General features: G+C 43.8%; 3 protein-coding genes and 2 long non-coding RNA genes across 11 annotated transcripts; 1 reads left to right on the top strand and 4 right to left on the bottom strand.

Annotated features, from left to right (window-relative positions):
- Positions 1-15445: 15445 nt before the first annotated feature.
- On the bottom strand, positions 15446-21415 carry snx10a (sorting nexin 10a). Of its 2 annotated transcripts, none has more exons than XM_037092152.1 (7): positions 21123-21415; positions 19858-19947; positions 18051-18137; positions 17859-17959; positions 17665-17763; positions 17309-17500; positions 15446-15976 (listed from the first exon to the last, which is right to left on the bottom strand). In XM_037092152.1, exons 2-7 carry the CDS (start codon positions 19888-19890, stop codon positions 15841-15843), a joined length of 648 nt encoding a protein of 215 aa, XP_036948047.1. In that variant the 5' UTR covers positions 19891-19947; positions 21123-21415; the 3' UTR covers positions 15446-15840. The 2 variants fall into 2 exon arrangements, with proteins under 2 accessions (XP_036948047.1, XP_036948042.1); XM_037092147.1 differs by having other exon boundaries at positions 19858-19905; positions 21123-21414.
- A 2758-nt stretch (positions 21416-24173) lies between these two features.
- On the bottom strand, positions 24174-27477 carry cbx3a (chromobox homolog 3a (HP1 gamma homolog, Drosophila)). Of its 6 annotated transcripts, none has more exons than XM_037092182.1 (6): positions 27295-27347; positions 27108-27194; positions 26257-26410; positions 25893-26049; positions 25064-25158; positions 24174-24809 (listed from the first exon to the last, which is right to left on the bottom strand). In XM_037092182.1, coding segments are annotated over exons 2-6 (534 nt in total). In that variant the 5' UTR covers positions 27109-27194; positions 27295-27347; the 3' UTR covers positions 24174-24682. The 6 variants fall into 6 exon arrangements, with proteins under 6 accessions (XP_036948077.1, XP_036948080.1, XP_036948091.1 ...); XM_037092185.1 differs by having other exon boundaries at positions 27158-27194; positions 27295-27313; XM_037092196.1 differs by lacking the exon at positions 27108-27194 and having other exon boundaries at positions 27336-27477.
- Positions 27478-27950: 473 nt separating this feature from the next.
- On the bottom strand, positions 27951-34355 carry nfe2l3 (nuclear factor, erythroid 2-like 3). The gene is made up of 5 exons (XM_037091838.1): positions 33449-34355; positions 31540-31620; positions 31014-31127; positions 30365-30842; positions 27951-30260 (listed from the first exon to the last, which is right to left on the bottom strand). Exons 1-5 carry the CDS (start codon positions 33962-33964, stop codon positions 29494-29496), a joined length of 1956 nt encoding a protein of 651 aa, XP_036947733.1. The 5' UTR covers positions 33965-34355; the 3' UTR covers positions 27951-29493.
- Positions 34356-37058: 2703 nt separating this feature from the next.
- LOC119016423 lies at positions 37059-37823 on the bottom strand. Its single transcript, XR_005074144.1, has 2 exons — positions 37682-37823; positions 37059-37552 (listed from the first exon to the last, which is right to left on the bottom strand). It is a non-coding gene; the product is annotated as an uncharacterized LOC119016423 (long non-coding RNA).
- Positions 37824-37947: 124 nt separating this feature from the next.
- Positions 37948-41465, top strand: LOC119016421. Its single transcript, XR_005074142.1, has 3 exons — positions 37948-38071; positions 39071-39329; positions 39413-41465. It is a non-coding gene; the product is annotated as an uncharacterized LOC119016421 (long non-coding RNA).
- The last annotated feature ends 21882 nt before the right edge of the window (positions 41466-63347 follow it).

Raw genomic sequence — 63347 nt, 5'->3', positions numbered from 1 at the left:
CTTCTTCTCCTCCTCCTCCTCCCAGGATCTCCCTCTCTGACAGCTTCTCAGTGAAGCCCACCAGAGGAAGGTCCTGGTGTCTTTTCTCTTTTCGTACGTACGTCTCATCAGGAATTACAGTCAAGAAGAAAATCATTATCAAGGCACGCTACACCTTTAAGGTTGCATGGTCTGTCGCCTTTTAGCCTCTTACCTAGCGCCATTACTTGGAATAAAATTAGTCTATAGTTTGTGCTGGGTTTGAATAAAGGTTGCTTAAAGACATTTTAATGCACAATTATTACAAATCATAACCTTAACTCACCTGCAGCGCACCTACGACGTAGAGCTGAGTGAGTCACAGGACCAACAAGATGAAGAGGAGGATTATGTTTTGATTTTTTGGACCCAGCACAGTGAACCGTCACCTTTTCACATAGTTTGTGTAACATTGCCAGATAAAGTAACAAAGCAACCAACATCTGTTAGTTAAATGGCAACAGGATGATCCAGACCATAAAGCAGAGGCCAGCTAGAGTCATTTCCTGTATACAGGCAGTTAAATTTAATAAAATGTTGAACCCATTTCCATATAGAAGGGCCGAGCACATCTCAGGTAAAACATATAAATAGAAGACTTCTCTGTTTTTATGCTTGTGGATCTCCATGACACATAAACACCACTAACATGTCGCTCTGATGCCTGATGTCATCGGTTTCATTGACTATTGTGGTGGCATAGTGTTGAAGCTGCCGCCCTGCTAACAGCCTCCACACGTTACGTGTTCAGTGTTATTTCCACAAATCTCTGAAAATATGTGAGATCCATTAACTGCATTTCTCCAAACATATTCCCTCATTCTGTGATTTTATTGTCTTGGAGAGCAATTTAAAGCATCAGTCCTAAATCTCCCAAAGGTGTTCAGCTGGGTTGAGATCTGGTGGCGCTGAAGGTCATAGCATATGATTTAAATCATTCATGCTCATCCAACTGTTCAGTGACCCTTTGTGGCAGCATATATGTCATTTCCCGGTGCTTCCTGGGGGCTCTCTGAGATGTTGTTCACATCATATGCTCATGATGTTAAAAGCCAGAATCCAGGTCAAGGTCTTTGGGACAAACCGTCCCCTCCCCCGAGTGATTACCTGAATATCCACGTATCAACATGTCAAAAGCTGTTGTTTTGAAAGTGATCATCAGCTTTGTTTCCATCAACATATTTTAATTCATATTTGGAAGTAATTGACACTTGCTTGGGGAAAAATAAAGTTAAAAAAAAAAAACACTGACTTTTTAAGATCTCTTTCCATGTTTTGTCATGTTGATGGCCATATGACTGATTTTGTTTCTTCTTCTTCCTCTTTAAGTGTTTTGGCAGGTGGCAAATCACCAGTTTAGTATCTGTTTTGCACACTCTACTTCTTCTGCTCTTCTATTACAGTTTATTACAGCTTCTCACAAAACTCCACGTTATGTCGCTCCAAACCAGAAGATAGAAACGTCCCTTTCCTTTTTTTTGTCTTTCTGGCAACATATCAGAAGTTTACTTCTTATTTCCCTGACAATGAGATGGAAACACAGCTACAGACATGTCATGTTGTGCACACAAATGCACACTTACCTGTGAACACACCGGGCTCCCGCAGCTCTCACAGCCCCTGCTTGATAATCTGTAATGCACCTAATGTAATGTCTGTAAGTGACAGAGGGGCCGTACCGATGGGATCTGACTTGGCTGACGGTCTGCACCTGATAAGGCAAGACAAAACTGAAAAATGTTGCTGCAGGGGGATCCATGCGCTGATTAGGCTTGTGTTCGATTCCTCCGAGTGCCGATTCATCAGTGTCCACTAGCACCCGTTTAACAGGTTCTCGGGTGTCAGTGTGGTCACATTGCTGGCGGGACCTCGCCAATCTCTGTCGCACATAATCAGCGTTCTGGAGGGTAGCAGCTCACCCCTGTCCCATTCACACACACACACACACACACACACACACACACACACACACACACACACACACAGCAGTGCCCTGCCCCTAATCACAGCAACAAACATGATAAACTGTGTACACTAACCCTGCCTGTACACACACAGGCCACACACAACATTGGCTGAAACTGGTCATACACACTCAAACACACGCACACATAAACACACATTAGTCCATTCTAAGATGTGACCCCCCCTGAAGTGCCTTGGTCACCAATCAGGACCACTTTGTCAAGGCACAGGTAACCGTGACGACTCTAATCCCTCGGCAATCGGCCGGTCATTCATCACCGCCGAGGGAAGGAGACCGAGAGGAGTGGTAGAGAGAGAGGAGGAGGAGAGGGAGGGAGGAAAAAGAGGGGGGAGAGTGTCACAGACAGGGGCAGCGGTGCAGACAAATGGCCCCAAAAATTCAGTATTAATCAGCAACTGATTTGCTGCCCCTTTAAAGCCAATACCACTTAACGACTGGAGAGAGAGGGGGAGGGAGGGAGGGCAGCGATGGAGGGAAGATGGGTGTGAGCAGGAAAACAGTCAAAACAAGAGAAGAAGAAGAGATGGAAAAAAATTAATGAAGGGACTAAAGCAGAGAAAGACTGAAAGAGAGGAAAGAGAAAGAAAAAGAGTCTACTGTGGCATTACGAGTTCTGTTTGTGACATAGTGAAATGCTGCGTAAGGTGCTCCCCTCACCACACACACACACACACACACACACACACACACACACACACACACACACACACCAGTAGCCCCTGTGTTGATTTGTCACGGGAGTTGATCAATAGCTGTGATGGAAACAGAATCAGCTCAGATGGATTAAACGTCCCAGTGGCTCTGACGTTATTTTCCCATTAAGAGAAGGCTAATCATTACACACGCGCGCATGCACACACACACACACAAACAAACACAGGTACACACACACACACACATACACACACACACACACACACACACTGAGGCACATACATATGCATACGCCCCTACGGCGTCGCATGGATGCAGTTTCATATCAATTTAAGCGCACTTAGCGACATAAACAGAACTTTATACACATGGGGGCACGGCTAAAAATAAAACACACACACACAACAACACACACAGTGGATGTTAAAGAAGCTGTGACTAAAGTGCTAACAGTGTGACTGTATTGATCCGAGCTTGTTTCCCTCAACAACACACACTTTGGTCTCAAACAAAACCCCACTTATCACTTCAGTTGACAAGAAAGAAACATTTCGCAAGTTTTTACTCACGTAAATCCTGTTAGAAGCAGATTGGACTTTAATTTATTCAGATTATTGCCTTCACAATGCTTTGATTTATGCTAGATTAAGCTGAGGAGAAAATGAGATGTAATAGACTTTGTTTTATTTAAACAAGGAAACATCTATAATGTCTGCATTTCAATGTTTGTGCTTGAGATGATTGATGGTTTTCTGATAGAGCCTCTATAATAGTCTCCAACCTAAAATGTCCCGATGACGTTCCTCGGGTTAACATGTGGTAACTGAGCAGCAAACCTCATTGGTTTGGAAGTAACTTCATTGGATTTCATGCTCTCAAAACACGAGGATATAAAACCAAAACTATATGCACGATATGTGAGTGACACCATCTATGTTTTGGGTTTCTTTTGGTTTGCCAGGTGTTTAAATCTGTTCTTCTGTCTGTGAGTGACGGTTTCTTCAGCATGATGACATCACAGCCGTACAGACTCTAAATGAAGGCCCGCGAGTGCTGAGTGCTCCTGTAATGATGTCGTCGGGACTGCTGATAGGTCAGAATGTCAACATATGGACGGGTGTTGCAGCTTGTGTGATCACATTATTATCACATTAATATGGCAAATGCTTTTGCTCAAAGTGACTGACTGTAAGTACATTCAGACCACTTAGGAGCGAGAGCCAGACGTCCAGAACTGGGAGTGAGTGTATCACATGTAGTCTGATGTGGAGTGTTGGTATGAGCAGTTTTCTCCTCTTCCACTCTCTGCGTGTTACCATTTTCAGAATGGCGTCCTAAAGGAAAAAATAGCAACAACTTCCAAACTATCAACCTACACGCTGGAAAAAGCAAGTTATGAAAACCCTTATCAGGTCACGTTAACAAGCTTCTGTAGCAGCTCTTACCGTTTCTTTTGCAGGGATGTAACCATTTTATTGTCAGAGGGCCTTCCATGTGCTGATCTTCCTCCAAATTCAGCAGTGGCACCGTTGTTGCGTCCTGTGTCCTGCAATGTGCACCACCAAAAACCTACTGTGATGGTTTTTGAAAATTACCAACAAGAGGAGGATTATTTTTCTCTTCTTGTTGCAGAATAACAACGGTGCACCTAAGACTGTTAAACAAATAACTCTGAAGTCTGACTGAAGTCTGCAGATATATCGGGCTTGGCCTAAACAACAACACTTGTTCGTAGGATACATTCTTTGTTTGAAATGATATTTTGATGGAACTTACACTTATCATTTAACATCTTGCTCAAATAAAACAACCACATGTATGACAAGAATTAAGTTAACCAAACCTCGCCAACAGAAGGTGCTTTGGTTACATGTAAGACGGCAAATAGCGTAGACACCGTACATGACCAAGGACGCTGAGGTGAGGTGATACATTATACGACGTGCAATGCAGGAAAGAACATGAGGCAGGAGAGCAGAGAGGGAAAGAGAGAGGAGAGAGGAGAGTGATAGCTCTGCAGGGAGGAAGCCTGAGACCATCTGCTGCTGGCTACCTGCTGTTCCCTCTCTCTCTCTCCCTCTCTCTCTCTCTCCACTCACCTTCCCTCTCTTCTTTCTCCCCATTTCCCCCGCAGTCTATGAAGGCACTCAGTCAGTTAGTGTCAGATAGCCGGCGCACACGCACACACACACACACACACACACACACACACACACACACACTGGGGTCTCCACGCACATACACACTGAAGACACGCGTGCAGCACAAAGTAAGCTTTCAGTTAATTTTGACTGTATGTTTATATTTATACTGTCCATTAGCTGCAGTGCTCATTATGACTCCTTTACCCATCATGCCGCCTTTCTCTCTCTCTCTCTCTCTTTGCCACCATACAAACATGCACACACGACACAAACACAACACAACAAGCACACACACACACACACACACACACACACGCTGTGAGAGGGTCTCTCTAATGGATTCTGAAGATTCCAATTTCCCCTCTGCCACCAAAGACAGAAAACCCTCTGAGCTCAATTACCCCTGTCTCACACGCACCAGACGAGACCGCATGCACACACACACACACACACACACACCGGACGCGTCTTCACTCGTAATCTCACACACACACATACAGACGCACACAAGCATCCATGCACACCTTAAGCCGCCGTGACATCCAGAGAATCACACAATCAGAGTCACGCAAGCAAACTGAGAGGAGTATTAGTCTAAGGTAGATTTTGTGTGATAGGAGATAACAGGACGAGGGAAGGGGGAGAAAAATTGAGGGGTTCAGTGAGAGGTGAGGCGCGGGGGGAGAGGTCAGGATAGACAAAAAGTGGAGATGCTAGGATAGAAGATGGCAAGATGGGAGGCGACGCTGAAGCAGGAGATACAGAGAGAAATATGGGAGTCATGCAGAGCAAAGAAAGATGTGAAGGAGATACCAGAGGAGGTGCAGGCCGATGGCTTTTACAGAATCCACTCTTCCAGAAACCTTATTAAATTCTACAATTAGCTGAATGTCTCAGGCTATAAATAGGCTCACTTTTCCCATTCCGTGATGTCAGTCAGCGGGCCAGGCTTCGACTGCAGGGGAAACAAAACAATTTAAATTATAGCGAGGTTCTCTCTTTGTCTGGCCACCCTTTTAACGGGATAATTACTAGTCTATTCATTCGCGCTCGGCCAGGGCGATATATCACCTCAGTGCGCAGCGGCCCCGCTTTCTGTGATAAACGTCCTTTACTGGGGATGTGGGGGAGGAGGGGGTGCTGAGGGTTAACGTGTGCCCGTTGATATCAGCTCACTGTCTGCCGCTGGCTTTCACCAAAAGCCTGGTCGGCTAGATTGAATAGCCTCCTGCCAGAATCTGGAGAGCACCAGGAGTGCTGCACCTTGGTTTCCAGAGTGACACCGACACCCTCCCATGGGGCCCCGGCGATGAGGAAATGAGCGAGAGAGGGAATGAAAGGGAAAGAGAGGGAGCGAAAAGGCATCTATTATTCAGCACGGCCCCGACCCCTGCATACGCGCGCCATTAAAAATAGGAAATCCATAGCGGAGACAAATGGCTTCTAAATGAAGCACTACAGGAGGAGAGCGGAGATAGGGACCCCTGTCACATGCGCTTTAATTGTCTCCCGGGGCGATAAGAGGATTTATCAAATTCATCATGCCAGTACGGGCTGTTAGGCCTGCGACGACGAGCGTTTGGAGAAACAGCGCAGCACGTGTTTGTTCGTTCAAAGATACGCGCCATGAGACGGGACGGGCGACCAATTAGAGCCGACATAAATTGTGCCGAACTAAAACAACATCACCGCCGCCTGACTGTTATGGTTAAATAAAACCCAATGCTCGAGCTGGTCCTTTGTAAATGAGAACTCAATGGGAGTATGTGGGGAAGGTGCTGAAACTCTCCAAGGATGCGTTTACTCAGGTAGGTACTTAACATTCAGCAGCAGGTGACATCATGAAAGAATCGGTACGTTCATCCCCACAGACTGTGTTATCGTCTTCACCAGCAGCAGAGATACTGCCTCGTCATCAGCCGAGCAGCTTCTCCTAAAAGCTTTATAATGTTATGAGACTGATTTGACCTTTCTGAAATCACAAGTGCTCCTCCCACAGGAGGTCAGACAGGTAGAGGGAACTACTGAGAGATTCTTTATGCTGTAATGGTGTTGAATTAAAAAGAAGTGAAGGACTGGGAACAGATCCACCAGCCACAACAGAACTGTGGCGTTTCAAGGATGTTTCAATTCAACATGACGTGAAATACTCACAGATTCCTCTGTGTCATGGGAGGAATTTTAAGTGAATCCTGCAAACACTGTCTTGCTGTTGTCAGTATTCACGAATGTTTATCAAGCTAAAGCTAAATATAGTCACTCGTGTGTGAGCAATGTTTGCAATAAACTCGAGTTCCCAGCTGTTTTAGGAAAATGAGCCTTGTTTAGATAAGAAGTAAGTGTGTGGTCCAACTTTCACAGACTTACAGCCTTAGTAGGAATGGCTCGTGTCTCCTGGGATTTGTTGACAACATAAAAAATATAGAAGAATATTAGTCTTATCCTTTAAAATTAAGGGTTTAATTTAAAAGAATCTGCTTAAATTCTTAAAATCCACAAATATTACTTTCATCCCAGTGTTTTCCGAGTGCCCTGCCCGTGTTTGTGCTGGGTTATTTCAGACTGTAACTCCCCGTGCTGATGTAAACAAACACATCCCTGCTGCCACGCTCGTCTCCAATTTACATTTACATTAAACAAAGCGGCGTGTGCTCTGCCGCTGCATTACGGGATAAACACCAGCTCCCCGAGATTCTAATTTGGTGTCATGCTGTTTCTGTGTTAGCTCCGGAGACACACGCAGTTATACATCCATATTTGCTTTCTCAAAACACACAGAGCCACGCAGCATCCATGGTTCTGTTGTTGAGACATTATAAATGACCCCATTAAAATTAATGACGAAAGTAATTAGGATTTAATTAGAAAATGAACACTTTTTATGATCGCTACAATTAACCCCAACCGATGTTACAACTGACCCTAGTTGTGGAGCAGATTACACCAACATGCCTCTCTGCTTTTAGATACCAATGCGTTTCTCTTTTGGGATTATTACACATCAGCATGCTTTGAATCAGACAGATATGAGTGCCCGATATCAAATTTGAAGTCTCTGGGCGAAATAGTCGCAGATTAATGGGGTAATAAACCAGAGGCGTTTCAGCAGTCCCTGCTCTCATTTGGAGCTGAATTTGGGAGGCAATTCCTTCTCGAAAATACTTTGGTGACAGTTATGGTCAGGAGTGGAGACAGAAAGCGAGGAGGAGGAGGAGGAGGAGGAGGAGGAGGGGAAAAATGTATCGACAGGAACCCAAAGAAAGTGTTTTTTCTAAGTGGAAATTTGGATGAAAGCAGAAAAAAAAGCTTGTTTAGCTTTGTATCCTAGAGAGGGTGTGTGTGTGTGTGTGTGTGTGTGTGTGTGTGTGCGAGCTGTCTTTTGTGATGGATGAATGACAGTCAGCATGGCAGCTCATCTCCTCTCAGGCGGCTGGGTGACAGAGAGAGATGTTACAGCGCAGAGACAGCACAACGCCACACTGGCAGGAAGGTGTCTCACACACACACACACACACACACACACACACACACACACACACACACACACACACACACACACACACACACGCACACATATCCACATTGCACCTGCATGCGACATCAAGTTCCCCTTCTTCCTTTCTTGGCCCTCACCTGCCTGCCGTTTCACAACCCTGCCACCTCCCTCCTCCCTCTCCATGTACCCTGTAAGTGAGCTGTCTCCTGGTGGGCGGCGGCCTCCTCCTCAGACCTGAGCCCGTCAAACGCTCACAACCCCCCCACTCCACTCCCAATACCAATCAATGGGAATGCCATGAAGATTTCACACACCTCAGGCAGGCGTGAGGGAAGAAGGAGAAGGAGGTGGAGTATCCCAGTCGCCTGGAGGAGGAGGAGGGGAGAAATAGAGGAATGGAGGTGGGGTGGCGGAGGATTGGGGAAGGAGGGTGATTTAGGCTGTCAGGGCGCCAGTTTGGTGGAGAGATGGGGCTTCTCTTCCTGAGTCAGACAGGGCCAATAACTCATTAGAGAGAGAGAGATGTAGAGGTGAAGATGTGGCAGAGAGGGAGACGAGGGGAGAGCTCCTCCTCGCCACAAAAGAGAGGAGATTTTTTTGTTTCCTTTCTCTCCTTCTGCTTTTTCTCAACCCTTCCCTCTTCTTCTTCTCCTGACCTCCTCATCTCTCCTTCTTTTATTACCCCTCTCACACACACTCCCCTTCCCCTCTCTCTCTCGGCAAAGCCCTCTCCTCCTCCTCCTCCTCCTCCTCCTCCTCCTCCCCCCTCCTCTCCTCCCTCCTTCCATCTGTCTTTCTTGCTGCAGTGCCCATGCTGCCAGGCAGTATAAATCACATCTCTGGGCTTGGCTGCAATGGGCCTGAAAATAAAAAGGCATAAAAGTGTCGGGATGAGCTACGGGCTGGGGGGGAGAATTCCTTTATGATGGGTCTAAATCCTCCTCCCGCCCCGCGTCCTCCCCGGCACACACACACACACACACACACACACACACACACACACACACACACACACACACACACACACACACACATACAGATTGCTTATAGAGGCATGCACATGCACAACATACGCCTCTGAAATGATCCCCCCAAAGAGCAGCAGTTTGGGTCTCTCTCTCACTCTCTCTCTCTCTCTGTAATAGACACCTGTACAACACACACACACACACACACACACACACTCCCACACGGCATATTAGGCTATTTGTTGGCTGTGATCAGAATTGAGATGTTTTCTCGTCGTGCTCTCCCTTTAAAGGGACAGTTCGGCTTAAACTCCAGCCTACGTTGACGTGACCCTGCTGCTGCCATCTGCCCTCCGTTTCATTTCTCTGAGTGTTCGAGTGACCCTGGAGACAAACTGCTCTTCCTTCTCCCCCAAAAGATCAGTAAGAGACAGAAGAAGTTACGAATAGCAACTATAAATTGGCAGCAGATTCAAACAAGCATGGGTAGCCATGATACGGACAATATTCCAGTACTTGTTAAACTGCCTTTACATGAAGCATGATATTACAATACTAAACAGTTTAAAAGCCAAAACAGAATAAAAATGCTCCATATAAACCCAAACTGAATTAAATTTAAATAAATTGCAGAGCGGTACTTTGAAACCTGTTAATAGTCAGCATCAATTTCAGAAATGATCAAATGACAGAAAAATGGCAATCGAGGATGCTTCTTTAATGTTTTCTCCGTCAGAAAGCTCCTCTCATTTCATAGTGAACACCTCAACACCAGAGATCCTGGTTTAGCAGCCATTTAATTGAAATTTGATCAGACTAGATCTTCTCTGACCACCCTAGAGCCTAAAACAGCCACTGAGCGATCTTTATCCACTCTCTCTTCATTCTCTCCTGAGCCGCTTACAAACCAGCCTCTGAAAGACTGATGCATCATTTAATAATAGATAGTTTATACTACCTTTTAAAGTCATGAACTTGGAAATGATGCAGGTTAATGTAGTTTTTATGTGTTTTGCTCTTTGAGCAGGCTTTTCTTCCAACGAAGCACTTGTTTTTGAATATTTTATATACACAATGCTGTGTTAATGGAGAAGAAACTGAAGAACTATAATGAGTTTTTTTCCTGTGTTACTCTCAGTCAGGAGTATTTTGATGTCACAAAATGATGGTTTTTTTTGCCAGGTGCCTGGATATTTTGCCAGAAAAACAAGTGCTAAGTGTCTTTTTTCGGTGTGATTGTCATTCATTTTATACCTGAACCATGTAAGACTATATGATGTGGAGCCTTTGTGTTTCTCAGCTAATAGAGGCAGTCATGGGTCTTCTGCAGGCTTAGAATTAAAACGTTTAGGCAAGAAAAACAGATAAATAATTCAGTGTGTTCAAACTCAGTACAGATAAATACTGGAAGCACTTACAGAGCTTAAGCATAATTGTACATATGAACATGATAAACCCTTTCATGAAGTGATCAGAATTTAGATTGTCCTATGTAAACGGTGCGACCGGCTGCGTTCTTTCTGCATACGCCCGCCATCTTGACGTAAACGTGTAGCGACACATTAACCAAAGATGGAGGCTTCTGAGGAAAGTATGTGCTGAACCATAGATATCCATCATCAGGACAGGGAGCTGATCCAACATGCACCAAAAGAGATCAAATATGCATGACCTAACACCGTTGTTCCAATTAAATTGGTTGCTGCATGTAAACACCGGACCCTATAAATCCCATCCTATGTAAACAGATGACCCAAAATCTACAATCAGAATGAAGAAATATTCTCCCTGTGAACATACGGCTGCTGATGTTCCTGCTGAATGAAGGAGGATATGAGCTTTATACAAAAATGAAATATCAGTCTTTTTTTTTTTTTTAAAAAGTGTATGCCATGAAACTGGAAGCTGCAGCTGATAAAATGATAATGCTTCTGCAGACAGGGGCTTTTACATTTTGGGGCCATCAAGTGATGGATTTTGTTCACAAAATTGATATACAGGGAGTTCTTCAAAGCTTTGTTCTGGTATTAATGAGGAGTAAATGCAGTGAGAGTAAATGTGCAGTGAGTGCCTGAAGTCGTCCTTCTTTACTGTCTAAGATGGATTTTACAAAGGGTTTCACCCTGGATTATAGCACAGAGGAGAGTCACTTCACTGTGTATAATGGTAATTGTGGACAATTTATGATCTCCCTCGTCTCCATTTATGTATCGTTCTGAGTAAATAAACCAATAAAAAATGATTGAAGTGGCCTATAACATATTGAAATGAATCTGCTGGCAGAGATGCATTGTAAAGGTTGTCTAAATGATCATGGGAATGAAGATGGAGGTGAATGAAAGCACGGTGAATGGGCAACTCCATCACCTGCTAAAGTCAACCTATGGCTCAGAGTTCTCCTTTAATCTACGTCCCGATGTGCACTTTGTCAATTCTATTAGATCCCGCTGCGTGTGGTATGAACACATGCGCACACACACGCGTGGAGCGATGATGATAATGGTGAGCACCTCCCTAGGTGAAACCTATTCAGTCACAGTGGGAGCCATCTCAGACCTAATTATGCTTGGTTTGGCGTTTTAACTGTATTGATCAAAAAACGCTGAAACAAACGAGAAATGCTTATATAGCTGGAAAAGAGCCCTCAGGAGTTGGTGTGTGTGTGTGTGTGTGTGTGCGTGTGTGTGTGTGTGTGTGTGTGTGTGTGTGTGTGTGTGTGTGTGTGTGTGTGTGTGTGTGTGTGTGTGTGTGTGTGTGTGTGTCTGCTCCACAGGAGTGAGTGAGAGTGATGGCTCAGGTCTAAGAGGTGGTGAGATATTGGTGGTTGTAAAAAATTGCAATTCTGAGCTTATGAGTTATTAATTACAGCCTCCCCTCCTTCACCCCTTTTTACCAGCCATTAGAAACACAGACACACACACAATCACGTATTTCGAAGCATGCGTGCTCACATATGCAGGCCTCGGGACATGCACAACACACACACACACGCGCGCATGCAGGAGTCACGCACGCACAAATTAGCTCGTCCATACCACCACTAAGTGTACAATACCCTGCTCTGATGAGCTAGCTCCCGTCGACCTTGGAACTCTCTGGAAAGACAATGCAAGGGGAGCCATGCTGCGAAAGGGAGGAGGAGGTGGGGGTGGCGGGAGCAGATAAGGTAGAGGGGAAGGGATGGAGAGAGGGAGACAATAGATGAGAGAAGGAGGGAGGGAAGGAGAGGAGAGGAGGAAGAGAGAGAGAGAGAGAGAGAAAGAGAGTGTAAGTGGTGCTGCTCAGTATAGGGCAGGAGGGCAGTGCTCCCTCCCTCCTCTCCATCTCGGCTCATCTTGAATGCAAATGTGGTTTCTATACGGTTCCTTTGTGCCGCTCCTAACTGCTCCAGAGAGAAGCAATTACAACTGCTCCATTCACTCAGAGAGAGAAAGACACGCATGGATAGAGAAGGGTAATTAATAAAGAGATAGGAGGGATGAAGGAGGAAGAGAGGAGGTGAACACGTACCTGTGGAGGAGGCTCAAGTAGGATTGGATTATTGATCGTAAAGGCAGCTGTGGTATTGACACACACAGAGGCTGGAGCTGACCTGACTCATAATGTCTGACTCTATGAAAGGTCAAAGGTGAGAGGTCAGCAGCATTACATCAGTAGCGTTATGTAGAGTGCGTGTAATGCAGCGTTACACTTTGGCCCCTTGGTAAATATCTTAAAGTCGTTATTCCTCCAATCGTCGAATCAAAAATATCTAGATATGACATCACCCTCCATCCGCTCTCCATCTCTCTGCGGACGGATCGCTTGCAGTGCCGCTGCCGTATCCAGCTGCAGCGACAGTGGCCGGGCGGCGCTGCAAGGTACGGTGGGGAGTTTTTATGGCAGTCATTTGGGCCGCTAATATGTCATCTCCATTAGCCGACTTTTAACACTCGCAGATAGATGGCCCTGTGACATTTATCTGCGCACGGGTCGTATTTTAGCTGTTAAATGGCTGCCGATGTGTGGAGTGCGTGCAAAATGTGTGTATGTGTGTGTGTGTTTTAGGCTGTGAAATGGCGGGGTCTGGGAGGGAGAAAGAGAGGGAGACGCATTGACTTTTAATGACACTCTATGCAATAGCACTTTAGAGGTAATAATCACAAATACAATGCGAGTCGTCACCTTTGACCCGCCATACCCGTCTCGCCCGGCGCGAAAGAGAGACCTCCTCCGGGCCTCCTTCCTCAACAGATCAGACATCTGAGGTACTGTGAGCCAGGGTCCTGCAGCGTCAGCAAAACAGAGCAGCTAATTAAGCGAGCAGCCCACAGAGAGATGATGAGGAAAAGAGGGGAAAATAAAGAGAGAAGAGTGATGGAAAGAAAATGTGGGTGCGAGGAGGCTCGCAGGGGGCAGGGCCAGAGTTACACAGGGAGGGTAATGGCTCATTTGGGTTTTGCAGTTGTTGGCTTTTGTGAGGTCACAGAGGTGAAGCCACTCCCTGTGGTGGCTGCAGGTGAAAGACTAAATGAGCTACACTCATAAAGTAATACCAATATTGACGGTCACCTCATGTATAGAAACGCATTAGACAGATTCCCACCATTAAACAGCTGTAAATATGATATACAATCCTGTCGTTAACTCATCTCACACAGCCGAACCTTCCTCCACACACACACACACACACGCACGCACACACACACACACACACACACACACACACACACATACACACAAACACCATCCACTATCTGCTGCAACGAAGAGCTGAGAATGTGTCATTTTATGTGTTGAGTTACAGGAGCGGGCTCACCTGTCCAGAGGCGCTGAAGTTGACTAATGTGACAGAAAATTAACAATTAAAAATTTCTCACGGGCCCAGAGCCACCGCGACGCGGCCCGTTCACAACTCAGTGGACACCCTAATTGCTTTGAAATACAATTGGGTTTGGGCTTTGTTTGGTGTTTTGGAGGTATGAAGCGCTTCAACGCACACTGGAAATTGAGTTATAAATTACCAAGCTGAAATAAGACATGTACCATGAATACTCAATATCCAAATGCTAGATGTTGTCCCGTACTGACACACACAGAGCACACACAGGATGCCACTGCTCGCGGTTGCATTTCATTTTTGTCAGAAAATTGACTTGCTCTGAACCAAACAGTAGATGTGTGTGTGTGTGTGTCATGGGGCGCGTTGATAAGGTCAACCTCAACAGCAAACACAACCACAAACCAGTGGGACCCTGAAAAGTGACAGTGAATGAGGAAAAGAGAAAATGTTCATTCATCCACAGCTTTTCCCACCAGAGCGTGTGTGTGTGTGTGTGTGTGTTGTTTGAACACAGCTCAGTGGATGGTGTGTGTGTGAAGTCACTGACAGCTTCATTATGGCTGGTGCGCACAGGGAGACAGCACCATCCAGGGGAAGGAGAGAAGAGGACAGAGACACAGGAGGGACAGGCCCGGTTTACTGTTGGGCCGGCCCACGTCAGTTCAGCTGTTGGTGGAGGAGGGAGGGAGGAGGGGGGACAGCTGCTGTCTCCTTTAATGAGCCTTTGCTTCTTTCATCAGCTTTCAATTTACAGGGCTGTCCAGCACTCCTGTCCGTCCACACACACACGCCGCTGTAACACACACAGTTTGAAGCCGTCTTGTTTCTCGCAGGTTGACTCCCAAGAGAAGTCTGTAATGGTTAAATTAATTTGCCAGCTCCCTTTAATTAGGCCGTCTCACCTGGGGAGAGAAGTGACACCGGGATGAAATGTGACCAGAACTGGACCGCTTTGTCACCATCAAACTGAAGATGCCCAAATTATAACACTCAAGTGCACTTAGCAGTTAGATATGGTGCATTAACACATCCTGAAGGGCACTGCAGAAGACACATTGATCAAACTCTGTGCTGCTTAATGCATTACAGGACAACTCAACTGCACACTAATTAACACATTTTTAAAATTACATGTATGATCAGTATAACAAACAACAGGAATATGAAGTCTGAATCAACTTCATCACAGCTGCAGAGCGACAGACCACTTTTTCTCTGATAAAAAAGGTCCTATGATGTCTACACTCCCTCTACTGGGCTCTTACAACAGCTGCACTGAAGTCAGATTGAAGAAAAGCTGGCTGAATTCAACATTAAAACATTAACAAATAAAAATAAAGGAACAAACAAGCCTTGTTTTCTTTTAAAAAGGAAATTTATTCATTAACAAATCATAAAAGTATTCTCAAACATTTTTCTAAAAACTGTCAAGTCAAAACACATCCCTCGCTAATCTCAGAAGAGCTTCAGTGCAGATAAAAATATATAGTTAGAAAATATTTAAGAATTCACCATGATAAATTGCAGGTGAACAATAATATTTTGAAAACATCTTTTCAAGTGCAAACTTAATCAAATGACATGAGCATACTCTGAGAGAAAACTAAAACAATCATTAATAAAGCAACAAAACGTCAAAGAAAATAATGAAGTTCACAAGTAAAACAAAGCTTTTTTTTCCTCTCTTTTGAAATTAACAATGAAAAGCAAAACGCTCCACAGAATAACGGAGGAGAAGGTGGTCGAGAGCGTCAGGGAGCAGTGAGCGGAGTTTCTGAAAGACAAGGGAACAGTTCTGGCTCTCTGTCAGAGGACTCGAAGAACGTGAGGTGGCTCCCTTGCAATGAAGTGTCCACGCTTAGTCCACAACTCAGTGATGAAGAGCAGCTGTGGGAGGAAAAGAGGTGGAAGGGTCCAAGTCAGACAGCGTCAGCTGTGGAACGGAACTGAGCACATTTACTTAATAAAAAAGGGGCAGTACGTAGCTTTCGAGGGGAAATTCAAAAACTCAAAATTAATGAGGTAATAAAACAAAATCAAATTTATTTTTTCCATAACTGAATAAACAAGCTGCTGTTCTCAGAGGAAAAGAAGATCCCCAAGAACACTGTTTAAAGCGAGAAAATGTGGCAGGGTCCGCCACAGATAAACAAAGTCAAACAGTGTGAAACTGTTTCAGTTTGTTTATTCAGTCATGAAATCAAAGAGTTTGTTTAGGCATTAAAAATTAAAATAAATGAGTCAATGAAGACTCTCTTGTAATTAAAATCTTCCCTAAATCTACATAATGCACCTTTAAGTGTTGTATAAGTACTTTGAGTATTTACATTTTATGCAACTTCATACAGGATTCCTACATACTGTATTTACCACAGTTGAATTCAAGCATTTTACACTAAAGATTTCTAGCACCTTTGGTGAATTACACAGGACATTCACTCAGAAGTTATCATTTCACTTCACAACATTAAATCAGATGTGTTTGTGCTTTAAACAACCAAAATGATGTTTTGTGACATCATACTGTCAGTAAATAGACTTTGCAGCAACACAAAGCAGAATCTAAACTTTAATCTGCCAATTAATCCGCTCTTATATAATCTAACCATTTAAGGATTTCTAAACACATGTATGAAACCCGTTTAAACTTCACTACATCAGAGGCAAATATTGTATTTTGGTTACTAGTTACTTTTAACATCACAATAGATATGCATCCTGACTGCATGTATGTAACTAAGTGCAAGGAACTATGGAGATATTTTTCCATTTTCTGCTACTTTAAAATTCCACTCCAAATATTGTACTTTTACTCCATCACATGCATTTGATAACTTCAGTTATTAGTTGTAGATTACATTCTACAGCAGAGCCAAAAAAGCGCATTTTAAAATGTATTAGAAATTCAATAAATAGATTTCCAGTCACTCTGTTGACCCCTTGTACATATACATGCATAAAACATATGTAGAGATATGTTTAATTAACTTTTACTTGTACTTTTGTTACTTAAGACAGTTATTAATAGATAATTTAAGACTTTTCCTTTAACACGTCATCTAACAAGAATGACTTTCGGATACTTTTTACAACTTCCAACTTTTGTGATTTTTAATACTTTTACTAAAATCCCATTTTAAACACAGGACTTTGACTTGTAGTGGAGTGTGGTCACATTTCAGGCCTTTATAATGCAAACCAATCCATCCAAACTCGTACCTTTCCGAGTCAGAATCACAGCCTTTGTCCTCTAATCTGCTGATGAAACCGCTGCTGGAGCGCTGTATGGCTTCACCCACTGTGTACCTGGTCTTACCAAGAGCACACCTTTCCATCCTCGTGATGCTGAGGTCTGACTGGAGGAACAGATGGAGTCGACTGTCTGATAACAACAAAGGTTCACGAAGAACACTAAAGAAGAAGGGAGACATTTAAAAACTGTTAAAACAACATAGAACAAGGTCTCCTTCAAGTCAGACTGTGCTCCTGCTTTCAGCAGGTTCATTATTAAAGCCTTGGGGGTTTGAAGAGGGTGTGTAGACTATAATTTGATTGCTGCCACTGCTTTAGCTCACATTTCTAAAAACTCCTGCATGCCCTTCATCCTCTGCAAGAGCTGCTGTGTGTTCCTCAGACTGAAGAAGGGGTTCCAGGGAGGCAACTTGGGTAATTCTCTAGATGGAGACCAACAGAGAAAAATGCACTCTGAAAAATTATTGCAAGCAAAATCAATGGAAATGTATGATATGAATCTGCAGCATCAACATACAAGCTGAGGGCATTCTGGTCCAGGCAGTGTCGCAGCCAAACAAACTCATTGTAACGTCGCCTTACACAGGAAGTCTTTCTTCGAAAACACATGCTGTTGGTCTACAAAAAGAAATCAAGTCAATAGATGAATCACACAGGAGTTCAAGATGAAGATGACGAAGAAGAAAAAAATCAGAGCCATTACACTTACGTGTACACAGATCTCATAGTCGATGTGTTTGTGCCAGAGGTCATCTTTAACGACCCGAGGATCCCGAACACAAATGCTGATAAACTCCTACACAATTCAAAACAGAGAAAAGGAGATTGTAAAGATGCCCGTCTACGTTTTAAATGAACACAAGATACGTTTCAGCAAAACCAGTTTCACCTTGACCATAACTTAGAGAGTAGCAGAACGTGAAGCAGAATGTATAAAAAAAAAAGCTGCAAAGGTACAAAGATGAATATTTTTAAAAGATGGTAATGCAGATAAGCTGAGGAGGGCTGAAAGAGTTTAAAAAGTTTAACATTTTCATATCTGAACATGAAGCAGAATGTTTGAAGGAGTTGAAAAGGTAGAAAGATGAATATCTGAAAAGGCTAAAAAGGTCTAGAGCAAGAGGGCAGAAAGAGGTTAAAAATGTGAAAAAAGACTGGAACGGTGGAAAGTTAAAAGCAGAAAGAACTTAATAAAGGTGAAAAAACACTGAAAAGGTTGAAAGTTAAAGGCGGAAAGAGCTTAAAATGGCTGCATCATCTATGTAAAGTAAAAGATGTGGGATTCAAATCCGGCTGAAGAGAATTCTCTCTCCAGTGTTCCAGCTGCTCTCAATCAAGTGACTGTGTCACTCACTCTAACTGACGCAATACACACGCATTCTACAGATACACATGCTGTCCCCATAAGAATGAATGGGAAAATGCCTCCCAAACCCCTGCGATTTTAGAAAAAACGTTAATAGTTAGGGTCAAAACATCTATATGGTGAGTGAGAGGAGATATTGCTGAACTAGGTAATCTAGTTTTTATTTCTGGAAAGTGAGAAATGAGGGCACAAACGCGAGAGACAAATCAGGTACCGTCTGCTGTCCTCTAGAACTTTAGGCTCAAAATTAACATTGGGGCTAATGCGGCAGCTGCTTCACTTCTTGTCGCTCCAGGGCTTCCACATCCAAAACTGTAACTCGTACATCTATAATGAGACCATCATCTGAAAGCCAACAAGATTTCCTACATTTCTATGTATACATTGTCTATGTTGAGTAAAAGGTTTGGGATCTAAATCAAGCTGAAGAGAATTTTTTTCTTGATCAGCTTCAGCTGCTCTACACTCTAGCGATGATGTCACGCACTCTAGCCGACGCAATACACACCCATTATAAAGTCAGAAGACGGGCTAAAAGTTCTCCAAACTAAAACTGTGATTAGTCCAAAACTGTACAATATCTTTAAAAACTGAATACACCGGCAATAGTTCAAGGTTTTGTGACTCTTTTAAAGTTGGAATGGTGTCTCTAGCTCAAAGCATGAGGGAGAAGAGGATGAAAGTCGAGGATTTTTGAAGAGGATTTGAAGCTTTTCCCATTTGCGGCAATGTTAAATTTTTTTATAAAAAGCTGAATTTATGAAAAAGTTGAAAAGTTGAAAAGCTGAAAAGCACAAGACTGAAAGAGCTTAAAAAGCTGAATGTTTTAATAGCTGAATGGTTTCAATAGCTGAACGTATGCTGAAGTTATAGCTGAATGAAATTTGAAAAAATCCCCATAAGGATGAATGGGCAAAATTTTGCATAAAAAGCTTAATATTTCCAAAATTATGAAAGGTAGAAGAAAGAAAAATAGAAGCACACATGTCCATAAAAAGCTGCACATTTTGATACTTGAATGGTTTCAATAGCTCAAGAACTATAGGAGAAGAAGCGTGCCGAAAAACGTATGGAAGAAGAATAAAAACTTTAATGCCTTCAGCATTCACACTAATTACAAGACAAAGTGTGAGAAAGTGTAATCACTTACAGTTTTTGAGAGAGTGTTTAGCACACTGTCCATAGCAGGCAGCAGCACCTTCCAGAGGGAGACAGAAACATCACAAGTGACCTGTTCAAACTTAGAATATCTTATTTTAGCACAAAATCAGAGTTGATGTGAACTACAGAGTAGAAAAGCATTATAATTTTCATTAAGCACAAAAAGCACAGTAATGACCAGTCCAGCACCCAAAGTCCATTGTAGGCAAAGCTCGATCTGTTTTGTAAAGCACAGGCAGATTAATAGTTTTAGGACTCAAAGTTGCACATATTTGGGGCTGATGTGGGACACGGGAGCAAAGGTCGAGGGAGCAGGATTTAGATCGAGAGGGAATATAATGACCCTAAACACCTTAATATGGATTTACATACACACTGAAAATGATATGAAAGCCTTTTCTGGCAGCCTCGCCAGCTCTTTGCCCGTTCACTGAACAACTACAGCTATTATGGGCCAAGTACGCCATTAACATGCAACTCTAACTGCTCAGATCAGTGATCAAAAACATGGCATGCAACCTTTCCAACAACAGCTTTCCCCTCACATGACAGGCATCTCTAAAGGCTTCAGCAACGTGCTGCATCGTCTGCCCGACACCTCAGTGAAACACACATCATTTAAGAGCAGCAGGTTCAAGCAGGACTAATCAGTTTGGTTCAGAAACAATGTTTGACTCTGAGCTATACTGCATCGACCTTCTGCAAGCGTCACATGAAATCCACACCAAGACCTTTACATATTTGGATACATTTAGTGAAAAGACACCATACAGACTTCACATTCCTGCTGACATGATGGTTTATTGTTGATGGTAGCAGTGCAGTGCAATCATTCAACAGGTCAAAAGCTTCAAGGAGGAAGAAACATGCTGCACACAGTCTCCTCTGGTCAACAAGAAGATCAGTCTTCACTATAAATCAATCTGGCCATGACAGGATACACAACACATTCACATTACTTTCAGCTGCATTTATGCACAAAACCACCAAGAACTGTCCTCCTGTGGCTGCAGGATCATAGTGCATTAACATCTGCAAACAACAGGCAGTTTATAGTCCAGAATCCTAAACAGCCACATTTTACAACTCTGTAGTCATTGGGAAACTACCTCTCCTTTAAAAATCGATAAATAAATAAAAATATATTAAATGAATTAACTGTCAAACTATGTATCACAGTGATGAAGCGCCCAACTTTCTGAAAATCTACAATTAAAGCAGAGGACTCTCAAATCATGATAGCTGCAGTCTTACCTCTCTCCTCTGCACTCTCCCAGCAGTAACCCGCTGTTAGTGAACAGCAGGAGCAGCTCAGCGCGCTGCTGGAGGCTCCGGACCCAACTGCTGCTAAGACTCAGTGCGCTGGACCTCAGCTCGGTGCTGGATCACCTCTTTCCTGCCTCTAGAAGGCCACAAGGGTTTAAAACATACACATAATTAAAAAAAAAAGTCGGACTCGTTAAAAATGAAGTTAAGCTGTGGAACCAGCCCGAACAGACGATGTGAGAAACGTGTCGTCGAGGCGCAGCTGAGTCTAATTGACTGGGAGGAGTCCGTTTAACAGGAATCACCTGGTGGGAGGAGGGAGCTGCTGCTGCTGCTGGGAGTGTTTGTGTGCTTGTTGCTGATGACTGGACATTACAGAACACAGCACACAGCACACCATTATATTTACTAGGCTTTAAAGTTTTTTAAAAATGTTTTGTGGCTATGGCTAATTTAGATGCCACAGTCAAATCTATGAGCCTTTAAATCCGTCAGCTCCTTTTATTTACTTGCTATAAGTAAGTGACTCTATTGTCCTTAAGAAGGAAAAAAAATATAGTTTCCTTAATCAAATAAAAATAAATCAAGTATGATCAATATCCAACCTACACCTTTAGTGGTTGCTGTCATTATTCCCTGAGAATTTCTATCTCTTGGATATTTTATTATCTCATTCAGGGATATGCAAGGATAATTACTACAGCACAATTTTCTCCCTGACGGCAACAGTAACAGTCATAATTCACATCTGATCATATGAGAAGACAAGATGTTTCAGTCACGGTGATGACGTCTCCGTGCTTTACCCATGACCGACAGTGTCAGTGTGTGACGTGTGACGTGCATTTTGTGCAGAGAGACAGAGCGCAGAAGCAACAGGCCTCAAGCTTATCAACAACATTCATTGTGATCGAACACTCAGGACTTTAACAGCTTCACTCTCAGTTCAGCATCACATAACATCTACATTTGTCAATTTTTGGTTCCAGTCACTTTTACTTTTCACCAGCAATGACACTCTCATGACACAGAACAATCTCAGTAAATTTAAGGACTCAACCTGAACCTGCAGAACTACCATGCTGGCAAAAATGTAATAACACCACCTGAAGAACAAAATCAAATCACTCTTACCAAAGTCCTCAGAAGTTTATTCGAAAATGCCTTCCAGCCCAGGAGTGGAGGTTCACTGGTGGTGGGACGTGACTTACATAAAGATTGGTCTATCTTAAGTAAAGGTGTCTGGTAAGCTCTGCTCATTTGCATAGAGAGGTCTCCTTATCTCTGGTCCACTCAGCGATCTGTTCAGCGGCTGTGATTCACTTTCAGGCAGTCATGAAAACAGCTGTCTTGTGTCTTGAAGTCTCTGGACGATCAAATTCTAAGCTTATGGCCAATGAGAATTCAAAAAGTGCTGAGGAAGGAAATGCTGATGTTGCTGCTGCGCCCTGATCTGAACTATAGACAAACATCATGTGTACAGCACATGATGTTTGACTGTTGCCCAGATCATCCAGAGGAAACATCTTGCATTTATTAACATCCCATATCTGCTGTTTCTGCTTCATAGCCAGTCTAAGCCACATGGCAAACATGAGGAAAGCTCAGACAAGTGGTAGCTATGAGGCACTGATTAGAAGTTTGAGAAGTTAATCAAGTTATTCCAGATTTACGATGCCCCATTAAATGAGAGAATAAATGCAGATAAACAAAATCAGGTTTATGAAAAAAGCAAATGTAGCTGCAAGTCGGCTTTCCTAGTGTTCAATGCAGGAAGAATTGAATAGCCCTTGTTTCCTTTTTTGGAAAGAATATGATGCAAGCCAGAGGCCACTTTGGTTGGAGTGTGTCGCCATGGAAACAACATCAGCACTAATGCACAAAGGTCCAAAGTACAATGCCCTAATGCCAGTCATGAGGCTGTTGCTCACTGCTGCAGGGGCAGCAATGCCATCTGGCGACATGGCCTGAGAGAGAGCCATAGATACCAACATTCACCTGGAAGGCCTGGCTCAGGTTTGTCTTCTCAATGGCAGAACACTACCACATGAAGAAGACCTGCAGAGAATCTAAAATCAAGGACAAGGGAATTAGCAATCTAAACAATAAAATGAAAAGGACCATGAGTAAACAGAGGAAACTTCTGTTTAGATTAATGGGGAGAAATGATTTGAATCATGTTGAGTTCTGATGACTTGACAGAAAATAACTGACTTGACACTGAACTATGACTTGGATGTTAAAGACTCCTGACTCGAATGACTCTACAGCTTGTTTGAAGAATTAATTCATCTCCATGGATGGTTATACAGTCAGTGGACAGGAACAAGAAATTCAGACACAGATGCAGGTATTCCGCCAACTGGAAGACACTCACACTTTATGAACAGACTAGATAAAATTGGATAATATAATTCTCAGACAGGTACCAGTAATAATACTTTGCCTTTTCTCTTTCTAAAGACTGGATACCGCAGGTAAGACTGGGGTCACCTGCCTCTGCTAAGGAGTCAACCTGACATGTTCATGAAAAAATAACTTTCTTCAGTCTTGGGCCAAAAGAGTCACATCTGTGATTTTCTCAGATAAAAGTGGAGACACCTCAATGGAAAGATATTCCGCCACAAAGTACAATCTTACAAGTCAAAAGGGACTTGGTCTGATTACATTATTATGGGCTGTTCCTTCAACATGTACTGAACAGAGGTAGATACTTGCTAGATATGCAGACTCCAGTGAGCTACCACAATATGCTCCCTTGTGTGCCGATTGATTCAAACTTGGGGATATAGACAGTGCAAGAATTCACCCAAAATAAATGGTTTACGGAAACATGTGATAGGAACATTAATCTGGGGATCAAAATCATAAAACACAGTATGACAACATTAACAAAATGCTACAACTGATCAACATTTACATCTTCAATAATTTAAAAGTTGTAAAATTCTAGATGAACAATTACAGTCAAGTCAAAGTTATGTATTTCACTGTGTATATTCTTATGATGTGTTAAGAATGGGCATAGTAAACGTGGAATTTGGTCACATAAAACCTTTATTAGAACTTCAAATAATATTTACAGGCCAAGTATACAAAATGCACTCTTAGAACAAAAACATTAGTACTAGTGTGAAAAAGACATAAATCAGCATCTTCATCATGAGAATGAACAACAAGAGGTGATCAACAGTTGAACAGACCAAAGTAGAAATTTAAAACTTACAAAAAGTTGACCAGGTATGAATACAGGTTGTGGTGTCGGCTTCTACCAAAGAGTATCGTTTCTATACTGCAAACATCACATAAGTAATAAGATAACGGAAGACTTCATTATACATCACAAGAACTTCCACCTGCTCTCTTGCAATCAGTTCAGCTAATATGTACAACAACAACATAGCTCTCCATGACTGCCAAACAGGGTTGAAACACCTCCGAAAATAACTAAGACAGCTAAAACTAGAAGGCAAGCAAGAGGAGAGAATTCAGTCCTGAGGAAAAGGGCATAGGCGGTGCAAGGGGACTGCAGGGACCAGAGGGATGCGTTACTGAGCTTCATCCTCTGGACAGGAATGCCATGTCAGTCTCTCCTCATAGAAAGAAATGACCACCTGAGGGCAGCGGGTGTTGGCTTCACGGGCAGGGACCAAATCTGCTTCATCCGAGTCTTTCCTAAAGGAGCAGAAAAAGAAAAAAAAAACAGCAGGAGAAAACATTATAGCACATCCCACCTCACTTTACATCAGAGGTCACTTCATCTGAAAGGAATTTCTGTTAAATCTTAATCATCTCTGGAGGGTTACATCAAGGTAGACTATCATCAAAAATGTTAACAGACTTAATAGGAATATCAAATGTTTGAAGAGCAGATGACTCACAGTTTGTGCTGCCAGCACATAAAGAGGATCATTTCCGTCTGTACTCACCACTTCATCAAGAACATCAACTCCCCACTACTGTCTGTCGCACCAATGATCCGCTCTGGGTCCAGATTCCTAGCAAAGCCACGTGGTTTCTCAGGCTAAAATGACGAAAACAGAACACGTGAGAATATGTAAGAAATGGGGACAGTGATTCATCTATTTTTTCCCCAAAATGGCGTACAGCATCTATTGATCCTAGGCTCACTCAAGGATGGCTTCAGTAGCTGCAGCATTTTAAAAACTGCCGTTGTTCAGATACATCATAACACAAATCACATAACGGTGCCAAACAACTAGGCTAAGTTTGCATGAGATATTTCACTAGGAGTGTTACTCAGGTTTCAGAATGATCAATGTATCAATTACATGGACAATTATGTCAATATCACAAGGTCCTGACTCAATACTATTTCAATTCAATAAGGAAAAGAGAACCTCCTTTGTTCACTTTAAGAGCAGCGTTTCTCGTACATATTTCTGATGCAGACTTTGCAGTAACTCAAGTCAATTGACGGCGCTGTCAGCCTCATGTCTGCAAATTAATAATGAAATGGCAGCTGTGGTACTCATTGCTCTTTACGGTTGCGGTTCAGTTTTTGTTTTTTTGAGTATTGCATCTTGTAACAGCACTGTCTATATTTGTCTGTTGATTCATCTTTTCACCAAAATCTGAAACATTTCCACTCATCAGGCTTATTCCCAAGAGGCGAGTAAAAATACTTGTGTTGTTCTTGGCTGTCTGCCATAACCTGCCTGGTGCTAGCACTGTCATACGCCTACATGATTCACTTTTTCCTCTCTTTTTGCATGCAAAAGTGCATAGTTAACTTACCACATCCTTCTTCTTGGCATCTGGCTCTGGCTCGTCTGTGGAGGCCTTCCTCTTAACGGGAGCCGGCTTCTCCTTAACGTTCTTCTGTGCTTCCAAAAACCCTGATATCAGCTCTGGACAGTCCAGGTTCTCCTCTGGCTCCCAGGTATTATCAGCACTACATGAGCAATAGGAAGGGTCAGCATTAGCATCAGAACCCACTCACCCCTAACACAGATTTCCATTGGTACAGGTGCAAACATTAAACGTTTTTTTTTTTTTAAACTAGCTTGTATTCATGCAAACAAAGACAACAGACAAAAGCATTGCACAACCCCATACCAGGGAAGCACTTCCAGCTCAGCAGGTGTCCCGGGCAACTCACTCTGTAAACCCTTTCCACTTCAGGTAGAATTCTACCTTCCCATTGACAATACGCTGGTCGAGTACTTTTTCCACAACAAACTCCTCAGGCTCCTCCTGTGTCTCCGGTGCATCCTTCTTACCCTTGGTATTCTGCTTCTTGCCCATATTGTGCACTAAGAACCGAGAATGGAAGAGAGCGTGTGAGTACTTTAACATATTTCCTCAATGCCACCCCAGTGTTTCAAATAAATAATCTGTGCATTAAGGAGCTGCTCTCATCCAGTATGAAGTTAGCAGGAATCAACACCCCCCCCAAAACAGGCACAAACTAGGGGGGCCGTGAGTATACACATTGTGCAGGCTGATGTTATGCTAAATACGCGGTAAGTTACACGAACATGGCAGCATGTACAAATCAGTGTTACTATTCTGAGGCTAAACTGCAGACATATTTAGCTTACGTTGCTCTTTATGCAAACTGGCATTTTAAAATGTGCCAAATCACGACATGGCCCTATGTAGGTTAGCCGACGTGCTAACTCTAGCTGGTATTATTTCAGGCCTAGTAGGCGGTAACGCTAGAGTACATTCCCGTGACTTTACTGTGCCACATGCACTACAATTCTGATAATAAATCTGCGGGGTGTAAAGAAGCTACCTAAACGTACAGCTCAGTAAATCTTACATTAGCAGATTCAATAAGCAAATTATGGTTTAAAAGTCAGGCTCTTTAAGATAAAGACACACAATCCTGAGACACTTCTACTTTTAGCTAGCCAATGGCAACTTAGACAACACATAGAAGCATACAGCACGATATGTGAGCATACACTGACATTGTGTGCATGTAAACAGAGTTAAACAGCATACTTAGCCTACTGTCTGGAGTAACGTTAACGTTATAGCGTAGGTTAGCTCACTCTTTCTCCGCAAACTGCTCCCTGCTTCAAGGTCCAACTTGTAAAACAAAGCTACCGTTAGCTTGCTTGGGTCAAGCTACTTTACGATAGGTGTTGCATGATGCAAAGCTCAAAATGAATTATTTCCGCATACGCACCCTAAAAAACAACAGGAATTGCTTCGGTGATTCCTCCTTACCACGCGGTCAGGCTTTGCTTAATTTCTTTTATGCAGCACTCGCTGCAGGTTAGGTAGGCGGCAAAAGTAGGTCTTCTACGGTAGCCTGGAGGGAGAACGCGCTTCACTCGAGAACCTGGTCAAACCCCAAGACCCGCCCACTCCTGCCTCTGGTTGGTTGTCTTCGCTGGATAGGGTGGCCACGCTTTGAGAGGAGAGATTGGGATTGGCTAAAACTATCAAGGTAAGCCAATAAGAGGCAGAATAGGGCGAGCCCAACAAGTGATAGCCAATCAGAGCGTAGACGGGGGCGGGTCTTAGTAAGAAAAATGATGGATTTATATTTTCCTCTTATCTGAAATTATATTAACATTTTTCCTGAAGAGGTTTGTTGTTTTTTTTAAGCGAATCCTATTCAAGTTGACCCCAACTATAAACACGTGAAGTTCTGAGTTATTTTACGATGCAGTTTTTGAAATACAACTAAATATAAGTAAAGTCAGGTGAATTGCTGTATAGCAATATTTATATCACGTGATCTGTCATGGAAAAAAAATCATTAAGAGATTATCTAATCTTGAAGATGACTTGTCTTCTGATGATTATATGCATGTAGCCATGAAGAAGAATGAGACAGTCAGTTTATCTTTTCTTTTTTTTTTTCCAAATCAGAAAAAACAAGGTCTGCAAGAGCATTTCAAATTCCCTAAGCAAAATCATACTATCAACATTCAACAATCACCATGCAATCAAAAACTTTTGCCCCAAGCAACAAAGAAAAACAGTCTGAAGTTTATACAAACAAATACGTAAACTTTCGGTCAAAGCAGGAAATTAAATACAAATTTGTGAAGGGAAAAAAAACATGAGTCACACTTTTAACTATATGCACTTTTCTCCATTTCTTCACTCACTCATTTGACTGTATAAAGATGGTGTGCCAGTGAATAAAATGGCAACTTATACTAAGAACTTAAATTTAACTCAGATAATCTCATACATATAAAACACAACATCCAAAACACCATTCAGTCTTATTAAATAGAGTTGGTGATTGTATTATTTTTCCTAAATGGGATGACCCATTCAGGGCCACTTTAATAAGGAAGAATTTGTTATCGAGTGCACTTCAATTCCCTTAAAAAAAGGGTGTTTTTATGTTTTAATCTTATTTCATTTAGCCAAAATCTAAAACGTAAACTACAGCTGAGGTAGAATATAATCTTGCCAAATCTCTGAAGTAACTGAAATCAAAGGGTTAAGCAAATTTCTGCTTACAACAAAATGATTCAATAATTATTTAAAACATAAAATGGTTGCCTCTTAAAATTTGTTTTTGTCAAGATAATGTGTCTCTGTGGCTCGTGCACACAAATATAATCCAAAACACCTATCCAATGCACATTAAGGCCTTGTCAGTTTAATCATTGGTATATTGTATGTCATCAAGACACAAGGAATACAACAAAATGTTTTTACTTATTTAACATTTCAGTTCAAAATTCTACAGAGGACTTCATGCCCTCAAATATCTCACACAAATCTGTAAACTTTAGATAGTTAATGTCCCAATATTCTTACCACTTTGAGATAAGCTTAGCATTATGAAAAAAAGATACTGCTTTGAGACCTTGATGGTCTCATGATGCATAAGCATTTCAGGAACCTCAGAAACTTTAATAAATACAATGTTTAACCTCCTTATACTGAGTCGTTATACACTGAGAGGCAAGATTACATGGAAACAAACAAACAGAATCCTCCTCCTAGATTTCTATCCAGTAACTGTCACAACGTTGACTTTTAGACATGTCTGGCTGTCTGGCTCTCAATCACTTAAATGTTAACAGGCACAAAGAGACTGGTGGCATCTCCCGCAGTGTATCTGTTGCCTTGAACTGCTCCTGATGCCTTGTCCATCTAAAATAAGCAAATGTCCAGTGTGTAAGCTACATTTTTCCCATGAGAGATTTTATTTACAGATAACTTTTTTTAAATGTTCTGAGTTTCTTTTCTTTTTTTCTTTTTTTTTGCATCTTTTGTCGATTTAGGCTCCCAACAGCGGTGAATCCACACACGCTTTTACAAAAAGAGGAGATCCCAAAACCAGAGTCAGGCAAGTAAAGTTCAGAAAATATCCAAAAACCTAAAAGCTCAAGTCTCCGCTTGAAATACTGAATCATTGCTTTTTCTCCTTCTTTCTCTTGTCTGTTTTGTTGCGAGCTGATGTGGACACAGCTGGCCGTCTTACAGGCTGAACGACAACCCTTCCGTTTGCCCCGCACTGCAGGGTAAATCTCTCCGGGTTTAGGGGCTGTCCTGAATCATCCCTCAGCCTGGCCAGGACGTCTCTGGTCAGCTGTTTTATCTGCTGGCCTACAGCACCCATTGTCTTGGCTGTAAGCTGTTTCTCCCTCAGCAGCCTGTCTCTCTGAGCACGCAACCTTTCCACCTCCTCCTGGAGTCCTGTGATGGCATCAAGTTTGCGCTTCCGACAGTTTTGCGCTGCCAGTTTATTCTTCCCCCGCCTGCGGATGTCCCTCAGGAGAGTCACCTGTTCAGGGGAGAAACCATGACCTTCAAGGACCTCCAGGAACTCTTCCACAGGCATGTTGACAATCTGCAGGACAGAAAATGGGATGTACATGGCACGGGCACGCATCTCATCACGACTCATATCCCTCTGGTCAAACTGCGGCCCTTCATCATCGCTCAGAGGCTCCTCTTTGATACCTTTGTGGGAGAGTGTTACAGATGGCGGGTCCAAGAAAGCAGGAGATGAGTAGCTGTGGTCATGCCACACACTTTCACTCTGATCGATGTGTGACCACGTTGAGTGGTCCACGAGACCTTTCGAAGGGAGTGAATCCACCTCACTGCTGTAGCCTGTAGCTCCACCCTCATCCTCACAGTATGAACTGGATGATGATGACATCTCAGATGAGCCTGGATGAGTGAGAAGGTCATTGTATTAGTATGTGTAACAGAGAGTTTCTGGTCTTTCTGCATTGTAATACTTAGTACTAGTATGTGCAGAGATTTGAACTAACCTGGGGAGACTGGACCTCCAGAGCTGCTCTCCAACGACAGGCCGGAGTCCGAGTCCAAATCCTCAAGGACCTGTGGGTCTATGCTGTCCAGACAGCCCATCAGCTGGGTATCCATAGTGTCCAGGCCTTCCAAACCAAGCTGATTGATCTGATCAAACACTGCCTCATCCAGACAGCCGCTCAGCGTACTATGCTGCAACACATTTCCAGTTAAATTACATACTGAAGCAAAGGGGAGTGCAGCCAGGCCCAGTGCCATCCCTGGTGATGCATCCGAGTGAGAGGAGCCTGTGGATTCGAGTCGGAAGAGGGTTCTTTGTTGTTGGGTGACTGGCCTGGACCCAACTCCTTCAGACGTCACACCAAACGCTCCAGCACCGGTTACCATAGCATCATGCAAGCTGACATCCTGGCTGATGGCGGTGGTGATGTCTGGGTCGAGGTCTGACAGACGCTCAGTGACAAGCGAGTCCAACTCCTACACAAGACACACATTTGAATTTTAGCCTTTGCGATTTTGGAAAATGCTCAACATGTACATCATTATTGAAACATCTCAGTGGTTCCTAGCATGTGCATCTGAAATCCAGAACTGATATTGAGGCTTGTGTGGAATTTTCATGTGTCTTAATGTGAGCAGACAACTTACCTCAAGGTCAGTAATAGACAGAGAAAGTAAATTGTTCCAATTCTGGTCAATGTCAATGGTAGGAGGATGGTGCTCTGCTGGATCAGAGAGTGCAGTGATGCCTTCAAGCAGACTCTGGAATGGGCAAAAAGAAATACCACAAGTGGTGTGTTATGATGCCAAACCAATGTCTCCAATGTGAATTAAAGTATTTGTTTCTCTGTGAGACAGTCAGTAATTGTTGTGCTTCAACATCCCTAATCTTATAGAGTGTCACTAAAACAGCACTGTCATCAGAATGGTGCAATTTGAGTGATGAAGTCATGTGAGAACGTGATTTTATGGTTAAGAGAAACAAAGCAAAGCAATTTTCAGCTTTCTCATGTGACAGCTAGTTTTAAGCAAGTTTACATGTGTTTTAAAAGACAAAAAATGTTGTAGTGTGTATTCTTAAAAGAAAAACAGGTATAGATTCTTTTTAGAATAACATTTTTCCAACACTGATAATAAATCATACAGCGAATAATGAAGGCAACTTGTGACAAACCTCTTGCTCCAGTGTGGAACTGTGGGCCAGCTGAGTGAGTGGTGCAGGTTCTTCTTCCTCTTTAACTTTAGTTTCATCCTCCTGGTCGGGTAAAGAAGGGCAGATGAGAGAAAGGAAGGATGGGATTGGGGGACATGATGGATGTCAGAGGATTTGAGATAGAGGAGAAGGGAAAAACAGTTAATTTGTTGCTGACATCCAAAGAGCAGAAAGACATTTACAGTTCTGGTTTGGTGATCCCAGTTCAGCCAACACAAGTAACTGGAATCTTCAGAAAGAATTATCGGTCTGTTCTGACAGACAAAACATTTGTTTTGAAAACAATCGTAACTCTGGAGACCAGCTGAACAGACGGCATCTAAGCCGAGCTTCTGTTGTAGTCCTGCCGACTGTAGTCAGGGGCTTCTGCGCAGCATTAGAAATGTGTGAGCTGGACTTTTTGTGCATGACAGCAGGGCTGAGGATATTTTGATATACTAACAGTTAAACTAATTACTTTCAGGATTACCTAACCCTTTTAGACGTTGTAAGACATGCCTGGTACAGCAAGTACCGCATTCCATCTACACCACCAGCTTTCTTACGCACAAAGACAAAAAATTATCTTCCATACTCATGTGATTGAAGGGGGGTGGATTCGCACCTGTTCCTAAATGGTTACGCTCAGTTTTGACGTTAAAGCTTGAGGCACAAATATGACAAAGTGTGCTCTGCACCAGCCCTGGCTCTGTCTGAGCATGTCGACTTCAACTGGAGGAGCTTTTCCAGCTTCAACTGGTACATAGTTATTGATCTAGTCTTGTCCTTTGACAAACTGTTCACCACAAAACCACAAAATCTTGCCCAAGAAGCAGTTACACTTTTACTTATTTTCAGAAGATAGGGTGAAGAATAAAAGATGTGTCAACATCCCATTATCCACGTGAACAAGAACCCTGGTTGGGGGCAGTGTTCAAGTATGGACCACTGCTTTTGTGTAAGCAAACAGGGTGTGGGTCTAAGCCTCACTTCTCCACCTCTCAAGGCCCACAGCTGGCGGGTGCATCTGAAGAAAGGGGATACAGTTACACAAATGGCGACATCAACTGCCCCCAGGACACAACATGCACCAAGCAGCTGTTTCTACCCTCAGCTAGAAGAACTGGATCACTGGGAGGATTAAATATAAAAAGGTCTGGGTGTGATTACAGTCTGATATAATGGTAGTCACATAATCCGGAGGGAGGCCACATCATGAAATATGAAACCACATATAACTCTAATCAATGATTTCAGACAAGAACAAGCAGGTGAACCGCTTGTCAAATAGTTAAACAGCTGCACGGTCACCCAATAAAGCAGTCTTATTTCTGAAGTTAATTCTATTGTCCTGACAAGAGAGGGCTTAATGTGACATGGTGACAGGTGCAGCTGACCGGTGAATACTTGTGATTCTGCACATCAACTACACTTCTCATCACCTGGATACTTGTTTAGCCAAAACAGTGAGGCCTTTAAATGGAGTTTAAAATACATAATAAATGTCAGTCCCCTTATCTAACCAGGGTATGACTGAATTGCAGCTGTGGCCCAGGAGTGCTGGAGCCCTCCAAAGTGAAAGTGAATGCACAATTAAAGTTCAGCATGCATGTTATCACATGTTGTTATCTTGTTTACAGGTGCACCAGGAAATGCTGCAAAATAATAAGTTACTTGTTGGATGACATCCATCATTATATAACATGGGTTCATGCTGCTAGTTAGCTAGTGATAGCATTAGCATTTTCTGTTAAGTGATGAGGAAGTTTAAGCTCTAGTTCTTCACCAAAGTTGTTAACCGAGTAGTTTTAGTACTTTAGCCGAGCGTGTTGGTCAAATAGCTTAACTATTAGCACAGTCTAACTAACTTTGTGTTACATCACACACTTGCCTCTTTGAGGAACCCGCAGGCTCCAGCGGTGCAAGGCCCTCGTCCCAGTTCAGGGGTTGTTTGGCACACTTCTCGGCCACTGCCAGGCAGGTGTTCACTGTCATCTCTGGCTTCGTCCCCGGGACTTTCTAACCCGGGGCTGGTGTCAGTGTTGTTGCTGGTTGAAGGCCCATCGTCAGCCTTGTCAGTGGCAGACACCTGGTGCACCAGCCATGCGTTCAACTGTGTGGGGAACCGCGGGGAGCCGAGGGTCCTCACTTCGTCTAGCAGCCGGCGACTTGCAAAGAAATAATCCAACTCGGGACATTTTGGGTGCACACTGTATCCGTCAAGAGTGTCTCTCAAATTATGAAACGGTGTCTGGGTGTAGGCTGAGCTAGGACCCAAGTTAATCTCTATCAGAGGCGAATAGTAGCCGCTTAAGTAGCTGTCTATATCCACGCGAACTCCAATCAAACTGAGTAAGATTGTTAACTGAATCAGGCCTTCTGTGAAATATTTTTTCGCGATTTGCATTTTCTAAATACTTTCAGAGCTACAGATAATTGTGAAATCCTGACCAAACAGTTCCTCTTTCCCCACTGGACAAAGGGAAAAAGCTAACAAAAGAGCACGCCTTCCCCTGTCAGACAAAGAGGACCGCCTGTACCGGCGAAATCGTTAGATAGCTATGCTAGCTGTTAGCAGTTAGCTATCAGCTTTAATTACCGGTTAACGTTAACCTCTTGTCGCAAACATAGCGATAAGGTTATTCTTCAGTTCCTTATAGCGGAGAAATCATTCGTCTGCGACATCTGGCTTTCAAAACCTTCCGCAAGTTGCTAATCAAACAGAAAATGAAACATCTGAGTGGCTAAATGCTGTCACCGGAGAGTGCTGCTACTGGGGAAACTTCGTCTCCGGATTTGCATGGCTCACACTGATTGGACCACAGCTCCCACCGCAACAGAAGCTGATTGGACAACGCGAGTGTCTGTTGATATTTTGACCAATGAGAGAAGGGGAGTGTTGTTGACTACTGCCGGCCCCCACCCTGATTTGTAACTCAACATGTTATTTACAGGAATAATCTCAGAATCAGTGTTGATATTGCTTCAGATTTATAAATAATTAACTGATCTTTGTTGGTTTAATTTTAAACTTCCGTCAGCTCGTTGATCCAGAGGGGATTTCTCCGCAGCAGGCTCAGGTGGCAGTTCCGGGACAGTTTGTGCTACTGACCTGCATTCTTCCCATGTTTGTCCTGCTGGTCAGTGGCTGAATTACAGACTGAACTTGTTCAAGTGTTCAGCAGGCTGCTGCATGTCAGAGAGAAAAACACCAACAGGGAAGGCAACAGAATACCTCATCCACTGGACAAAGATAACACATCAGTTCATACTTTATCCACGATTAAAATTAAAATGCATTAATCCCAGTAGGGACGCTCCATTAAAGTACACTGGTACTTTCCAGATTAAAATTTCTTTCAAACATGTCAGTTTATGGATACTCCGTGTTGTTAAACTACCCAACTACATTATAAAAGAGTTATAGTTATGGTGTAATAGGAGTAATAATATATTCCATCATAATGTGACCATTAAAACTGGGTCATTCTGCATAATGGGACACTTTTAATCAATATTTCAGATAAGATTTCTCCACTTTTAAGTAAAAATATTGAATGCAGGATTTTTAATGATAATGGAGCACATTTACAGTGAGCTTTAGAAAAGGCTCAGATACTTTGATAAATACAGCACTGTTCATCAGAAGACAGAAAATGCACACTGGGACTAAAATAGCTCATACCTTGGGATTGAACATGATATTATCACAAAAATGTAATTTAAGAACTGAACTGAAACTCTAGTCCCTCTCAGATGAAAATATGATATTATATAACTCCTCACTATTCACGTTGCTGGTACTGTACATGCTGTACAAGATGAAACCACTCGAAACTTTTTGACATTGTCTCCTCTGGCTAAATAAGACTGGTAACCTATAGACACGGTATATAGGCTCCTGCATATATGAGCATGTGCTGCAGCCACAAGACATAAATGGAAAAGATTAAAAGAATGAGTGCTCTCTTGGTAATAGAGGTCTGTGCCCAGTTTCTTTTTTCAGCTTCACAATCACACATCTTGAAACCACACGAAGAAAACAATTCATTCATTCTGCGTCACTGTTTTGAAGGAGCTCGGTCTGTCCCTCAATACCTCAAGAGTGAACTATTTTGCTTTTTGATATTAATCGCTTGTTTGGTTCAGTCAGACATCCAGAGTCTCAGTCGGACCAGATTAACATGTGCTGATATCAGTTATCCAAGGCTTGTGCTGCCATATGTTGATTAGGGACAGCCTTGAGTTAAACCAAAAGACAGACAGGATTTAATAAATAAACTGTTTGCACATTTAGAAAACATTTATTTTGGAAGAATAGAGTAAAATACATTGAGTATGTACTGTATATCCAGTGGTGGAAGAAGCAGTCATATCGTGTTCTCTACTTATAAGTTAGACTTGTTTTGTAAAAAGTACCCAAAAGTCACACTTGAGTAAAAGTAAAGGTGTTGTGTTGAAATCATACTTTCATGAAAGTGAAAGTCACCCATTCATGAGTGAAAGTCTTAAGATATCTGATTTTAAAGTATCACAAAATGTAAAAGAAAATTGAACAAGTTGTACAGAATATATATGCAGTATAAGGTTCTACCAGTTATTGGAGCTGATATCGAGTTTTCTGATTTAAAAATATTATAAATGTGCTTCTTTGATGCAGCATGCAATCTCTAAAGTCACTAAAGTTATCATAAATAATACAAGTCTTGCCTCCAAAATGTTCTGTAGTGGAGGTATGAAGTAGCAGAAAATGTAAATACTCATGTAAAGCACATTTTTACTTGAGTTACTTAGTTACATTTCATCACTAAGTAAAAAGAAAAGTAAAAATATTTTATGCGTTGTTCAGAGTACTCTTGTATTGTGTGATATCTTGACGTGTAGCAGCATTTAAATGTTGGTAGAAACACTTGTTTGGATTTTTCATCTTTAACAATCAGACATTTTCTTGATAAGGTCTGAATCGTCAAAGTAAATTATAAAACCCAGAGTAAATGTAAACTGGAGCTATAAGCAGGCCTACATACTGTCAACCTCAAAATAAATCAAACATCATGTTCATGTGTCTTTACGGTGGATGACAGTTTAAAGTAAAAAGCAACTAGACTGTGAAAACCTCTTCACCATCCTACATTTTCAAATTTTGATTCATTCTTTTTTTATTGTTCTCATCAGACCATTCCATGACCCCTCCTGTCCTGAAGGCATCAACTGTCCCGTCTCTCCACGAATTCACTCGGGGTAACTTTTAAATAGGCCACTCATCTGTAACTGTGGAGGAGTGAGAGGGCTGCAGGCTGCAGGCTGCAGGCCGGAGGAGATTGTCGGGGTGCGGCTCAACTGCGACCCCTGCTGGCGGATAGTGGTGACACTGCTGCATGAACAGCTTCAGGTCACTTTCTCCTCATTCAAGTGAAATCAGGCAGCAATCACAGGATAGATATTTAGATATTTAGATATTGTGGACATGTAAACTTTATTAGAACAAAAGAGACGTCAGGTCATTTTTTCTTATTTCTTTTATTTCGTTTAAAAGCCTCTTGGTTCATCTGTCTATTAATGTATTATGTTTATTGACACATAGTATAAGTATACCCGATATAAACTCTATAAACGTAAAGTGAGAACAAGCTGATGAAGTCCAAATGGATGGAGCCACTTCCTCAGCGTCTCTACTACACTGACCTCTTTACCTCTGAGTGTGGCTACGATGGAAGTCAACTCCAGCCTGTCTGGAAAAACTCCACACTAACTTTTTATATGCCATTGCACCACAGAGAAGTCAAGGCAATCCTTAAAGGGACAATGATGAGTGAGTCTAGTTCAATGCAACAACAAGTTCAACACACATCGCCTCTGTCAGCCGCCTGGACCGTCTCAGACCTCCTGCAGGACGAGAGCTGATCTGCTGCGGACGAACCAAGCGTGCTGCAGGGCTCATCTGACGTCCATCACACCTCATTTAGGATGCAGCTGCAGCCTTGTTACAGCCCAGCTGTAATAATGTTCACATTCACACAATGAGCCATCAGGCCGTTTGAGACAGTATAGTGTAGTCCATCACTGGAGGAGATGTGCGTAACCGCGTCCTGAGCTGTTAGTCCCGCACAGCTGTAACACAAACCTTTAAAATAACAAGTGACATTTGCGGTCCGCCTCGCCCCAGCCTGAGCCTCAGATCCACTTGGTGGCCAAACAAATCCACAGTTTAAAAGCTCCAAATCGCGCCGCTTTAAAAAGAGCTGTGAGGAGTAATCTGCTCCAACTGATCTGACGCCAGCGCGCAGTCATTTGATTAATCCGCAAGTATTTTCATAACGATGTGAAACACATTTAAATCAACTTTGTGAAGTTCTGACAGATTTATTAGGGGAGAGCTCTTAAATCACCCCCACATGCTCCTCTGAGGACGACGCTGATTGGTAGAATCGCACATGATGCGTGGGAGGCTAGTGCGCCTGCGCACAGCTTCATGTCCCGGAAAGACTAGCGGGGGACGCTGGGGGAACTCGAGGTGACTTCCATGGGACTATTTTATCGTTATTTTCTGTTTTTGACCTCAGGAATGAAAGTTCCTCTTTAAAATCTCTTTGAGGGTCATGATTATAAACTGATCACGGGTCAGATTTAAGGCTGTATGCTGAGTCCAAAGCCAAGCCCAAACTGACTCTCATATCTTTAAACTAGTTTAAATTATTTAGTATTTGGTATCAGATCTCTGAGGGCAGAGAAACACTATGTTCAACTCTACATGAAAAGTGGATGAGCAATATTAATTTTGGGTATGAATCTATTGATTGATGAGCTACCTTAATCAATAATCTAAAGTGGACACAGCCTGATGTTTGGCATCGGTTGCAGGTTAAATGAGATGTTTAAATTAGCTGAGCAAAAGACAGCTGAGTGTCACAAATACAGTTCCATTTAATCTCCTGATTTTGCAGAACTTTAATTTAATTTCAAGTCATATTTTTGATATGTATAATTAGTGGAGAAATGCAATTTTTGTATTTAAAAACAAATGTTTTTTTTTTCAGTATTTAAAAAAATAAGACTATGACTTGTCTTATGACTATGCACATGACTATGTGCCAATAGTTTTATTTTATTGTTTTGGAGTAATTTTAGAATATGTATTTATTTTGTTTATGAACATACAGAGTAATTAAAGACACACATGCTGTATTAAACTGTGTTCCTGGGAAATGTTCTAATTCCCTCCAACGATAATTATCATTTTAATTTAAAAGAGGATGAATTGTTAGATAAAAACTGTGTGTGATTGTGTGATATTTTTAGGAATAGAATGTATAATACAATAAGAATGGCTGACCTTAAAATTTAATTCACCTTTTTATTGACGTGTAAATATAAACGAGTATAATTTAAAATATAATAATATTTTTTAATTTACTTATTTTAATCCATTATGTCTTGAACAGTGTGTGTGTGTGTGTGTGTGTGTGTGTGTGTGTGTGTGTGTGTGTGTGTGTGTGTGTGTGTGTGTGCTCAGCTCGCGGAGCTCTGTCCTCCAGAGAGCAAAACAACCGACTGGCCGCTCTCTGCATCCAGACCCCGGCGCTGCTTGATTGACAACTGCGCTTATCCAATCAGAGAGCGTACCACCACCTCGACATCTTATTGGTTCTCGGGTCCGGCTCCAGCTCTCTGCATCAGCCAATCACAGCGCGCGTACGCCAATAAAACTTAATACAGCCATCCTGGCAGACTCTGTGGCGCCCCGCAGCGGAGGCATATGGAAGCAATTTCAGGTCGGGCTCCTTCTCTGCAAATTGAGTTGTAGTAATGAAAAATGCATCGCTCTTTTAAGGGCTTTATTTCTTTCCCTTTTCAGTGCGGGTTTTGTTTTAATGCTGATGGACTGTGCAGACTTCTTCCACATGATGTGTCCCTGTGGTGTGCAGGAAGCTGGCTGCTTCGTGTTAGTCCAGTCAGCGGTGGTTCTGCTTTGTTCCGTCAGCAGTAACACGTCTCGACAGTAATGTAGAACTGTTGTATTTATTGCCACTCTGAGCCATGTAAAACACAATAACTCCCAACCTTTATTCCCATTTTTCAGTGTGTAACATGTGCTATTATTTTGAAAAGCGACTGTTTTGCCAGAGAAAGTGTCAGTGCAGCTGTGGCCAGGAGGGGGCGCTGCTGCTTAAGTTTTCCATCCTGAGGCCTGACCTGTGGTTTGTTCACCTCTCACGACTGGATCCTGTGTTCACGAGTTGAAATGTACCTCTTTTCAATTTGAAAAAATGAAAATATCATCAAGATCTCACTCAGAAATAAATAAGAAATATATACATGTGACAGCTGCTTCAACCAGACGCAGATTTTATAGCTCTTCCTCACGTTCTCCGCGTTCCTTCCTTTTCTTTCACCATCTCTCAAGCGTCCAGAGGTTGAGGGGCCAGCACTGGGGCGAGGCGCTGACAGTTTAAAAAAAAAAAAAGGAGTAAGAAAAAGTCATGAGGGAAGCGGTCGTGGATTTGATGTCAGAGCCTGAGATTGGCCTCCTTGATAAAATCGGTCTGGCTCGGCGAGATTGGCAGCCTTCTCGTCGGAAAAGAAAACAGAAAGGGCCCCAAACAAACAGAGCAGAATGGCCCCGGCCGAGCAGAAAAACAGCCCTGTGCCATGTGACCTGGTAACTGCGGAACAATGTCAGCTCAGGCAAACACACACGTGAAAGAAAGTGGAGCGACAAAGATTTGGATTCATTTTTGTGCATATTTTTGCTTGTGCATCGACACGGGAAGTGAGTGTTTTCAGGCCGATCTTGAAGGAAACCTCCCTGTGTTCCTGCAGCTATTGTGTCTACTCCACTAATGGACTCCTCTTCCCCTGTCTCCTTTTTCTCCCTCTGTCTTCCCCTCCTTTTTTCTCCCATATCATATCCATGTATTCCCCCGGGGGCTGATTAAAAGGCTTTCTAGCAGGGGTGAGGGGAGAAGAGAGGAGAGAAGAGGAGAAGAAGAAGGGGGGGTGGCAGTGTGGAAGAGTGGTCCTTATTACCCCATATGTCTGGACAGGAGAGGGTGGAGTGGAGGTCCTCTTCCAGTTAATCAATAGAGATACGGTCCTTCTCCGCTCCCTGTGTCTCCTCTTGCCTCCACCCTCAGCCTCCCCCATTAGAGATAATGTGTCTGGTATTGACACAGCAGGGTCTGGGTTCTATGACAGAAATACAGTTGTGCTCCGCGAGGCCCACGTCAAAAACTCTGTGGTCGACAGATCGGCCTGACTCATCGATTCGCAGTGTGACCCAATTCTTCTTCTTCTTCTTCTTTTTCTTCTTCTTCTTCTTCTTACAAACAGATGGAAAGTGAGCAGAGATTGCAACAACATCTATTTGTTTAGTATTAGTCTCATAAGAAAATGTGTGTAAAGGCATTACAATTGATTATCTCTGCACTTCTTTCTCAGCAAGGTACCGACGATGTTCCAGTATTTTTCAGGAAAGTGGTTTGTGTAAACCCTTTTATCCCATTAGTCATTGATTTTCATGGTCACACGCTCACTTTTTCCATATTTATATTGTTGTTTGGTTGAGACATTCATTTTGGTCTGAGTGGACTAATTTTAAGTGCTTCTGTTTTGGTAAGACGATAACGCTGAAATATGTCTTTTCTGTCGTGACTCAAACTCACTACAACTTCAGCTGGTTGTAAAACAGTCTCAGTTTAACACTGATGCCTCCCTGTGACCTGTGTGAGCAAACAAGACCTTCTGCATAAAGATTTTCTATTTCTGCAAAGTTATTGTAGTTATTCTTGTTCCCTACCAACTTATCCGGGGCTGATATTAAAACTATTATTCACAGTTTATTTTATGATGAGGATGAATTAAGGCGATTCACAGGTTGAGGAAATAAGCTGCTCTGTAGTCAGTTACATTACAGTTGCATAGCCACAAAGAGACACCTCATCACATGCATCCAGCAAACAGTTGTTTTTAAAAGACAGTGTCAAAGTGAGAGCACAAATATCAACATTACACAGTAAAAACTAAATCATCATTTTGTATTACATTGCAATACTAGGAGGACTCTTTCTTCAATGAAGAGAACATACATATAAAATTATAGAGTTGGAGCAAAGGAGGGTCCGTGGATGAGACGACCCAAAATACAATGAACAAATGCAAAATTAAACAATTATCCAGCCAGAGAAGAGCGACTGGACCAGTCCATTGCTGACGACAGCGGGGGGATCCCTGTCTCCTCTGGCTGGTCGAGGGTCGTGTGGGTGTTGCCCTGCAGGGCTGCTTCTGAGAGATGCCTGGGGTAGCAATGTCTGGGGTGGCAGTGGGGAGAACCACCTCTGACCTCCCTGACTCGGTAACCCCCGGGGTCACAGAGGGAGGGGAGGGGCCGGCGCTACGGGGGAAAGGGTGTAATTGATGTGGGGAGGGAAGGAGGGAGGCCTGCAGGGGCGGCTGGAAGCAGGGAGGGCGGATGGAGGGATGGAGGGGAAACCTGAGGCCCCGGAGAGAGGCAGGAGTGGGAGAGCTGATGAGGGCTCTGGTCTGTGTCCGCGGGTCTACGGTGCTGGTCTGGACCTCAGGGGAGGCAGCGTGGATCAGAGGCTCGACTGTCCAGACCGCAGACATATCTTATTAGCTGAACTGACTGGTTAACTAAACAGGAATGGAAATCAAAATCTTGCATGATTCAAAAATAATATATTCTGTCTATTATATGCAACAGCTTGGATTTCCTTGCTGACATACACAATAAAAAGCCTTTAAACAGCTAATAAGCACAGTTGAGGTATTTCAGACGAATAGATCTCCTATGTTGGATACTCTTATGCTGGGTGTTTTTTTTTTTTCTTCAAGTTTTTAAGTACACAAACCTTTGAAAAGACTAAATAACCCAAAGGGGTTTCCACTGCCACATTCTCTGGTAATCACTAGCGTACAGCTGCGCTCTCTAAAGTCCTCTTTCCTGTACTGTGAACCACGAGCCAAACAAGTATTTGCTGTTATGATAACACTGATTTATCCATATACAGACATGCAGCTAATTCTGTCTCGCCTTTTGAGGTATTTGTCAAAGAATTTGATAGTTTCTGGCAGAAAGTCACAGTTTCCCTAACTTCAGTCGAAGGTCAAAGGGCACAGTGAATTGCTGAGGTCTGGGGAGGAGGGGTGCACCATGGAGGCAATGGCTGACAGATGTTTACAGAGGTCTGACTGAGACCATAAGAAGGGAGAAGGATTTAACCACTACCAACCAAAAAAATCCACTCCATCTCCACTGTAAGGGACTTGTGGTGAATGCTCTTTTAGGCAAAAACACTGGGCTGCCCTGTCAACCCTCCGTCCAGATGGCTTGGGTGTATCTCATCAGGGGCCCGGGTCCAGCAGGTCCTGTGTGGGCCCCCTATACCATCCACCCCATCGATTTCTCTCCGACTGGCTCCCTGACTGCCTCTCTTTCACAGTCTCGGGATTCCTCAGCGCTCTGTGTTCAAGCAGCCTGCTCTCGAGTTACCGGCAACCCGGCGCAGATCGTGTCAAAGCTGTTATTTTAGAGAACTGGGTGAGGAGAGGGGAAAATGTGTACTGTGTTTGTGAGGGAGAGAGATTCAGAGTTTCCTGTCCACATCACAGCACTCTTGAGGATTCTGGTCCTGTCACGGTGTCGAACATAAACATGTCCTCCCGAACCTATAAACACATGGTCAAAGCAAATAGTTTGGAGGTGTATTGCTGAAGATCACGGCGGCTAATCCAGGAGTTCATAATTCCCACACACCTCAGGGAATTGAAATTTTACACCTCCCATTTGGGCCATCTTTTAGTTTTTACATCCCCCTCTTCTTCACTCCTAACGACACTTCTACCTATGACAGACTGTTTGGAAATTCAAACAGTCAGCGAGTTAAATTTTAGTGCTGATAAATTCACATAACCTTAAATCAACCAGGAGTTACGTGGAGATTGTGCATCGGGCTTTAGCGAGCGCGCATATTAATGATGATGACCCCTGATTTGCCATGCTTGACTAGGAGAAAACAGATGGTGTTATGAGGGAAAAACAATTTGGCTCACAGAACGCGTTCCCCACTCCAAGACCACTGGTTCGTTAGGCCACTGAGACGGTATAGTTTGCATGTTTCCAATCCCTGTACTTCAGGGTGGAAAAATGGCAAAACAAACAAGCAAACAAAACCTCATTGGAAAATATAACCACTCAGCCAGCCAGATCTGCTTAATACGGGGCTTTCATTGCTATTTTGTGTCGTGCCTTCAAAATTGATTTAATTTCTTCTCCCAGAGATGGTAAAATAGGACCCCACAGTACGTGCTGTAAAATGAAATGAAGTGGAAAGCATTCTTTCCACTTCCATAGAGAGTGGTGAAACCTATGATGAAAATGAAACAAAATTATAATATACATCTGGAGATGATTTAAATGCATAAAGATGGGCCAGGCCATCCCGATCATTTGCGCTGCCTGTGCTGCTGCGTTATTGTCCTTACAAACCAATTTAAAAGGGGAAATACATCTAATAAATAGAGACAAAACTTCAGAGGTATTCATCTGCAGTTGTTACATGATCGGCTGCAGAGACACACCCCTCCTCTCTTGTTTAAAGCAACTGATCCCCGTGGCTAATACCCATGATGGAGCGCTCCCTGTGTCTCTTTGGCCTCCATGAGTGACACCATTGTTGCAGGGGGAGGAGGTGTGTGTGTGTGTGTGTGTGTGTGTGTGTGTGTGTGTGTGTGTGTGTGTGTGTGTGTGACACGGTGCTGGTTTCACAGGGCTGTGACTGCTGGAGTGTAACGCTGATGAAGACTTCATCCAATCTGCTGTGTTCATGATGGGAGAGCAGAGAGAGTGACCCCGACTCTCGCTGCACCTCTCGACCCCCCATCTCCTCCCTCCCTCTTCTTCTTCTTCTTCTTCTTCTTCTTCTCCCTCGCTACAGTCCACTCAGACAACTTGTGAATCTGCAAATAAATCTACCCAGCCTTAAAGAATGCTCAAGCAGTGTCATGGGGATCAGTTACAGTGCAGTTTTCGTGCTCATTGATGATCCACTGAATCAGGAGCTATTTCTCCCTGACGAGGATAAAATCATTGTGAAAACACTGTTGCATGACTGCAAACACAGAGCTCCTTCTATCCCCTCACGTCACATGCATTCACACTATTTAGCTAGCATATACTCACCACAGAGTGTATTCAACCAGTCTTTGTTTGTGAATGGTAATAGAGGAGCTCCTAAAGGGAGATGGAGGGGGAATAAATGGAGGATTTTCAGCTTGTTAAACGGGGCATTAGAGGGCTTGTGACTGGGAGTTGTAGGCTATAAAAGCCAATGGTTCGGCTGTACTCATGTTTTAGTGCATTGGCTCATGGGCTGACAGCTCTGCTGTTTGGGTGTCGTTTTGGGCCACGTCTCGGGGCATGCTTTACGCTGCTCATTTGGCACAGGGGCACTTTCAGGACCCACCGGAGGCAGATTTAGGAAGAGACCCAGCCCCACATGGAGACCCGCTCCCCCAGACCAGTCTGAGTGATATAAAACAGTGGATGGAGGAGGGAATGTAAAACATAGATCTCGCTCTCACAGTGCATTGCTGTCTCAGAGACTGCGTGTCTCAGTTTGTCTTGTGTTTTTTATTCATCTCCGTGTTGTCACAGGTTTTCGGCTTCTAAGCCAGATGTAAAGCAAATTGGGTTAGCGAGCTAGATGTGATTTGCTCTCAAGGTTTCTGAGAAACAGGCAGGCACATGTTTGAAATCTGCACATCTGAGTTCAGACGCGGAGGCATATATGTGGAGCCGTCATGCGTACACACACATTTATTATTTTTCTCCATGGGGCCTGGAGGTAATTTTAGGGGTGCTTAAATGATCTGGGCTGCCATAATGATGTCCGCATGCTGACATATTTTCATATTTTCAATGAAGTATTCCTCTTGTCTGTTCTCCATATAGCACCAAGCCATCTGGAATAACAACATCACTTCAAGCTGCAGAACAGAGGAGGAAAACCAGATGAGGGAAAGAGAAGAAGAAAGGAACCAAGAAAGCAGCACAAAAGACTCTCCGCTTGAATCTGCGGTGTAACATTCCCACTCAGCAGTTCCTACAAGAAATCGCTGGTTTTGTCTATGCCGTTTATCATTTTTATTACTCCAAAGGTCAGCGCCATAAGAGCACAGATTTACAGTCATCAGCTTGAGCTCGTCCAGCTGATACATCAAGGAATAAAGTTCAGAGATAATCTCAATAACAGCAGCATAAATGAATAGCGGGATGTTCCTTTGTGAGCAGCGACCTTGTGTGATCCGAATGAGATGTCTCTGTGAGCAACAGTGTCCGGGCAACCATTCTAAACCCTCCGAGCATCCGTGCGAGGCATTCAAGGAATCTGCGGACTGTCATGGTGTATGAACAGCCTCCTGGCTGCTTTCAGCAATGGACAAAACTGTCAGCAGGCAACACATCACAAACGGAGGCGAGGACATTCAGCAGAGCAGCCTGTTTTCTACAAAGGCTGTCTGCATGCCTGCGTTTGATTGGTGTAAGCTGAAGATCAATGAGGTTATACAGAGACAATAATAATTTTTTTGTGTGATATTACGACTGTAAACAAGTAGCTGGGTAAACTATGACCTGCAACTGTTTTGGAATACAAGACAAAAATTATACAAGAATTATGTCAAGGATCAAAACAGAAATTAAAAAAAGGGTAAATAAACTTAATGCCCTCCTTTGAATCATTAGCTTTGTGTCTGTTGCTGAATGTAAGTGTGCTCATGTGCTTAATGGTTTTATTTTCTTCAGCAACCTTTAAAATGTCGCCTTTTGACCCCAATACAGAAAATCAAAAGCGAGCCGGTGAGACGGAGAGTAATCAGACCTCAGAAGACACAAGTGAGGAGAGAGAGGGATTTCCTCTTTCAGATGATACAGCCATCCGTCATAATATCTGTCACAGTGATACGGTTCAACAGTTCCCATTTCCCCGTCTGCCGCGTGTGTGTCTGCATGAACACACTTGTGCGCCTGTCTATATGTACACAAGCCTCCTCTTATGGTATACACCATAATAAATATTAATTTCAGTGTTGGAAGAAGCCCATTATTCACAGCCTTTACTAAAAGTAGCAACATGGCAATATGAAATACTCATATGTAGGTCCTGAACTCGTGATTTTTCAAAAGTGTTTTTAATTTTTCTTTTATTGAAGTACAAAGGTATGAAAGAAAGAAAGTGCCCCAAATGCTGCTGTGTGCAGGATATCATTGTGTATCACATTACTTGATTGTTATAACTGATTCATTCATCTAAAGTAGAAAGTAGAAAGCAGAAATGTTCTTGTTAATGTGGAGATTATACTGATCCTTAATCTTTTATCAGCTGATTACACACTTTGTATGTTTTAATTATCAAAGCAACTGATAACTATATCGGTCAAGAAAATGTAGTTGAGTAAAAAGTAAATTATGTGCCTTTGAAATGTAATGGAGTAATAGTACAAAGTACCTTATATAGTACGGCATTTGAGTTAAAATAAATTAATATATAATTACATAATGTCAACAATATTTCCCTGTGAGATGTAGTGAAGAAGTATAAACAACTAAAATGTGGATCTCAATTGCAGTACGGGACTGAAGTAAATGTACTCGGTTACTTCTCCCTGCAGCGTGTTATACAATATCTGTACAATCAAGCGTTGGCAGCACGTCTCCAAACATTTCATTATCCGTGGCAGTACACCTCATTTACATGGCGGCCATTTTCCTCTGACGTCCCACTCCAGGTAGGAGGCTCAGATGCTGGTCACATCATCAAACTTATGATTTTAACCGCTTCCTGATTCATCAGCAGCCGAAAAGATGACTGATAGTTAAAATCTGGAGGGACTGCAGGTCATAATTCAAGATAAAACAACATCTTCAACAACCTATAAGCTAACATTAGCATTCAACCACTTTCTAACTAACATTAATGTTCAATTACAGCCACCGTATTTGACTTTGAGGTTTAAATGAATGTGTTCATAATTTACAACACTGCTAATGTATCATGTAACACCACCAGTTATGTCAGCTCGGCTGGGTTAAATGCTAATGTTAGCTAATGTCTAACGGAGGCTAATGAGTTGTCTTACCTTGAAATATAGCCTGAAGTCTCTTCAGATGTGACTGTCCATCATCTTTTCCACTCCTGAACGAAAGGGAAGCAGTGAAATGATAACTATCAGTCAGACTTCCTGCGAAAATACAACTTGCAACCTGGAACGCAGCAGTAGCACATCTGAGATTCCCAGCGTGATGTCAGTGGAAAATGGTCTTCACTTACGATTCAAAGAGGTCCAGTAAGTCCAAACCTCATGATGTTTAAGTTGCATTCAATAACCCACTCTCTATGTCTGTCGAATAAAATCAACACCTCTCAGCTCAGTTATTATATTATATATTCTGGATATGTTTCCTCAAACGATTTTTGTTCTCGTGGTGCCACTTAACATTCCCACTTCTGATCAGTTTCACAGTATATGACACACAATGGTTTAGTGCTATTTGCAACAAGAATGAACATTTATTAGTTTGTCCTTTTATTTCCATTTGATTGGCTCATTTGAGTGACATTATCGGTAGATGATTGCTGTATTAACTGGATTAGCTGGGCCTGCAGTTTGTAGTCAATTCATTCATTTCTGAGAAATTGGTCACAGGCCTGGATAGAACCATCACTCGGTGCGTCGGGACTGTGGCCCGCCATTTGGTGATGCATGGTCTGTAGTTTACAACTACAAAACACTGACAGAAAGTCTTTATCAAACCTTATCATGACTGACAAAATCTAAATATGAAACAATTTATACTGTAAGTATTTCTCTAGTTTATAATACACAATAACCATCAATGCAATATAGCGATGCACACACAGACCATGATTCCTCCCACGCAGCAGAAGAACACAGCAGTAGGTCACATCTCTCTGGTTTAAATGTGCTGATGTACAAACCAAAACGCTGCACTGTGCCGGCTGCGTGAGCCAATAGAGACGGACAGAGTAAATCACACAGACAAGAGCCAGAAGTGTTTTTCACTCGACAGTCACTTCATCATTATTCACAAGACGGGCCTTTGTCTCCTTTGTTTTAGTGACCATGTTAAATTAGCTCAAAACAGATGGGTGCTGTCTCGTTGCCAAGCCCTCGCTATGAGAGCTATGTGTGTGTCCTGTGCATGTGTGTGTGTGTGTGTGTGTGTGTGTGTGTAGGTAAGCGAGGGAGAGTTTATTCACGTACTGATCTGCCACGTTTGTGTGTGTGTGTGTGTGTGCCGTGTGGCTAATTACGGCTAAGATGTATGCAGAAAGCTGTCTTTCCTCTTTGGCTGTCTAACTGTCCAGCTGTCGTATGTTCAGATGCATGTGTGTGTGAGCGTGTTTGTGTGTTCTGGTGTGCAGATGTCCTCGGGGTTGATGTCCTGCCAGTAACGAGGGCTTTTGGGGAGCAAAGTGGAGGGGTGGACAGTCAGACAGGGGATTGGCAAGGCTGCGAGGTGCCGTCCGCAGGGCGCCGGGGCTCGTCTCGTAATGTGTGTGTGACGCAAAAGGTGTTGACGGTGTGTTATATCCATATTTCCAAACTGAACATGTGTATGTTCTTTGTCACACACGCACAGTTTGTGTATGCACGTTCCAAACCTGATCTTGGATGATGTCATGTGCAGCTGCTGTGTGGCTGACAGACAGTTTCCGCACCACAACATGGGGCCCTATGGTCCGCCTGTCAGCCTGATAGACAGGTGAATGACACCAATGAGAGCCAGCCGTCCCTCCCCCTAGGAGCCAGGCACTGAGTGACAGCCAGTAAGCAGCCAGAAAGAGCGTCTCTGAACCTGAAAGTAATCTCTTTAACTCTCTCTCTTTCTCGCTCTTCGCTCTTTCTCCGTCTTCTTGGCCTCTCCTTCCTCTTCCTCTCCTTGGCTCTCTCTCTCGCCTCCTCAGCCTCTTTTCAGAAAAGTCTCTTTCTTTCCTTCTTTCTTTCTTTCTTTCTTTCTTTCTTTCTTTCTTGCTCTGTGGGTATTTTCTGCTTCCACTGAAGGCCTCTGTCTTTTTTCACTGTCTCTCCTCCTCCCCTCTCTTTCTCCCTTTCACTCCGTCTGTCACTGCTCGGTGCTGTTTTCTATCACCGTGTCACCGAGTCTTAAGGAGCAGCTTGACTGCCTCTCAGTTCTGTCTCTCAAGTCAAAATGGGGATGAAAAGTGTTTTTAAAGCAAGTCGAACCAGGACCAGGGCTGTCAGGAGGACTGAGTGAGTGTGGGTGTTTGAGAGGAAGAGAGAGAGACAGGGGTGGTATTCCTCAACTATTAATTCTAGGCATGAATCCTCCTCCTCTCCTCTTCTTCTTCTTCTTCTACTTTTTGCTCAGCGTGAAGCTGTTCCACTCAGATTCGCAGCTCTCTTGGCAGAAGTTTTATTATCACATTTTGGAAACATCACACGGCTGGGTTACCTTGACGCTCAGTCGGCTTTAGGAAATCCTCCAGTACGTACCTCCACCCTTACCCTCAGGACATCCACCATCCACGCCATGCCCCTCTGTTCCCATCAGAGCCACAGTAAGCCCACCCAAGTGCCTTTCAGCCTGGCACTCTGCCCGAGGCCCACACACCCAACTGACCCCGTAGCCACAGGCCCATCGCCCGGGCCTTTGCACCCGTTGACCCCCTCACCCTTTGACCCACTGTCCCACGCTCCCTCTGGCTTTTTTTTTTTTGTCATCTCATCCACCATCACCACCACCCACACTAGATTTCAATCCCTAAAATGTAGAGAAAAAGCACCTGGTTAATATGTTGGTGTATATATGTGTGTGTTAGTGGGGAAGGGGCTTCCAGCAGTGTTTAATGAGGCATGGTGAGACGCCTGGCAGTGGAAGAAAATCTGCTCCCCCTCTCTGTGTCTCTTTGCCAACTCGTCTTCAAATCTGCCTCCCAGCCTCTTTATCTCAATATGTTTCTGTCTCATTTGTCCATCACATCCTTTTCAATCCATCTTCATCTGCGTGGCGTCTCGCTCGCTCGCTCAGTCAATCTCTGTGCATCGCGAGAGTTCGACGTGTCTCCCGTTAAGTCTCTCGCTGTCTGTTTCTGTCTTCTTTTTGTTGTTTCTCCTTCTCTTTGACTTGTGAGAAACTCTTAAGGGCCTTTGTTACGAGCTCCAGTCACTTCCATGGTGACCGGCGTTGACTGACAGCTCTTACAGAGGTCTCTTCATCGCCAGGGGCCAGGGAGGGCATGAAGGAATGTGTATGTATGTAAAATAGAGAGAGAGCCTATGTGTTTGTGGGTACTTTTTTTTTTAACATCCTCGAATGTACACATGTGTGAGTGGTTTCTGCTCACCAGTGTGAGTGTTCATCTTCTCGCAGGGTTCATTTTTTTCGTCGAAGGGTAACTGTGATGTTTATCTCACTGACATAGACAAATAAACCAGGGCAGAGTCAATCTAAGCCGAGCAATCAGCGCCGAGCCTTGTACGGTTCTGCAAGTCTGTTTGTTTATCCTCCATGTTTCCTTTGAACCCCTCCACCCCAAACACACACTGATATATATGAACTTATATAACCCAAGAGAAAGAAGGAAACACAGTTAAGTGTAAGTTTGATGAAGAGAGACGTGCAGGGAGAGACACCCAAAAAAAAACCACCATTTCAATGGCCAATAATGGGGTTCATCCAAAGTTAGGTCACCTCTTTCTGTGGCCGAGGTTATTTCAGTCCCACTCAGCTCCCATGCAAAGAGTAAACCCTGCAGGCTCTATCTTGGAAATCTGACAAAGTGAAACAGAAGGAAGCTTTTATGTGTGTATTTTGTTGTAATTATTTCAATCTTCAAAATGCTCAAAACAGCAAAAGTCCATGCTCCGCACTTTATCTTGGCTGGACTTTTTCTAGTACAGGCCTCATTATTCTCTGTCAGCCATTAGGAGCCAAGTATCTGAAGCAGTGATTTTAATCAAAGTGATAACATCAATTGCTCCGTGGAATGGAAAACAGAATTGTTGAAATGAAAGCCGGTGCTATAACTACCTTAAGTGGGCTGAATGATAACAGGGGGCGGGACAGGACGTGGTCAGAAGTTGACCTTTTGACTGACAGGAGCCCCGCGGTTTGACGGACAAACGCGACAGACCTGTTGAGCTCAAGAATGTCAGCTCTACCTGTTTCGTTAAAAGATGGAAATGTGTGTCCATCTACCTCGTATCAATCCAAGTCAAACATCAACACCCTGGCAGTCCGAAACTCAAAGCCATACAATAACACAGCCTGTAGACATTCCATAGCACCCAGCGAGAGGGCCTGAACTATTGCGAAAACATTCACCATACAGGGAAGCCCCAGAAACTACACGGTATATATGGCATTTGATATTTTTAAGAACATTACTCTTGAAATTGGGAGTTAAAGCATGTCTTTGCCTCCTCTCACTTGAAGTCTGCAAACCACATTACCAAAATACCCGAGCGTCAAAAGAGCAGATTGTTTTGTGGTAAATGGCTGACAATCAAAGTGGTCATTCGGTCTTAGAAAAGCAGCGAGGAAAACCATCCTGACCTGGCACACTGAAGACTGGTGGTCATTCATTTTGGTGTTCCAGTGTTTCAGTTTCCAGTGGGAACCTCCGTAATTTGGAAGTAATGGAGGAGAGAGTTCTGCGTTATTTATATTTTTGGGTTTCTATGTTATCATGAAGTCTTTTTGAAGTCAGTAGCCATCCTTTGAAAAGATCCAGCACTCCGTCTTGGACAGAGATGGAGTGACCGGAGCAAGAAAGAGGAAGCGATGAGTGTCACGGTTTCTTGAAAGTGACAGCCTGCTGCCCCATCTCTCTGAGCTATCAATCTCCGGGGCATTCTAATTATCCATAATTGCTCGTAATTGGCTTTAATTGGCTTTGATTGGCTGTAATTGGGCCGATGGGCTAATCTGATTGGAGATCAGAGGACTGGGGGTCCTGTGTGGTTTGTGAGAGCGTATTCCCTCGCCCCTGTGTTGACCCGAGATGAGCACATCAAACACATTCGTTTGTAACACAGCTGATTGCTGCCGGTCACTGCCGTGTGATTTGGGAGCAGAACAACATAACAAGTCTTTGTGTGTTTATGTTGCTTGTTACAACTTCCCCGACAACGCTGCGAGTTTACAGGGATTCAAATTGACTTCCTTTTGTAAATAAATCCCTGCTGGGTATGTGTATACATCATACATGTAAGTGCATTCATGTATCCAAACACACACACACACACACACACACATAAAACAGCCTGAAAGAGAACCTGAGAGGGTGTGAGATGGCAGGAGAGATCATAAGTAAACAGTAATGTAATACAGCACTAATTTGAATCACATTTTCTTGCCCGGAGCCGCTGAATTCCTAATTGTGCATGAAGCTGTCCAGAAGTCATGCTGAATTATAATATCCCGGACAGAAAGAGAAAAGTGACTCTGCAGCATTTTGATTTGGTCTGACACGAGGGACCGTGAGAGGAGGAGAGGGGAGGGGAGGGAGGAGATGTGTTTGTATTGGAGAGAAAAATCCCTCCTGCCCTCTTTTTCTCTCTCGCTCTCACTGTCTTTTGTTCCTGATCTCGGTCTACCCGGTGGCTTGACAGGCAGATGGAAGCGATTATACCGTAATAATAAACCATGGGAGGAAAACCATGGGAGAGACGGAGAGATGACAGAGGAGGAGAAGGAGGAGGAGAAGGGGAGATCTTCGGAGCGCTCACGGGCCAGCACACGTGTCGATCGCGCCTGTGCTCATTTCCATCACCTTGACGGCTCAGACCTACATCGCACCGCCGGGAAAGAAATCAAGAGTGTGGCCTCCTCACCAAAGAATTCCGTTCCCAGAGACTCGATCTTTGATCACAGCTTGATTAGACTTGATTCAGCATGCAGATGTTTCACACTTTGAGGTTTCAATCTTGAAATATGAATTCATTCTTTTATAAAAACAACAAGCTCGTCCCTCCTCCTCCTCCTCCTCCTGTCTTTTCGTTTCCCGTGGCAGGTGCCGTGTGTTTCTTGCAGTTTTGTGCTGTGGTCGGGCTCTGACAGTAGCCCTGTCTCTCGCCCTGTCTCCCCTCAGTCACAGTGTGTTTAACATCTGCCCCACAGGCCTGTACCTCTCACAGCCTTTCAGCACCCGCTGCTGCTTTGCACTGTGGCGCTCTACAGCTCTTATCAGCTTCAACTCAAGTGCTGCTGTTGTTCAGAGTTGCATCACCAACCAAACAGAGACTAGTGGCTGTGTACTACAATCTGTCAGGCATCATAGCGGGTGTAGCCGACTGGGTAAATGTCAGACTGTGACCGCAGGACAGATCTGGCAGGGACATGAAGCACCTGCATGAAAAAAGAGTGAATAATGCTGGCATCAAACAGGGACAAAGTCTTTGTTGAAAACAGAGAGAAGTGACTGGAGCTCGGGGGGACGGAGGTTGAGTAGGTTAATGCGTAGAGTGTGCTTACGCATGAATGTCAGCATATGTGTGTGTGCGTCAGGGGCAGCTGGTGTTCGGATGAGGGAGAGAGCCATCATCCAGAGGCAAGCACCTCCCCTGCAGCACCACACCCTCCCCCTCGCCTCTCACCTCTCACCTCTCACCCCTCACCCTAACAGCAGCATAATACGTCTGTTGAGGGAGCGGGGTAGGCAAGGTTGTTTTCTGCTCACATCAGCATCCTCTCTGTCCTCCAAATTGCCTTTGAAAGCATTGAGTGCCATGTGAGGGTGTTTTGTAAAGCTTGTTTTGTTCTGTTTTCTGTGGCTGCAGCATGATCAGGACACAGGCACCTACACTGACGACAGGAATAGTACAAGTGGTTGTGTCATCATACTGAGAGCCCTGAGGTCTGGTCAGACTGAACTGTGTGGACAGTTCCTACAAATGAACGTCAGGTAATGACCAGAGAACACAACAGGAGCCAACGCTCAGGTGAGGCAAGTAGGAAACAAACTCCTGAGTGAGAGATCTATACAACATTAAAAACACCAACACGAGTTGCAAAGCTATGACACAACAATACCGGTCAGTTGTAGTGATTGTCCAAGGACACCATCAGACACACCATGTGCATCATGTAGTGAGATTTTACAAACTTAATTAAAAATCAAAGTTTTATTAGCTTTATAACTCCAGTGTCTAACTGTATAGATACAAGAGAGAAATAAAAGAAGATAAGATATGATAACTGTATGTTTCTAACTAGTTAAAGTTCATTTTTGTGCAGTCTGAATTTGTTGTTTCCTGTCAGATTGGCAGTTTCAGGGGAATTAACACACACTAAAAGACAATTAAGCAGCAAAAAATGTGCGTCTTGGTCAGTTTGAGCACCATTCAGCTAACTCCATGACTCAACAATGACTGTCTTTATTTTTATCACCCAAGGACGAGGTAATAATGACGTGTCGTCTGAAGGCGAATGTGTTTATAGCTGTTACGTACGTTTAAACTTAAAGGTGGGGTGAAACGCCTGAAATCACAGAGAACTGCAAGAGCCAGATTCTGGTAAACTTTTACAGAGAAGCAATAGAAAAGCATCCTGAGTGAAAACATGAACTGGCATGGTTCATGTGCAGGTGATTAAAACTGCCCAGAGCATCAGTGGTTACCTAACACAGCATCAGGGACATCGATGGAGTGAGTCGTCGGCACAGAGCCCAAAAAGTGCAGAAGTACCAGGTCCCACCAAACTACTGAGCAGTTTTATTCCAGAGGCTGTGAGACTCCTCAGTTCATCATCAACACTCCATTTTATAAAATAGAAACAGCACAAAGGGCTGTAAAGCCTAAAAAAATGACAATAAATGTACCTTGCAACCTTGTTCTAAGGCCTTCATGGTGTTGCAGTTCATCACACATACAAACACTGATGGAAGAAGTCCGGTGAAGAGTGAAAAAGTTCAAATCCTGCTTAATCTCTCGCTTCAGCACACCTGGCCTGTCACTGGGCACAAGCAGGTGTGCTCGCTGGATTGTTTTTTGGTAAGATGCAAACATTGAGGATGCAAACGTCTTATTAAAACTTTCCTTGAAGCACGTTGACTCCTGATTAGCAAACAAGGAATCCTATTTGGTGCTACAGCTTTGGAAGGCTCTGTTACTCTGCACGAAAACACCAGTTTGTCGAAATGCACTATAACCAAATGTGTCACCACTGACAATCATAAAACCCGACATTCGTGCTTTTACCCCGTCCTGATCTGGTTTGTCTCCAGGTCCAGAGAGTCGATGCAGTCATCACAGTAAAACAACCATGATTTCACCCAATATTCCTGTCATGTTTCAACAGGCTGTTTATTAAAAACCCTCAGCCAGCTAGTAACCGCACCGCACGCTCTCAGCCAGCGCGCCCAGAAACACTCTTTGACATCACAACCGTCGCCTTCAATCTGTGTCTTTTCCCCTCTTTTCATGCTACAGCTCTTATTTTCCTTCCTGCTGTCCCAGTGGTGCTTTCCTTGGTATGACATCATCACTCAGCGCCTGGGTGAGAGCTTGATGACCCATGGTGCACTTCAGATGCAACTATAATGTGACATGTTTTCAAAAAAAAAAAAGGACATTCCTTAGAAAACTTTATGCAGGGGTGTTGAGTCATGGACTGTATCTGGTGTGTATTTCTGTCACACCCATCAACAAGACGTCAATCACTGAGCTCAAACAAACACAGAAGACCGCACCTCCCATTCAGGACAGGATTCTACAGCAACTGAATTTGGGAATAACTAAGGACTGGAATGTCGCTTTTCCTTTTCCTCAGATGAATAGATGTCCGACTGGCATTGAGGCCGCCACAAGGCCAACGGCACAGTATCAGGCAGCCACTTCCTGGAAAAGGGTTTCCTTCCGGATACAGCAGGGGCCTCAGCTCTGATTAAAGAGCAGGAGGACACCTGAAAGAAACAGCAGCTAATCAGATGGGAGACGTGCACACACACAACACACACAAGCAAGTTCACACAGAGGAAAAGTTAACATGTCCATGCACGCTGACAGCACTGGGAAAGAAACATGTCATCAGCAGAAACATACATCACACAAGCGAGCAAGCCTTTAATCAAGATGGGTACTTCTCTTGCCAAAAGTTCGTCAAGTAATGTGTGTGTGTGTGTGTGTGTGTATGTGTGTGTATGTGTGTGTATGTGTGTGTGGGACTGTTCAGCTGAACTTGATTTCCCAATCCCTGCTGCTCCGGATACCACAAAAACACCCCGCTGCCTTCATTGTCTGCCTCCCAAGGAATTCCCGACCTCTCCCAATGCTTGATTAGCAGCTCGCTTGATCGCGTGATCCTCGCCTGACTGTTCGACTTTCCCCAGGTCGAGAAAAAACACGTGTTGGTGTAATGATACGAGATCCAAATTACAGAACCTTGGAACAACATGTTCTCCCATTTTCCCTCCATGACGAGCAGAAGTGCACGGGAAATATCTGAGTTTGAAGAGCACGTCGAAGTCGAAATGAACGTAGTTTGGGCATAGACGCTACGTCAGTTTACGAAGCTGCTGTGTATGGAGAACCTAGCAACCGAGTGTCTATTTTGATGGGAGCGTTTGTGTGTCTCAGCGGGATACTACTGGATTGACGAGATGGAAAAGCTCAGCTTTGGATCATGTCCGTGCTGCGCTCTGCAGTTTCTCACCATTGCCCAATTCCGAAGGCTTTTCTTCGTCTTCTCTAATTGCGATTTACACCTCTCGCTTTCAACCCTCGATCGTTCCACCCAGCCAGCCATCTGGTGCCCCTTCCCCACTGAGCTGAGTACGCTACTAACAACCCACAGCTGGGCTCACACACATCCATTTATTCTAAAGTTAGTAGAAATGGCCGGCAGCAAGCAATCCCCAAGTCTGTCTCTCAAATGTTTAGCTTAAGAGACAACATGGCCTGAGGGCTGGGGTGGCACTGGGTAATGTTGTCCCAGCGTTACTTAGGGCTTGATCGCTGGCAGATGCTGTTTGTGTAATGGCAGAAGGTCACAGCAGGGTAAACCAGGGGCGACAGGAGCGCTGCAGATCTGCAGAAAATAGAACAGCCGTTGTTGTAGCCGAGGCAAAGCCGGACGGAGAACATAGAGCAGGTCTCTTCGGACGTGAGCTGAGATCCGAACCCTGGTTCCTTGTCCTGTCAGGACCGAGGGCCTGGACACTGTCAACCACCGGAGGCACACATATACACACGGAGAGTATCTTAGCTGACTGAGTCCATGCTGGAGCCCTTCACACCTCTCGCAGAGTCGTTTCCCCAGATCCAAATCTAACATGTCATGGGGCCAGAGGATTAATTGTTAATCGTAACAGCCGTCATTATCTGGGATAATTCTTAATTCTTTCATTCTCGCCTTGCCAGCACATGTGGCCTGTCCGTTTGACTGCTGAGCAGATCCAGAACACTTTCTTTCTCCCTTAACTTCAGCCTTTCTCATTTTTTTCCCCCCCTTTCTTTTTGTCTGTCTTTAGGACTCTGTCTCCCTCCTCTCGCTTCCTGGAGCTAATTTTCAGAATGATTTCATGGCCGCAGAATGTCCTAATTGTGGAGAGCTGGTCTCCTTCGCTGCGGGGCTACTTTTTAGGCCTGGTATTTCAGTGTGTGTGTGTGTTTGCAAGTATGCATGTGTGAGTGTGTCTGCAAAAAAGGAGGGAAACTAGGTTTTTCGAGTGGGTCAGGGAGTTTTAAGGCTGGGGTACCTGTCATTTTGATGGACGTCTGAGGGACCTGACTGCCCTTGCGCCCCTGACCTCCTTCTCCAGCCCTCCACCGCGCCAACATCTCACTCTGTCAGACAGTTAAACCCAGGTGGGGGGACAAGATGTGTGTGAGCGTGAGTGTGAGTGTGTTTGTCAATGAGTGACATAGAACAGGGGCTTCCTCACAGAGGGACCCCGAAAGGACGGAATAACACACTTAAACTCTGCTCATGGTGTCTCCAGCAGCGACATAAAGCAACACGCGCTTCTTTTTTATTTTTTTGCGCGTGCGATTTGAACAAAATACTGAATACTTGCTTAATGAAATCAAATAAGAAATTCCCTCCATCGTTTTCTCTTTGCAATTATGTCATTTGAAGTCTGTGCATTCGGTTCACTTTTATTCATCGCTCAGTTTGAAGGTAATGGGTTTTGTCTCATGGCTTATGCAACAGCGTACGTGTGTGTTCATATGCACAGTTTTTTTTTTTTCTTTCTCATGTGTGTTCTCTGTGTTACACGCCATTATTTACACACGCTCTTTCTAATTTCACACTTCACACGCTTGCTGTCATCGGCTGGAAATAGAAAAATGAAAAAACAGGCGGCAGCGGTTGATGAAAGTGAAATTGAAAAATGAAAAGGAGTCAGGTTTGCGGGGAAAGGAGGGAGCGCTGTCGATGGTTCAGTCCTCGGACGCGTGATGGAAACCAATCACCGTGGAAACAGCACGAATCAGCAGACCACATCGTAACCCCTCGCAAAAACACACACACACAACACACGCAGTACATGCGCACTCACACACATATAGGCACGGTAACCTCAGTATTGCTTTTGCCTGAGATCTGTACTGTTAAATGAACACGATGGGTTTCCCCAGCGGCTCAGAGGTTCCATTAAACACACACAGTCAATCTGACACACAAGCACGCACAAACACGAAACCAACACACCACAGCAACCACTCCACAGCACACAGGCCTTCCATGTATCTCCCTGTGCGCTATTCTTTGGCTGTCTTCTCTTTTTCTCAACTCTGCTGCTCTCATTTTTGCCTTTCCTCCTCTCTGTCCTCCCCCTGCTCCTTCTTACCCAACATTTCCCTGTCAGATGCTTGTGGCAGGGACTAGCGGCCTAGCGGTGGGGGTCCTGTGGTGAAGGGAGACAGGGAGGAGGGGGTGGCTGTCCAAGTCTGTGCCTGACAGGAGCGGGGCTGCCTTTACACTGTCCAAACGGTCCGAGCCGTCACTCCTGATTAGCCCTCGTGCTGCACAGAGCCGGGGAGTCGGGGGTCTCTGGAAGCCATTACTCAGCCAGTGAGTGAGTACCCTGTCCCCTCCTCTAACCCTTACACCACCCCCAGCCACCCACCCACCACCCGCCCCTTCGACTCAACTTAATCACTCACAGCTGAGCAGAGCTCGAGGAGGAGGAGGAGGAGGAGGAGGAGGAGGGAGAAGACGCAGAGGCAGGAGAGCAAGGGGGAGGAGTCGAGGCTCAATCAGCAACAAGTGCGATTGATTCCTTTTTGAGTGCACGACTTCTCATTCCCGTTGGTGAGAGAAGGCACACACACACACACACACATGCACACACACACTGACATACACACACACACTGACAAACACACACACACTGACATACACTCACAACAGGCCCGTTTGCCCCCCGACGGTGAGCTGCCATGTTCTGTGAGAGGAAAGTCTGCCTCACAGGAACAGGAAATGAAGGAGTAGACACATACACAAGCTGCCTTGTGTCACCCTGGGTACCAGCACACACACACACACACACACACACACACACACACACACACACATACACACACTCTGACAGTGGCCTATGTCCACCCTCAGCTGGAGCTTGTTAAAGTCGAGACTGCTGGACCAGCTTGTCTTTGTCAGAACTCTGATACCACATACAAGCTGATGGTTGGGACATTTTCGTGTGTGTGTGTGTGTGTGTTTGTGTGTGTGTGTGTGTGTGTGTGTGACTGGTTACGAAGCCAAGGATGCTGAGCGATGGTGACACTCTGACCCCAGGCCTCTGTGTTTTCCCACAATCCCTCTCTTCCGTTAGCAGCTACCCATGATGGCTGCTGGGTGGGCACAAGTCAGAGCGAGAAACCTGAGCCTTCATCAAACGTGCACTAATCAGCGACACGGCCACAAACAAATTCACAGTTAATACGGATCAGCACAAAGAGGAAAAGCCCCAAAGTTGTCTCGCATGCCACTTTCCTTCCTGTCATGAACAGGAGAAGTGCCTCCAGAGCTCTAGCATGGTAAAATAAGACAGGTCGCCCAAGAAAGAAAGAAATGACTGCATCAGTTTTAGCAGCTGTAGAGATTATGACCCTTGTTCTTCAGGGGAAAACATGTAAGAGGTCCGCAGAGCACAGAGCGGGTACCAGTCCAGGGAAGGAGGAGACGAGGCTGGCTGGATGGGATGTCAAAAGATGGATCCTATAACAAGGTAGTAATTATACCCAAACCTCAATCCTTCCCCCTCTTAACCGCAGAGCTTGTCTGCCTGAACCTATGATGTCATCCATCTATCCAACTATTATCTTACGCTTAAGGAAAGGTAGTGATTCCAGACATCTCTCTCCTCCTGGGGGATCCCGAGGCGTTCGAAGGCCAGATGAGAATAGATATGTTATCCCTCCAGCAAGCTCTGAGTCTGAGATCCCACAGTGAGTTACTTTGGATGCATCTTAAGTAAAATAGAAAGGAGGCTTTTCCTAATCAGCAGTGGTTCGTCTCGAGCTCCCTCCGGATCTCCGGCCTCCTCACCCTAAAAACTCATTTTGGCCGCTTGTATCCCATGATCTAACTCTTTCGATTTCTACCCAAAACTCATTACCATAGGTGAAGGCTGGAAACATAAATTGACTGTTAAATCAAGGCTTTGCCCCGTACAATGACACACACATTCGACAAACACAACCCAGCATCAGATCAGCAAGTGTGTTTGTCGTTCTTCAGGTTAAGAGAAAACAAGGTATTTTGTCGTTTAATGTGGACGACCTGTTGGGTAAAAAAGAAAGTTTGAAAAGGCCGCGAGTCTGCTTTGATTCAGGGACACCCCACTGGACGGAGAAGGGAGACCCGTGTGATGATGGATCACATTTCCCGCTCTCCTCCACCTCCCATCTTCTTTCTCCCGCTCTCGCTTTCCTTTCATCTTTAAAGTGCTGATCCCAGGTGCGGGGAAAAAGATGCGTTTAACGGCATGTGAGAGTCAGACACCCACAGAGAGGCACGGAGGTGAATGAAAACATTCCTCACCTGTCGGCGGAGGAGCACGGTTCAGCTGACAGCTTATAAAGTGTGACCGCGGATCAGTTTGTTGCTCTTTGGGGTAACGGTTCAGCAGTCAAAGAACTGCGAGCCATAAAACCTCAGAAAGGGAGGTGCCCTGGGAAAAGGGAAAGATTGAAGGAGGAGGAGGAGGAGGAGGAGGGGGCGGTTACAGAGATAGAAGAGCAAATAAAGGAAGATTGTTTATCTTCTAATTCCAATTATTGAAAAGCCACGGTTGCATCACCCTGTTTTATGTGCTACACTTCATTATCTTGAGTACCTGCTCGTCTGAATCCATTTAGTTTCAGAATCCATCTGCAATATCCTTGAGAAATCTCTATGAAAACACACGTTATCCATTATTGTGAACATGACAGCCAGGCATGTTTAGCCCCTCTGTCGGTGAGTGTTTTATTTTTTCAGCATAATAATGAAGTTTTGTTCGGTGGGAGCCGCGTGTTTCATGGGAACAGATTTGCAAATCAATGTGTTTTTCCACTTGAACCACAATAATTGGAGTCTGTTGTATTTGCTGCCTCCACACAGCCACATTTCACATGTCGCACGCTTTTGTCAGAGCCCGGAAAATCAACTTAAAGGTTATATATTGTCACAAATTGAAAATAATAAAACTCCCTTCCTCTCGTCTGTCTCCTGGGGTTACCAGGCAGACAGGGTCCCTGGCTGCCATGTGACTCACCGGCCAATTAGTGCAGAATTTGAGCGTTGTAACGAGCCTGGGGGGAATAAGGGGAGTTTGATTACAACACCTAAACCTTCCTGTCGCCCCCAGCCAGCACCCCGAATATCTTGCTGACAGCCAAGTCACAGCTGGGGACGCCGGGGTGAAATACTACAGCCCACTCTGCTCGGGACAATTTCTGAATGAACAGTCAGTGATGTGAAAACAGGGGGCACAGTTTTTCTAGTTTTCTGAGGCGCTGTTTGCACTTATTACAGCGGTACGGCGAAGAATTTATCTTTCAGAACAAGAGGCTTATTGAGGCTACAGCTACAGACACAAAGTGGGAGAGAGAGAAATATACAAAGCATAAGTGCCTGGTTTTTCCTACATGCCTGTTCGTGCTCAGGCCTTCATTTGGAATGCATGGCGTAAAAACCATAATAAACGGTGGGATTGAATCATTCAACGGCGCTGATTTGCTTGGCCAAACGCTGGCTAGGAGTTTATTTGTCTCTGTTGTAGTGAATCAGAGCCTTGGAGCGGACTGGATTCAGTCATCCCTGTTAGGAGACAGACTCAAACAAACACATGGATCCCACTATTTGGGGATCATTGTAAACAAAATTGTAAAAATTGAGTGGATTGGCACTTCATCTCTGTGGGTGATTTCTTTTTTACCAACATGACATGTTTCTTGAGGTCTGGATTTGATTCAGCATCAGACCGCGGATGAGTGGGATGGAAAAGAGCAAACTAGCACTTCTTATCAAATGTAGTTCTGGACATAAAATAAGTAGGACGTCCTGGTTTCTCAGAGTTTATCCACTAATAGCACACACACACCACGTGGATTTGTCCCCTGGACGGGACCCAAACTCCTTCAAAATCCAGGAAAAGCTCTATCGGATCATCTGGGAACGCGGCGCCCTTGAAACGGCTCGACCTGGCCACCTCGGATGTCATCATGTTCCACTGTAATCCTGATGTGAGACCGGCACCAAAGGGCTCCGCTGATGCCAATATTATCCTGAATGTCAG

Source organism: Acanthopagrus latus, chromosome 3, assembly GCF_904848185.1.
Source record: "Acanthopagrus latus isolate v.2019 chromosome 3, fAcaLat1.1, whole genome shotgun sequence".
Taxonomy (NCBI): domain Eukaryota; kingdom Metazoa; phylum Chordata; class Actinopteri; order Spariformes; family Sparidae; genus Acanthopagrus; species Acanthopagrus latus.
The sequence above is the reverse complement of the archived record's forward strand: the minus strand, read 5'-3'. Positions and strand labels throughout refer to the sequence as shown.

Bases quoted from the DNA above. Each gene is read 5' to 3' on its own strand.
- snx10a (XM_037092152.1), bottom strand. From the start codon at position 19,890: ATGGACAGTGTGCTAAACACTCTCTCAAAAACT. The intron at 17,960-18,050 runs GTAAGTGTAATG...TTCTTTTTGTAG, and splicing joins ACTATGAGATCTGTGTACAC to ACCAACAGCATGTGTTTTCG. The intron at 15,977-17,308 runs GTACGAGTTTGG...TTCCTCCCACAG, and splicing joins TGTGATTCTGACTCGGAAAG to CTGCTCTTCATCACTGAGTT.
- cbx3a (XM_037092182.1), bottom strand. The intron at 26,050-26,256 runs GTGAGTTGCCCG...TTGCTCATGTAG, and splicing joins AAGTGGAAAGGGTTTACAGA to TGCTGATAATACCTGGGAGC. The intron at 25,159-25,892 runs GTAAGTTAACTA...TCGTCATTTTAG, and splicing joins ATGCCAAGAAGAAGGATGTG to CCTGAGAAACCACGTGGCTT.
- nfe2l3 (XM_037091838.1), bottom strand. From the start codon at position 33,964: ATGCAAATCGCGAAAAAATATTTCACAGAAGGCCTGATTCAGTTAACA. The intron at 31,128-31,539 runs GTTTGTCACAAG...TGCCCATTCCAG, and splicing joins GTTCCACACTGGAGCAAGAG to AGTCTGCTTGAAGGCATCAC. The intron at 30,843-31,013 runs GTAAGTTGTCTG...TGTCTTGTGTAG, and splicing joins TGTCTATTACTGACCTTGAG to GAGTTGGACTCGCTTGTCAC.